Source organism: Apodemus sylvaticus, chromosome 9 (assembly GCF_947179515.1).
Source record: "Apodemus sylvaticus chromosome 9, mApoSyl1.1, whole genome shotgun sequence".
NCBI lineage: Eukaryota > Metazoa > Chordata > Mammalia > Rodentia > Muridae > Apodemus > Apodemus sylvaticus.
In genome coordinates this window covers 112,730,254-112,802,342 of record NC_067480.1, presented here as the reverse complement: position 1 = coordinate 112,802,342, position 72,089 = coordinate 112,730,254, and the positions used below count along the sequence as shown (strand labels likewise).

Below are 72,089 nucleotides of genomic sequence, written 5' to 3'. Positions count from 1 at the left end.
GAACATCTCCCCAGGTCGCAGCCTGTGGTACAGAGCACGTCTGCTCACCACGGTCCTCTGGTTCCACGAACCTGAGAGGGCAGCTGTCCACCGAAAACGTGCATCTCCTCAGATACAGAAAACAGAGCAGTACAGACACTCAGGACCCAGACACCATCTGGCACACACACATTCCAGAGGGGATCCCCTTTACCTCCGAGTTGGTTCTCGCGTGTAAAGGGAAATTGCACTTCCTGGCCGATGCACCAAAAAAATGTAAGACCCCCCCAAAACTGAGGGTGCCCCAGCACCCCATGCCCCAGAAGGCAACACCCAATTTACTCTCGAGAAATGGTTTCGATGCAATAGCATGAGGATTTCTTTATTCCAGAATTCTGCGTTCCACAGCCGTATACCACGCAGGGGTAGAGGACTGAGGACCCCGTGCAACTGAAGTCAGGGGTATTTAAAGGGGAAAAGTCACAAGAGAAGGGTTGGAGGACAAAATTCACAAGGCAAGGGGTGGAGGACAAAACATGCAGAATGGGGAAGTACAGAATGAGGAAGTAAGGAAGGTTAGAGATTATCTGGAGCAAACGTCCTTGGGGCATTGTATAGTTAAACATTGGAACTAGAACAGGGTGGGCTATCTTTCTCAAGCTGAAAATAGAAAAACAAGTTACTCTGTGCTGGGCTAGTTGTTTAAAGGTCTAAAAACATTGAGTTGGGGGGGGGGTCTCTCATGGCCAGATTAAAGGAGTGGGTTTTCCCACCTCAGAAGATCTGGATTAAAGGTGTGTCTTCCCACTTCAAGTGATTTAGAGAGGAAAAATTCCTCCCCGCTACTCCTGGCCACTTGTGTTTTAGTGAGTCCCAGATGCAGTCAAGTTGACAGCTTAGACTGGCCATGCCGAGAAGCACTTGTTAAACAGTCTAGGAAATGAAAACATAACACCTGGAGAACCATGGGACACAATGAAAGCAGAGGGGGTCTGCAGCTACCCATGTTTGTATTAAAATGTCAGAGAGACTTTAAATAACTTAACGATGTACATTAGTGCCTTGGAAAAACTGAAGGGAGCCGGACACTTTGAGAGAGCCACATCATGATATGGAAAGACTTGACGATCAGGGTGGAGATTAACAAAATGGAAATAAAACAGACAGAGAGCCATTAAAAGAGAGAATCTGGTTCTTTGAAGAGATTAAAGCAGTCACACCGCATCACCTGACCTCCTGCTCAGAGGCGCCTGTGGTGTACGAGTCTGTGATTCATTGAAGAAGGATACCCCAGACTCAAATAGGATGCTGACATATTAAAACAAAGGCAGTGTAATCCAGATGCCAAGAAAGACTTTGCTGGGGCACCTAGCACAAGAAGGGGTTACGATATTTTAGCTGAACTGGGCCACTGGTCACGTATGGTAGGAAAGGGAATAGGACACAGGTACACAGCACAGCACTGTGTGGGTCACAGTCCTCCAGCAGTCTCCCATTTGGGGAGCACACAGTTAAGAGGAAGAGACAATGTTTGGAGAGGAGTCTCACCAGGGTAAGAGGCCGAGGACACAAGAGGAAGAGAAGTCCGACGCCTTAAAGCCATACATACATAAAATGGAACTGAGAGTGCTGACTGACTCTGTGGTTGGCCATATTGATTGATGGCTTTGAAAAGTCTGTGGAAGGCATGGAAGCAGGGAAGGGGGAGGGGAGGGGAGGGGAGGGGAGGGGAGAGGAGAGGAGAGGAGAGGAGAGCTGGGCCTGGACTGAGATACTATGGAGAATGCACACCCGTTTGTTGGTGGAATATTTTTTTAAGAGTTTCTCTGAAATATGATAAGGCAACGGGAGTCACGTGACCCAGCAGACTATCGGCGTGTGCAAAGAACGGGACCGGGGACAGTTTTAGCAAAGATGAGGCTTTCCTTGGTTGTTTCTACCTGGGACTAAGGACTGAGGTGCCTATTTTACAGACCAAAGCAGAACTGACCTCCAGGTTCTCCCAGAATCCCTCAGTCCCTACCTGGCATACCCTGCCCCTAACCCTGAACGAACTTTCCAGCCCAGGCGCTGGGCAGCGAAGGAGAAATGACCTATCAGAGACCATAGTGAGACCAACAGATGCGACTGCATTTGTTAGCACACACAACAAGGGGCAGCCTCTCTCTTTGGGGAAATGGAGGGAAAGGGCCGGTTCTGTAAAGAGAAGAGCTATTTGGGGCCGTTTATGGAGGCTTGGTAATGAGGAGGTTGACGCTGTCTTGGGGCAAATGTGTGGGTCTGTGGTCCCTCTTTCCAGGAACTGTTTGCTTCAGGACAGATTATCTCTGGACACAGGCTGTTTCTGCAAATATTCCTTTCTGGGTTGAGCAAGGCAGAACAAGATCTACTGCAATCTCTTAGGAATCCTCTTTACTTTTTTTTTTTTTTTTTTTTTTAACAATGGAGGCACTCTGTCTATAGTAACAAGGAGGATGTCAGTCCAAAGTTGAAGGAGTCTGTAGGCAGAAGATTCTGAAGGATGTTGGTTTTTTGTTTGTTTGTTTTTTCGAGACAGGATTTCTCTGTGTAGCCCTGGCTGTCCTGGAACTCACTCTGGAGACCAGACTGGCTTCGAACTCAGAAATCCACCTGCCTCTGCCTCCCAAGTGCTGGGATTAAAGACGTGTACCACCACTGCCTGGCTAGGTTGTTGCTTTTGGAAGATTGTGGTTCTGGCTCTGATTGAGTAGCCTTTGAAAAAGGCCTCTCAGCGCTGAGCTTCCTACAAAGACTTGGCTGCTGAAGAGCTGAAAATATGGTTCTGACTTCAGTGTTCATTAACATAGCTTGCCTTGCCTTTGTTTGCTGGTAAGGGTTGGCAAAAGTGACTCCATTTTGATTCTAATTTCCCATTTCTTCTATATTGCAAATCCTGGCAAGTGATCCCGGATGTTCAGCAGCAGAGCTAACTGGCTGGAGCCTGAACGCCCCTGGATCTCCTTTCCGGACTCCAGAAGACAGTGTCAGGGCGAGCAGTGGGGTCCGGTGAGGACAGGACAGCACGCGCACCCGTGCACTTATTTGCTGCCGGAGGAGCCTTTGAAAAAAGCTCTCAGCTCTGAGCTTCCTGCAAAGAGGCTGCTGAAGAGCGGAAAATGGCAAATTCCTTTAGAAAAGACATTTGGCAATAAACTCACATCTGTTGCCCACTCACTGACAAAAATTTAGTGTGGGGACTTTACCCATGAACTTCAAGAGAAAGTCCCCAACGGGTCCTCAGCATTTAACAGTTAATGCATTATAAGTAAACGCCCTATTCCTGGTATCAAAACCAGGTTGTGTGGTCTTAGTGAAGAGTCAAGATAAAGAGCTCCAGAAAAGCCTAATTTTGCTGTGGAACTTGACCAATGCACTAGGACCTACAAATCACACAGAAATGTCAACCAATCAGGAATGGGCGAGGTTGTTTTTTTTTTCCACTCATTTACATATTTACAGCTAAAAGACCAATCAGGACTATCCTGGTGCTGCAGGCTCAGGTTACACTCAGGTGGGCGGGGTATGGGGTGTGTGGGAAGACAGGAGAGCTGGGCGCCTGGGACTGAGGTTTATATAAGCGGCCAGTATAGGCGTCAGGGTGAGAATGTTCCCTAGCAGCCAGCCTCTCCCTTTGGCCCTTGGCACTCCCTTTCTCTTCATAAGGAAGACTACCGTCTCTCATGGTTTGCAAATTATTTTCTTTCTTTTTTAAATAAGCTTCCACTTCGTTTGAATTCTGTTCTGGTGAATCTTGTTGACATACCCTAAGGATAAGTGGAAAATGCATCCATATGAATATGCTTGTGGCTCATTATTTACAGTATTATTTTTAAAAAAGCGCATGTGGCTAATGGTATGGAAACTAGTTAAGTAAATTATGGAACATATGCTGGATGGATAGAATATTATGAGGTCATTAAAATTATAATTATGAAGCTTATAGCACCACAGAAAGATGGTGATGACTATCAATGGAAGATCGGTTTTTAAGTTGTGTGCGCTCTGACGGCAGCTAGGAGAGCACCCTTTCCTGCTAGCATGCTGCAGGAGAAGCCCTAAGAATTACCAGCTGTTGGCGGGGGTTAAAACTAAGCTCATGGGCAATTTTGTTTTCTTTCTCCATTTCATAATCTTGTTTTGAATCCTAATGCTACAGTTCCGGGTCACCAAGAACAGAGTCTACTGCTACTCATTATCCTATCTGTGACATCACTCATTTTTCCTCCTCTCTACGCTGACAGTAAGGACTTCCTGTGGTGGAGTCACTACTAGAAACTCCTTACAGCCTAGGTCTCAGACTCATGATGTGAAGAGACATCATGATCAAGGCAACTCTTACAAAGGCAAATATTTAATCGGGGCAGGCTTAGAGTTTCTGAGGGTTTATCCTCGTGGCAGAAAGAATGGCAGTATGCAGGCTGACATGGTTCTGGAGGAGCTGAGAGTCCTACATCTTGATTTGAGAGCAGCCAGGAGAAGATTGCCTTCCACAGGCAGCCAGCAGTAGAGTCTGTCACACTGACCAGACTTGAGCATCTGTGAGAGACATCAAAGCTCTGCCTCCAGAGTGACGGACGCACTTCCTCCAATGAGGCCACACCTCCTAACTGTGCCACTTCCCACAGCCAGGCAGATTCAAACCACCACAACCTACATTCAGGTTCGAGCATTGCCAGGAATCGGTGCTTCCAGCAGATCCTGAGTATCTCAGGATCCTTCGTAGAGAAGCAACAGGCTAAAGTTAGTGCTTCTCAACCTTTAATGCAGTTCCTCTTGCTGTGGTGACCCCAACCATAAAATTTCGTTGCTACTTCATAGCTGTAATTTTGCTACTGTTATGAATTGTAATGTATATGTTTGATATGCAGGATATCTGATATGCAACCCCTGTGAAAGGGTCTTTTAACCCCCAAAAGGTTATAACTCACAGGTTGAGAACGTCTTCCCTGAATGGACCTGGAGGACATTAGAATAATCAAAGAGAGCCAGCATCAGAAAGACAAGCATTATTGTGCATTGTCCTCCTTCACGAGGACAAAGGAGAATGTTGACCTCCTGTCCCTGCCCTGGCTGTGCTCAGAGGCTGAAGGAGTAGGAGAAGGAGAGCTGGGGGTTGGCGGACGGACACTAAGTTAGTTAAATAGACTTAAGCCCTAGGACTCTTTAGTGCAACATGGTGACCACAGTTAAACAGTAATGAATTGTACATTTCAAAAGTACCTAGAAGAGTTTTGAAATTTCTCACCATGACAATCGTAGAAGTTTAAGAGTTAGAGGCAAAGAATTATTAGAAAAATAGAGAAGCAAAATATAAACCTGTTCATAGAAGGACAGAAGAGAGAGGAAAGGAGAGAGGAGAGGGGAAAGGAGGAAGGAATAAAGAAAAGTAGCCTCCACGGCAGCCTGCGGCCATGCCAGCCTGGGTAAATGAACGAAGAGGAGAGGGCAGAGCCGGCCACGGTGGTGCGCAGGCCTTTGGCCTCAGCACCTGGGAGACAGAGGTGGGCGGATCTCTGAGTGGGAGGCCAGCCTGGTCTACCGAGTGAGTTCTAAGACAGTTAAGACTACACAGAGAAACCCTGTTTTGAACCTCCACCACCCCAAAAAGAAAAAGGGAGGGAGGGACGGAAGGAGGGAGGGAGTTGCTTTTGTCACCCTTGGGATCTGCGTTGAGACTGAGCCATTGTCTGACGCCCAGGCCTTGTCTGACCACCACCCTCCCCTGCTCTGAAGGGGAGTCTAAGGCTCTCAGCATTTGCCTTCATCTAATTTGAATCAAATGACTTCTGTGATTCTTCTCCAGCCTGCTTTTTGGTACATTAGCATTCAGGGAGCCGACAAGTGCTTCAGATCATCTATCAAACACAGTTTGGAAATGATAGCTGATGTCCAGTGGTTGCCATTTAGTTCCGGGGCCTGCACCAGACTGAGCAGGAAGGAGTGGATACCAGACTTACTGGCAAGTGCGCCTCAGGAGGAGTGGCCCAGAAGTTTGGCTGCAGGTCTTTTCTAACCGCTTGTGCCTTTCATTAGGATTTAATGGTGAGACAATTACAGGTACAAATGTAAGCATAAAGGGATAGATGAGAACTTATGAGTATTTCTGAGGCGGGAGGCTTTGCAAAGATGATGCACATAGCTGATATTGTTAGGAGGCACGAAGTGCCCAGGAATCACTGCTTAAATATAGAAGGCTGAAATCCCATCCTCACGGCTACGGAATTCAGTTGGTTATTCTGTTGTACACTACTCCATCTTGTGGTTAAACAAGGGTACTAATTAGGATGCTACTATTTCTCACATATCAGAGCACAGCAGCATTTCCCCCATCTGTGAAGATACATTCTGAGACCCCCGTGCATACCTGAGCACGGATGGTGACAAACCACATATGCTTTTTACTAAAAAACCTCATTATATGATATAACAATTACAATATTCTGGAATTAAAGACCCATGAATGTTCTCTATGACTCTCTCTCTCTCTCTCTCTCTCTCTCCTCTCCCTCTCTCCATTCCTGCATGTTGACTATCTGGATTCCCAGCATCATCTCATCAGGCTACACAGAGAGGCATGAATTTTTAAATGTGTGAAATATTTACTTCTGGAATTTTCTACTTAGCATGTTTTAGACCACAGTTCCACTCAGATAATTGGCACAATGGATGTGGAATCTCAGGATGAGGGGAACTACCACATTCGAAAATGCTTAACAAATGATGTGACTCTTTAAAGAATTCAAACCAAGGGCTCAGTTAATACAGTGCTTGCCTGTCATGCACAGAGTCCTCGGTTCAACCCATAGCACTGCATAAAACCAGGAATGGTGGTGCACATCCATAATCTCAGAATGTAGGGTGGGGAAGCAGGAGGATCAGATATTCAAGGTCATTTAAGCCTAGACATTGAGTCCAAGGCCAGCCTAGGCTTTATGCGATCCTGTCACACACACACACACAAAATACATCTATCAATTCAAACTATATAAAAATTATGAACAAGATGCATAAACCTCCAAACACATAAGGGGAAAGAAAGCTTTTAAATAACTCATAATACCATAGTCTAGAGACACCTTCACATATGTATCTTATAAGTCAAATACAGCCACGTGTATTCTTTGTTAAATAAGAATTTATCTGAGAATGTAATTGTCTATTTTTAAGTATTTATTTTTACATGTACAAATGTTTGCCTGCTTGTATGTCTATGAATCAGGTGTGCACATTGCCTAAGGATACCAGAAGAGGCCACCAGATTCCCTAGAACTGGAGTTAGTAGTTTGTTAGTCTTTATGTGGATGCTTGGAATAGAACCCAGGTCTGGAAGGCCAGCCAGTGCTCTTAACTGCCAAGCCATTTCTCTACCACCCCCCCCCCCCTGCCTTTTTTGGCTTCAAATGAATCACTATCTCAACTCAATTCAAGGAGGAGAGCTGGTTAGAAGGATGAGCTAACCACTGGATATTTGCATGGTAATTAGGTTAAGTAGCCACTGGTTAGACAGGAACCTCTTGTTAAAGGGAGCGTGAGGAATTACCAATGGCGCCCAAATCCAAATTCATCGTTTTCATAGAAATTTTGCTGACAGGGTTTTTCTTTCATCTCCACCCACTGGTCTTGCATTGGTCATGTTTTTTTGTTGTTGTTGTTGTTTTTTGTTTTTGTTTTTTTTGTTTTTTGTTTTTTCAAGACAGGGTTTCTCTGTGTAGCCATGGCTGTCCTGGAACTCACTCTGTAGACCAGGCCGGCCTTGAACTCAGAAATCTGCCTGCCTCTGCCTCCCAAGTGCTAGGATTACAGGCGTGTGCCACCACTGTCCTTCAGTCCACATCTTTATTTGGTTGCCTGGGAATGGATTTGGTTGCAACTGCAACAGCTCAATCAAATGTCAGAGCCATTTAACCATGCAGTTCCTCCCCTGAGGATTGTTTTTATTTGTTCAGGACCAGTCGTTACTGTGCCTGGTGAGGTCTGGGGATCCCAAGCTGCTTCTCATGTCTCCTGAGTGTTGGGGCTACAGATGCTCACCACACTTGGCTCTCCTGAGAACACTCTGTTCATGAGAGCAGTGCTTTTCAGAGACTCGGGAGAAGGACCACATCTTTCCTTACAAAGACTCCAGATGATGCTGGTGACGATAACTAAGGGTTACCCTGAGATTCACTGACGGATAACTTCAATTAAAAAAAAAATACTGCTCTTTCTGATTGGCCTAGTTTTCTCCATTGTTATTTATTCTTTCAGGATTCCCTCTACTCAGAAACAGACTGTAATTCCACTGTGATCACAATACACATTTATGTTGTATAACACGTTGGTAGTTATTGCCAGTAACCTGGTGGTTACTGGCAGCCTCCATCAACTTACAGGGTGTGATAACAACCTTTAGATAAACCAAGAATCCCTTCCACTTGATTTTGAGATTGGCTTTCAAATCAATCCAATTTGTTTTGATCAATCAATTAAGCCAATCTGTCCCCTTCTCAGCCTCAGCTGTTAGAACTCTGGTCTAAGCCACCATCAGCCGTGACTTGGTATAAGTGACCTATTGTGTGAGCTCCCACACTCCTTTAGTCCCCCGTTCCCTAAAATAAGCAAGAGCAGGCGGATGTGTATTCTGGTCACACCAATGAGTCTCCTGTCACCATGGAATATCAGAGCTTTAAATTAATTCAGTAACTTGCTGAGCTGGTTGATGAATGAAGTACTCTTGTACTATCCTACCGTACTACAGGTCTGCAGGCTTGGTCTTCCTGGACTAAAATCAAGGTGTGGCCTTGAGTCAACCCAGGTAGCTGATTCCCCAGCCAGGGACTGTTGGGGAGGTAAAGTGGAATAGTCAACTCAATAAACATTCCCAGGGAGGTGAAACTCATTTTCTCCTTTGGGTGGTTTTGAAGGTGTTAGCCAGCACTGATAATATCTGTTCTGAAGTCTGTCCAGTGTCAATAGTGACAGGGTTTCACTAAGGTCTTCTGCATGGTCCTCAGAACCTGGAGGAGCAGGGACTGTGCCTCCACTTCTCAGCAGGGGAGGAGAGGCCCAGAAGGCACAAAGACTGGCTTCCTGAACGTGCATCCTGTGCCATGTATTTTGCCAGCCATTTCTGAACCTGTTTGCCACCAGCCTTGTGTGACAGGGGAGGCCATGTCCCTGTCATCTACCACAGGGTCGGCCCATTCCCTTTCCCCCTTACAGGCAAGGCCTCACAGCCAGGACTTAACTATCTTCTAATTGTTTTCTCTGGACTTGTGTTTTTCTAATTAGACTGCAAACTCTGGAGAAAGAAACTTGACTATTTTATAACCACCTTGATGCTGAAGCAAAGGTCAGGGGATGCGTATCAATGCAGAGAAGAAGCCACACAGGGCAAGTTAGGGGAACTGCTCACAGCTCAGCAATCTGAGGATGTGTGATCGGCAACAGGCCCTTCCACTAGCTGGCAGGCACTTCCCTCTGTGTACAGGGCAACAGGCCCTTCCACTAGCTGGCAGACACTTCTCTCTGTGTACAGGGCAACAGGGCCTTCACTAGCTGGCAGGCACGTCTGTCTGTGTACAGGGCAACATGGCCTTCACTAGCTGGCAGGCACATCTGTCTGTGTACAGGTTCTGGGACAGAATAAAGGGGAGTGGGAGTGGAGCCCTACCTACACCTTGGCTGGCTGGGCTTCTAGACAACACCTATAGCTCTCTCCTCATAGAAACTGTAGCAAATGTATAGGGCATAGGTGAGATCATAGGGCCAATGAAGAAGGTAGGCATGTTTGGGCTCAGCCCTATAGAGGGCTCTTAGAAAGGCAGGGCAGGGAGCGGCCAGGAGGTAAGACTGTAATCTGGCCAAGAACACTCCATAGCTGTGGCTTGCAGAGGGTTCAGATCATGCTGTATATGCTGGAAGTGATGAATTCTGTATTAGGATATTCCAGGTACATACAACCCTGGAGCAGTTCTTTTGTCTGTGCAACCTGGCACTTCTGGGAAGATGAAAGGCTGTATCCTGGGGACTGTACCTTCTGCTCCAGCACAAACTTAGCCAGGGTGACCATCTTTTCAACTTGAACCGAAGGGCAGATCATGAGGGGTGGGGAAGGGAGCAGGGGGGTGCGGGGCGGGGTGGGGGGCTGGCACTCTAGACTCACTCTTCCTCCCTCAGGAGCCTTTCCCAAGAAACACCCCTTCAGACAGTTCAAACAGGCCACCTATACCAGTCTTAAGCTTTTCTACTGTAGTTCAGGATGCGATGCAGAACCCAGCCCCCTGGACTTTAGCCACTGACCACCACCATGAAAAACAGGCATTGCTGCCACTCTCTTCACTCTAAACAAGATACTAGTGGAGAAAGTCACCTGAGCAACCTGCTCTCCCAGAGAGGCCAGCTCACTCCAGGAAGAACACTACCCAGGAGGGTAAGGCTAGCCACCACCCGGGAGAGTTCAGCTTTCATTTGTCTCACAGAGAAACTTCACACTGTGAGGCCTGCTCCCCTGGTGGTTTCAATCATTTGTAGGAAGGCAACCAAGAGGCAGGGAAAAGGGGGGGGGGGGAAAGGCAAAAAATCTGCAGTTTTCATTTAGGAATAGTGATTTAAGGGAACGTAGTGTTAAGACAGAGCCTCGCCTGAATAGCACACCGACCTTGCAGCCATCAAGAAGGGTAACAAAGGTCAGTACTTTTTCCAAGGGCTGCAGAGCCACTGGCAAGAACCATCAAGAGTAAGATCTCAGTCTCCAAGCCTCAAGACCGACTCCATCCCACCTGGCACGGGGCAGCTTGGTAACCTTGGTAACTAGTTCTTGTACTTTTTACTTCCCCCATTCTGGAGCCCCCTTCCCCTTCTCTTCACACTAAACACTAACAATGTGAACATTTTTAGGCAAGAACTGAAACCTAAGGCCCTGCTAGTGCATTAGTAGAACAGAGAGGCCAGAGTGTAACTTCTCCATTCTTGTCTTTCTGTTATTTAATTTTTGATAATCAGTTATGTCTTCACCACTAAAAGGCACAGGCTATGTAATTAACACAGAACATTCATTCTGCTACCAAACTGGGCATGAAAAACGTCAGGTTTTTCAAAGGAGGAATTTTAGGTACAAGTGGTCTAATTTGGAAATGGAAGATTGGGTTTCAGATTCATTTTCCTGAAGGTAGAGTTTTCAGCTGATACTGTTTTAACAAAGTAAGTGGCAATCTTTTTGTGTTTGTATTTTTTGTATTAACACTAATAATTAGCAATATTAATAAATATGTTAATCCTCGATTCTTTCTGTAAATATCAATATTTATGAAACAATGTAATAGTCTTTTAAAAAAATTTTTTTTATAAATAGCTGTATGTTCCTGATCAAGAGCTATCTAATATGGCTCTGATAGCTTGCAAGCTAAGCAGCTTTTTGTCTGTGGGGTTTCTTAGGCCAGGACTAGCCCACTCACGTCAACAGGTACGCACACCTGATCTACAACATCCAACTGCCCGTCATTTACATCCAGTAATCCAAAATACATCATTTTGTCTCCAGGAGTCAAGTAACTTGATGCTGAAAGGACCAATGTATTAACTGACACCATTTATCTTCAAGAGAGCCGTCAGCTTGCTCCCTTCTTCATTTCTCTTCCAAACTCTCACCAGACAACCGTAGACTTCTACATAATTGAGATGTTAGAAACTTCACACCAGCATTTACAGACAATTCTGGGGCCAAGGGTTTCAGACATTGCTACTGAATCCTAGACATAATTAGTTACATGCTTTCTGTCCTGTTCATTAGGTTAGGGGTCAGCCAGCTCTGGAGCCGGGATGCTGGTTTCAGCTTGGCTTGGGCACTAGCTGCATGGCTTAGGGGAGCTTACTTTGCTGAGTGATGCTTCTCAGTGTCTGCCTAACAGACTATTGTGGATGCGTAGGCGGAAGGAGACATTACAGGAAGAGGGACTCTTGGGGCAGCATCTGCCAGTGTTTTCTGGGCTTTGTGCCTCTCTGTGGCTCTGCTCCCTCTCTTGGGCTTTACATTTGGAGAGCTTTTTGGGGCTCCCACTGTACTTCCAGGTCAACTTTCAAATGCCCTCAGTGGGACAGCCTCCCTAGTCCTCAGCAGCAAGTGCCCAGGCTCCTGCTTCTAAACGTGGGCCACGAGTTTTAGGTGCTGTACACAGAGGCACGCAAACCCAAGCTGACCTTCACAGGTCCCCGGCATTTTACGTCCGTTCTCCAGCTCTTTTCACAGTTCCATCCGGTGGACAGCCTGGCTTTATGTTTAAGATCGGCACTGGTTCCTACAGTGGTTTTCCCACGTCTGCCCATGTGAGCTGGGAAACATGCCTTCCTCTCCATCTCACCTTCTGTACTCGGGCATCCACCGTCCTCCTGCAAGTGGCTCCTCAGCTTTCTGAAGATTATTATTATTTTTTTAAATTTTTGTTTCCTCCAAGGCTCTGAGGTCCAAAACTGCTGCTTAGGAAGGTAAGAGTTAATAAGGCTCGGATGCTTTTATTACTCTATGGTGACCCTACTTCCTATCTTTAAGAGGACCCTGGGTTAGAACCGTGTTTGAAACCTCCCTTCTGCTCAGGTCTCGGTGAGGCTCTCGGGGGTGTGGTCAACTCTCCATGCCAGGTTGGCCCATCCAGACTGGCTTCAGCTCTTCCCAGTCAGTTTTCACAAGTAGTTCTTCTCTGGACAAAAAAGCCCAGGCTAAGAGGGCTGCCGTGCAAATGCCCTTCCTCCATGGAGTCAGAGATGGAGTGGGCCCAGGCCAGGCGCACAGACCCTGTGATATCGTCCAGGTAGAGTGGTTGGACAGGACCCGTCTCAGAGGTTTGCTTCTTGCACCCATTTCTCGCTCTCCCTCCCTCTCCCATTCTCTCTGCTGCTGCCCCCACATGTCCTTCCTGCCTGAGTTTACTCCTCCCTTGGCTTTATCATTACATCACTTTTGGTTTCCACAACAGTATCGCCTCCTTGGCATGAAAGGGACTGAGGTAAGGATCAGATGAGGAACACTCCAGTCAGCACTGTGCCACCCCAAGCATGCCAGATAAGGAGAGGGCCCAGGCAGTGCTCACAAGTGCTGGCAGAGCCAACGCTTGCTCTAGCTACAGATCTACACTGCAGAGGAATGGTGTTGACCCTCCCATCACACTGAGCATGGCCAAAGCCAGACACCATTTCATTTTGAAGGTCTGTTATACAGCAAGAATCTCAGAAAGCTCACTGACTGTAACTTCACCACCGGATGCACTGGGCACTGGCACACAAGGGTTTCTAGTCTTGCTTTAGGTGCAGTGATATTTCACTCTGAAGGATTTGGTGAGTACAAAATACCTCAAAACTCACCTGGGATTTCACAAAGTAAATTTACCAAGAAATCACACTCTCTCTAGTAAGGAAGATTGAGAATTACGCTCTCACTTCTGAGGGGGTCTTTTTCCCTAACTAAAGCAGTTGTGCTGTAATAAAGAAATTTGAGCCATAAGGAATGAATGAAATTATGCCATTTGTGGGAAAATAAACAGAACTGGACATACTTTCACATTAAGTGAAATAAGCCGATTCAGAAAAACAAATATCACATTTTTGTTTGTTTGTTTATATGTGGATCTAGATTTAAAAAAAATAAGAGACTTAAAACTAAATGCAGGAGAGGGGAGAGGTATGTAACGTGTCAGCTGAATATAAAGTGCTAGATGTGCACATTTGAGAATGCTGTACTGAAACATATTTATAAACAGAAATATAGATAAACAACTGAATCATTTAATTTGAGGTTTTCTTCCACAAACTGCTTTTCTTCCCCCCTCAAAGACCCAATGCAAAGTTGAAAGAAGATAAAAATGTTAAATTTCTTCATTTAAGTCAGGCAGCCAGGAACCCCAGAGCAAACTTAACCGTCAGCTGTGCAAACGTCTCTGTGACGGGTCCTGTCCAACCACTCTACCTGGACGATCCCGCAGGGTCTGTGTACCAGGCCTGGGTCCACCCCATCTGTGACTACCCTGGAGGAAGGGCATTTGCACAGCAGCCCTCTTCGCCCGGGCACTTTTACCCAGAGGCACCCTGTTGTCATTTCTTTGACCCAAGTCCTTTCCCAAGCACCTCCAGTGAAGCTCCCCCAGGAAGCAGCTCTCTGATACCTGATCCTAGGCTCTCCACCGTGCTGGCTGGAAATGGGTTCCAAAGTAGACCAGTATAGATATTAGTATGTGGTATTGCTTGTTTCATTGCTATGGTGAAATACTGAGGTGAAAAGCACTCACAGGAGAAAGGATTATTTTGGGTTGGGATTTGAGGATACAGGGCATTGTGGCAGAGGAGGGTACTGAAACCAGGAAGTAGACTGGTGAGAGCTTTGTCTCCTATGTGATTTTAAGTTTCATTAAGTTGACACAAGGTAAGTATAAATATGTAAACGTAACCTTTATTCTGAAAGTAACTATCATCTCCAAGGCTTACTGCCTCAGTTAACCTAGGCCCAGTCCTGGAAGCTTCTAGCCTCCGCACAGTCTTATCTAGGCCTAGAATGTTTCCAGCCTCTGAGCCTTGCTGTTGAATAAGCTCATCCCTTTCTTGTTCTTACTGATCTCTGGACGGCAGGTTAACTCAGCTGTTCTGGCTCAAACTCCTCTCCACACTGACTGATTCAGTCTGGCTTCTCTCTCAGCCTCTTGACTGAATTAGTGTGCTTGGCCTCAAGCTAACTCAAGCAGTCTGTTCTAATCTTCTTAACCTCATTCTCTGGCCCCTGCTGTCTCTCCCTGTGCCTAGGTTGTTCTCTCCAACCTGTCTCTGTAAAACTCTCCTGGTAGAACGAGCTCCCCTTCCGCTCTTCTCGTGAACGTTGGGTATATCCTATTCTGTGGACTCTCTCTCTCCTGATTCGCCACTTTGTCTCAATTCAGTATCACTTTCAAAAATGACTGCTTACTTCTCCAAAATAGCTTTATCTTCACTGTTGGGGATTAAAGGTATATACTGAGGGTGTGTCTATATTCCAGCCAGAGGGCTTAAAGGTATGTGCTAAGGGTTATTTCTATATCTATATATGTAAATTCAGACTTTAAAAAAATATCCTGTCCATCTGATTTGGATGAACCTTGAGGACATTATAAGTTTAACAAGAAGACACAGAAAGATGCTGCACACAATTTTACTTAGATATGGAGTCTATTAAAGTTGAACTGTGAGAAACAGTACAGTAGTAGTTACTGCATTTGGGGGTTGGTGTGGTTGGACAAATCAGAAGACCCTGGTCAAGGGGAAGACGCCTCAGCAGCACAGGAAGAGTGAGTCTACAGAGCTATGCACAGAGTCTGCTTCTCATTCCACCATCCAACTGGGCGTGGTGGCGTACGCCTGAAATCCCAGCACTCTGGGACGCAGAGGCAGGTGGATTTCTGAGTTTGAGGCCAGCCTGGTCTACAGAGTGAGCTCCAGGACAGCCAGGGCTACACAGAGAAACCCTGTCTCGGGGGTGGGGTGGGGGTGGGATGGGATGGGGAACCAAAAAGGAGGGAATCATCTGAGATGATGTGTGTGTTATTTCTCTTGATTGCATTAAACTTTTCATTGTGTACACCAAAATACTCTATTGTAAGCCTTAAATTTATGATTAAAAATTTAAAAAGTGTAAGCTGCAAACTAATCCAAAACGGTCCCAGACTCCTCACCTCTTCTGTCCAGAAGCTGACAGCTGAAGTGGCCCTCACTGGCTGTGGCCCCCCAGCCCTCACTCCCCAGCCACCCAGTGCTGGAAGCTCAGAGCTCACCAGCTCTGCTGAGCGCCTGCTGTGCCCAAATCCTCCCAATCGTAGCTCTCAGTCCCAAGCACACTGTAAGAACTACTGTGTGGGATGACTGCCTAGCATCAGTGAGCCTCTGGTAGGCTGCTTTATCTTTCCAACATGAGCTCCACCCGCATAAGGAGGTAACTGTAACTTTCAAGTCCAATATGCAAAGATTTTCTAAGCTACACTGCTGTATTTTTTAAAAAGTTAAAAATAAGGAAGAAAAAACCAACATTCTTTTTATTATTTTCAATTGCAATCATAATAAAATAGTACTAAAACATAAATCACGCCATGCCTTAGACTGAGGCCGATGCGAAGAAGCCACCTCCCTGGGTCAGTGCATGTAGCTATGCCCGCCATGAGCCAGGCACAGACGAGGAGGGAAGTGTCAGCGCTTCTTCCAGGTGAACTTTCTCCGGGCGCCCTCCTGGCCTGGCTTCTTCCTCTCCCTGATCCGTGGATCCGGAGTGAGTAGTCCAGCTGCAGTGTAAACAGAGGAGTCCTTGTGAACTGTGAGGAGCGCGGGCTGCCGAGCAGATACCGAGCGAGCTGCCTGAGACAGACCCACAGCCACTGCTCTGAGGAAGCCCTAGAGGTAGCCTGTTCCGATGAGGTCACTGTCACTCCTCTGGGGTGCTCTATCAATTTCAGATACAACTGACAGCAACAATTTATGAGTCCTTTTTTCTGCACTCTAAGAGAATTAATTATGAGTCTGTCTTTGTTTCTTACTACTCTTCAACTTAGGATGAAGCCCTTCTTGTAAGGTCAGCCGTCATTCACCACGCTGAGATGTATTCTCCCTGTCTCTGAGGATGACCCTGCAGTTCTGACTCTCCTGAGCTTGTCTCCTCGGTGCTGGCAATACAGGGGTATCAGGGCTAAGTCACTGCCTGTGTGCGTCACACAGACACCTGCCAACAGCACAGCTGAAGGCTCAGACACAAACAGGGTTCGCTGGGCATATCTGAAGAAAAATATCTCACTAGAACTGTGAAAATGACAGTTTGGTGTTTTACTTAAGAAGTTAAGTAAGTTCAGAATTGTTCTTTGGATAGAAACTGTTCTAGAAGATAAAGTCATTTTTAGTTGGAAGCTTCAGCTTGTGTAATAACCATCAGGAGCAAAGAATGGATTGAGACAACTCCGGAGTTACTTTACTTTCAGTGCATGGTCCCATGGGAATCCCACTCACGATCACAGACACTAGGACATGCAAGTGCCATATAACGTACACAGACTATGTGTCTAGTTCTCCTTTGGTTGTTGAGGTCTCACTATGTAGCTCTGGCTGCCCTGGAACTATACATGTAGATCATACTGGCCTTGAACTCACAGAGACCCACCTGCTTCGGCCTCCCTAGTGCTGGGATTAATGGTATGCACTCCCGATCCTCGGCTTTTTTACTGTTGTAACGCTAGCAACCTTGTTATTGGCACAGGGCTTATGGTGCTATTTAGTAGGTATTCATGGAATAAAATAATTATTATTAATGGAATAGACGTATGTCCTTCGTCAAATCCAAAATCATATGCATACAGCTCCAAAGAGCACAACGGTTAAGTGAAATCTATCCAAACCCCCTTCCCTATCTACGTAATTTTCACAAGTTACTGAATTTGACGAAATGTCAAATTATTTGTAAGTGAGCAACATTCTAAGAGAATTAAAAGAAACATTAAGTAGCCTAAGCCACCGCTTCTATGACCCCAGTGGCTGCGTCACAGGCAGTCAGGAGACCACTTTACATGGGCTGAAGTGGGGGAACCTGGAAGCAGTAGGTGGCTTCCAAAGCCTGCTGTAGCTGCTGCACATACAAAGCTGTCTTCCAGTGGACGAAGCAATGACCACCTTCGGCTTGAATGGCTTCTACGTGTTTAAGTAATATTCAACAGAATACTCTTTACCCTGCCATGCTGAGCCTTCTTCATTCATTGCCCAGGAAACACGGTCAGGTTTGAAACGAAAAAGAAAACTAAATAAAATTGTAATATCACAACAACCACAAAAAAGAAAATCCCTAATATTGTTGGGAAACAGTATCATTAACTAAAAAATTATCACTGAGTCTTGTGATAAAGCAAAAGCATCCATTTGTTTCAAAAATAGTTGAGTTATATGCTGGGTCGGCTGCACAAAAGATTATGCCTTAAGGCCAAAATAATTCCTGCAGACTTTGGGCTGCGTATTTCAGCAGAGAAAAACATCAATGGTTGGGAGGGAGGATGGTTTCTTGTCCTAATCTTGGTTCACTTTGTAGAAATCTAGCCTGAAAATGACAGCTATGGTTCTGGAGAATGGAAGGAGCTAGAGGTTTCCTGAGACCCCCACGAGGAAGTTTTCTCACAGCAGTGTAAGGCAGCATCAACAAACAACAATGACCCCCACCCCAACACACACACCTACCTTGTCTCATCCACTCAACCTCTTCCTCAGTGACGAAGCTGCATAGAGCTTTGGCTATCGCCAAGCGCACGGCTCCGGCCTGCGCCGAGCTCCCTCCCCCGGACACTGTGCAGGTTACATCATGCTTTTCCAGCCGGTCCAGGAAGTGGAAAGGGAACATCAATTGTTCTCTAGGGCACATTACAACACATGGGTTAAGCCTCCTATGAAGATGTGACTTTGTGAGTAGTTACAAAAACCAAATGATGCCTGCCACAATTACACCAGTCACAGAAGCAGGGATCCTCCTGAGGTTTAGAATGCTTTGCTTATGTACAGTTCTAATATTTTTTTTTCTTTTAGTGGTGGTGGTAGTGGTGGTGGTGGTGGTGGTATGGGCAGAGTACATCAACTCTTATTGTTTACTGATAATCTCATGAGAACCTGGCAAGTTGTGAAAATCACCATGTAACGAGTCTTACAGTCAAGGAGCATCATTAACCCACTGAATCCAGCCTTTGAATTCAATGATCAGGTATAAATTAATAGGCCTTCTCAAGCAAAACTCAAATGCCATTTGGTTTTCCTAAATGAGGTGCATTCACTTCTGTAGAATGGACGATGTTCATCTGTGTAATGCTGTGTTTAAAGTTACTAAAACCACAGTGGACATAACTACCTTCCCTCTACCCAAGTCCTGTAGTTCTCTAAGATGTGTGCACAGTCAGGCCCTCAGGACCAGGGAGCGGCCACACACAGGCGGTCCTGAGCCGCTCCCCAGGGGAACCAGCACCTGCTTACTCCATTACATCAGTATGATGCTCACTGCCATCCCTAGAGGAGCTGGATTTTGTTATTTTGCCTTCATCTCTGCTGAGTCTTTAATTTATTTATTTGTTTACTCAAGGCCTTGTGGGTGCTGGGCAAACACTCTATCCCTGAGCTACAGTATCTCCTGAACTTTTACTTAGAGGAATCCATTTGTATTGCGTCATTTGCTTTGTCTGCCACTGCAGCTTCTAGACTCCCAAGGGAAGCTGATTTTACTGTTAGCTCCGAGCTGAATACAGCTGAGATTCAAATGCAACTTTTTACACCAAACAGGTAAGGAAATAACCCTGTGAGTGGACGCACAGAAACACGTCAGGGCCGCGGCTAGCGGCCAAGCGCTGGCCGATCCTACAGCAGACAGCCCACCCTGCTTTCTTTTGACAGAATACTTAAAGCAACCAGACAAAAGTAGCCATAGTATTGTAAGTAGTTGCCATGTTACAGAAACCAAGGAAACAGAGACTGACAACCAATGCTGATGCTGCAGGGCAGAGTGAAGTTGTCTGCACATGCACTGAGGAAGTCCCCGCATCACCTGACAGGAAGTGAGTTTGCAACAGAAGTGAAGCTACAAAAAGAGGCTTTTGGACAACCATTTGTTTGAGACCATCAACATTTATCTGTCTCAATTCTCAAGGTTTTAAGATTCCCAAATACATGCTTATATAATCAATCGCCAGATCCAAATTCAGAAAAACACGAACTGCAGAATAAAATTTCTGGAGCTACATTAGTCATGGAGGCAGAATGGTCAAGGTAAGACAGATGACAAAAGTCTGCAGAGCTGGAAGTTGGAAGGACACTGTGTGTAAAACAATCTACAAAGCTCACCCCAAGCTTTAACAACTGGACACAATGCCCTTCCACTGTTCTCAGTTGAATCCAGCAAACACTTCTAGGTTTATCAAAGGGAATCCTCCACAGGCAGCACCTCTTCTCTCAGCAGGGTCCATGAAATCCTTCACTACAGAAAATACACTGACTTTGTTTCGGTTGTACGAACTGGCATGCTTCAAAAATTTACAAATAAATGATTCCTCATTTATATGTTCTCTGAATGCTAGTCATGTGGTACCGAATACAGACAGTGATTTTTGTATAGCTGCTTCAAATGCACACATGTTCCTCCACTACGTGGTCAGCACATGTAAGCATCAATGAGTTCAGCTTTCCAGAAAGGTTAGCAACCTTTCTTGTGTCCCAAATTCCAGGCACACAGCAATCCATGTTTGTTGTAAATAAGAGCAAATAAAAACAACCGACGCTGGGGAGGCAGCACTGTAGCACCGCGCGATCAGCTTCCGTCTGTGTGAACAGCGGCCCTCACAGAGACAGCCCTGGGAAGCTCTGTGTCTGAAGTCACACAGCTCAGAAACAGGCCTGGGCTCTTGCTTCTGTCATCGCACAGTGACAGAGGTCTCGTCACTGCTGCCTCAGCATCACCAGCCCTGCTTCTCTGGAAGGAAAGGGCAGTTCATAGCTACAAGGGCACCCCTTAGTCCCTACGGCTGTTTTAAGTCAGCTAAGGGCCTGAGGTCCCTTCCCACTAAGAGCAGCAGCACTAGGCTTCCCAATCAGATGTTCCCTAATAGCAGGAAGCATCTTAGTTGGCACTGACATCTTTTCCACAAAGGGGCACAGATTATGTTGCTGGTTGAACTCAAACTAGAACTTTAAGCTGCCAGAGTCGAAGTACCTTCAATCACAGAGCTGGAGAGGTGAAGGCCGGTGGATCTCTGTGTCTCTGAGACTTGTCTGGGTCTCACAGCAAGTTCCAGGTCAGCCAGAGCTATGTAGGGAGACCCTGTCTCAAACTGGGGTGGTGGTAGGAGTTGGGGAGATGTAAGATTTAAGGTGTAGCCAGACTACGCTAAGGTTGAGACTTGTGTTTGAACACCAAGTGACAGATAGGACACCGTCCCTGCTATTTCTAGTGAAGTCTCTATGCTGTGGTGTGGCTTTTCCTAAGCTCCCTCCATCTATTCCAGTGCAGGTGACGGCTGAGCACATTTAATTTTTACTGAACAATATTAAGAGCAAATTCCTTCTTGACACAGGAACACACACAAGCACAAGGAATGCACTTCCCTGAGGTAGTTACTGTTGCTTCTTTACACAAGCAAGGGCAAAGAGGAGCCTCAGCCCCTGTGCCTTAACCACCACCACACACTCTGGAAAGAGGAGATAGACAGTCACGCAGCATCCGGTATGCAGAGCCAAGCGGTGGGACAGCTGCCGTCCACAGGAAGAGCTCAGCATGGCGGTTCACTCGGAGCCCCAAGGGAGGACAGGGAATGGACAGAAGATGTGGAATGCCCGACTGTGACAACACCCACCTCTTTAGGAATAATGTGCCCAGAACCAGGAATGGACCAAAACTTGTGTTTTGACTTTACATCCCACAGGTTTCTTTGCTTCCTCCATATATGTACAATTAATTCTCCCCAGCAGGAAGAAGGGGAAAGCGAAAAGGCAGGCATTTTCTAATGCTCACAATTAGGGAAAAGGAGCCTGAGCCACGGGGCTCTCCTCTCACCTCCCCTGCTTTGCCAGAGTTGGTTTCTGGGGTTGAGGCTTTCTGTGAACACCTGTCTTTTCATCACAAGGAGGGCATGTGTTTCCCTTCCATTCTGGCACTCTGCATTTCAAATGTGAGATACACCTCACAATACTCAAACTCTAGTAGGATCTGACACAATGAATCAATTAACAGGCTTTTAGGGAGGTTTTTCTATAAAACTGAAAAACTACCTAGAAAATTAGTAATAGTTGCTACCTAGCTAGTTTATTAGTGAGGAGAAATAAGTCTTTGGATCAAAGCTAGAAAACTGCGGGTCTTTTTAATTATGGTGATGAACTACAAGCATGCTTTCCCTAAAAGCGGGAATCAAAACCTTACCTGTCCTGTGTGATGGGAAAGTAGAGGAGATAATCAGCTCCGTTCACCTGGATCTTCCCGCTTCCGTGTGCATAAACCACCGCCCGTGCAGTGGCGCTCTTCCTCCGGCCTGCAAGGATGGAAAAGCCCGTCAGTGAACTCAGAACCCAGCTTCCCAGTCCCGGCTGCGTGAGCCTGCAAAGAGAAAACTACAGCTACTACAGTCAAGAGTTAAGGTGGCTCACACTACATCTGAGTGATAAAGTCAGCTGTGAGGGAATGATGCTCTGCAATTCCATTTCAGAAACACAAATGATTTCAGATTTGTTTCACAAGCCCAGTCATTCCCACTCATTTGTCTTGCTACAAAACCAGCAACCAACTCACAGTACTTTTCTTATACTTAATAAAAGTAAATCAAGACAAACGTCTAAAAGTATGTGAATTCTTGAATAAAATGCAATAGGAAGAAATGAAAGGAATCCTTGGGAAAGGTGGCACTCAAAGGTAACTTGTAAATACATTTAACAGGTCAATTTTCAAAAGAGAGGTCGTATCTAATGCCCTCACTCATAGTCCTGGAAAATTCAAGTTAAGGCCACAAGTTTTTATGTCACATGTTTACATCTGAAATGCAGTCACTGAGCACTGCAGTTTTGAGAACAATCTCTTATTGCTAATATGTTGTTGACTCTACCAGATGAAAAGGTGAAACACTTTAACAACTGCATGGCTGTGGACCCACACATTCTCTCACAACATTTTAAGTTCAATTGAAAAAACAAAAACAAAAACCTCCAATAGAGTCTTAAAATTAGAAAACCCAACTTTGCAACAGCAAAGCCAACGGAGCAAGCGCGTTCTGGAGAGCAAGCCTGGAGGGCAAGCGCGTTCTGGAGAGCAAGCGCGTTCTGGAGGGCAAGCGCGTTCTGGAGGGCAAGCGCGTTCTGGAGGGCAAGCGCGTTCTGGAGGGCAAGCACGTTCTGGAGAGCAAGCCTGGAGGGCAAGCGCGTTCTGGAGAGCAAGCGCGTTCTGGAGGGCAAGCGCGTTCTGGAGGGCAAGCGCGTTCTGGAGGGCAAGCGCGTTCTAGAGGGCAAGCGCGTTCTGGAGGGCAAGCGCGTTCTGGAGGGCAAGCGCGTTCTGGAGGGCAAGCGCGTTCTGGAGGGCAAGGGCGTTCTGGAGGGCAAGCGCCCAGGCACCATCCGTGCCTGCGTCCGACGGCAGACTGGCTCTCTCGGTGGAAAGCCATTACCTTCGCTGCTGCTGAAGGCCATGCCCTGCTTGTCGTACTGCACAGGTTCAATCAGTTGCTTTTTTGATTGAACAGTTACACTTCTGCGGAACCTCTGCACAAATTCCTCTTCAGCAGGACCGCATGGCAATGTCAGTAACTTTTCCAGCAGTCGGATGAATTGTACATACTGCAGACAATAGAATTCATTAGAAGAAGCAAGTGTAATTGCATTTGCTAAAGTTTTGCTATTTATATATACTTGATCTTTCCAAGGCTGCTTTTCTTGATGAATTCTGACAGGATGACACTTCTGCATCTTCATGCTGCTTTTAAAACAGCATGCAGATGCAGCACTTTCTCGTGGATCTTTAGTACTTAAGCTTTCCTCTCAAAAAACAAAAGGATTTATCATTCAAAAAAATCAATTTCTCTGCATTATGATTATGAAATTGATATTTAAATTTATTTTAAAAAATATTTAGATGATCTTCAAAAGTATAACTTCTAGTCTGTCAATAGAACTGCATCAAAAGGAACATTAGAAATAATTTCTAGTCAGTTATAAATAGCAGAAGAGTCTGATTTTGAGAAAATGTTCCCCTTAAGTTATATTTCATAATACATTTGGCAAATATATTTTTGGCTGTTCAAGCTGTGTTACTTTAATGTTTATGATTTCCTTTAAAACCGAACAATCAAGCTATTTAAAAATTCAAGAGATACTTGACTTAAAGGGCAACCTCTTGAAATAAATTATCCTTGCTACTCTGTGCATTTTTTTTAATAGTTCTTGAACATGTGATTAGAAAGTAAACAACTTGGTATTAACCCCTTAAAATTAGAAGCCAGAATAATCACTCTAGAGTGTTTGTGGAGAAGGAAACAACTATACTTAAGAGCCGTAGTTAATATGGATCGTGGAGCCCAGTTTTTGATGACTTATTTGTTCATTGCCAACCCTAAAAGTCATACCCAACTTTGTCACATTTGCCTTTCCATTGAAAAACCATTAATGATAATGTGAAATATCTGAGTCTCTCAACAGTCTAAACACTATTAAAACAACTGTTCAAATACGTCCATCTTCCTGGAAAACAAGAATAAAAGGGAAGGCACGCAGATTCTAAGTCAGGGCGGAGAACCTGCACATCAGTGGCTACACTGCTCGCCCATTTCCTCTTTCTCCCAGAGACTCTCACCTTTCCTTCTCTGACCCTTTAAAAAGACGTCAACCAGTCTCTGAGTAGGATATGGCTGTGGTCATGAACTAGCCTATGGTTTAGGAAGCCACTCTGAAAATATAGAGGATCATTACCTATGCTGTGTTATCTTTCCAGTTCAACTGCAGCACAGCAGGCCCCATCAGTTAAGATCCTAGCAATCACTTCCAGATCTGCCACCAACCAAACTCCTGACACCTTATCTAAGCAAACTGCGACTTTCCCAAGCCACCAACGTCTCCAGCATTAAATGAGAACAAGCAATGGACACAACGTAAAACCTGATGGTGTCAAGGGACTAGGTACTGTACTGTAGCTATTCCCACAGCAGGATCTAAGAATGCAAACACATCCAGTGTCTTTGGATGGCGCAGAGCTCTATCAGGACACTCAGCACAGTAAGCACAACCAAGACCTACGCTGGGGCCATCAGCTTTACAGGGCAGGGATTCACCTTGGATCCCTGGACAGCTCTCCAAGGGTTCTAGGTGAGGTCTGAGGTGAGGTTTAGGAAAATGCAGCTCAGAGCCATTGTTCTTACTGTCTGAAACACAGGATGTTCAGGCCCCAAGACACAAACCACCGCCCTCACAGAACTGCAAGTGAATGAGGTAAGCCAGGAAGTCAAGGACTGCATGAAGGTAACAGTGCACTAAATCCTTTTCTACTTGATGGCTCCTTGCATTCATCATTAGTTTACAATTAACTACTGGCCTTACTGAAAAGAACAAAAGACAACTTCTGCTTTACTCCCTAAAACAACTGGCAGAAGACACGAGGGCACTTAGAAAAGGAGAAGGAGGATCCGGAGACTAGATGTGTCACTTCTCTGACTGCAGAAATCAATAAGGACTGTGTTAGAACAAGGGTAAGTGTCTGGGGAACACCTGGCTCTGAGGAGCATCACTATTAGGATCTTAATACAGCAATTGTCTGCATTCTCATGACACAGGTCCCCTTAAATTAAAAAGATTAATTACTCACATCTTGATCTGACAGTTTTTCCACTAACATTTCTTCTAGTTCCTCCTTAATCAGCCATCTGCTGCCAATCAGGTCTCTGTTAAAATATCACATATATTTTTAATTAAGCATGCAATTAGAGTTATATCACAAAAGATCCTACATACAGTAGCAGTTCATGATGTGGAGTCAAATTTTCATGCTAGTCAGGCGTACTCCTACATATTCCATTTTGGAGATACACTCCATTCTTTCAGTCTACCTGAGAAAAGACACTCTGAGTAAACATTTTGCTTTAAGCGTTAAAATGTGCTATTATGAAACTTCAGTTAAAAGCTACCAAATTCTCTAAAGCTTAAAAGTGTGCCTATGCAATTTACGCAGAAGGCATACAGAAGACAGCATTTTCTTATCAACTGGCTGAGGTAGTAATAAAGTCCCAATTAAAAAAAAAAAACAAAATCATAGCCACAGTCACAAGCTGGACAAATCAACTAAGGTGTCTTCTATATAAGAACAAATATAAATATATGAGTAGGTCTCTCATAAGCTGGATCAATATAGAAAACACTTGAGTGCATCATAATCCAAAAGAATGATTAAATACCACTTAATCCATAAATTTGGAATGAAGTAACATAAAAATAAGTTCAGTATGTTTTCTCTTAAGTAAAAATCATCTATTTAGAAACTTAACTTTAGTGACTAGTGCTGAAATACTGTGCAAACTTTAGGTCTCGTGCTAGTAATGGAAGACAAGAACTAACCTGGACTCAGTGTTTTCTGAAGGTGGACCTCTGTGCTTTTCTAGCTGGATGACCTTTCCATACATGTCCTAAGGGAAACAAAATACACAGCTAAAGTGAGAGACCTGGAACAGTGTTCCTGATAATATAGTTTATCATTTTTCCCAAGCACCCTTATTCTAGGGCTTCCTCCTCAACCTAGCGTCCAAGTAAACAGTTCTCATCTGAACCAAGGGGCAGTAATTTCAATGAAAATTTGTAACATTTAACTGACTTAAAAATGTCTCTAACAACAACAACAACAACATTTCACACACCCCCAAGTATGGTTAAAACAACAAAACCCCTGAAAAATATGTCTTTTCCTTACAGTTTCATAAATAGAATACACATTTTTGTTTTATAAAAATCCTAATTTATAGAACAATACACCTTTTACACTTAGAGCCAGTGAACTTATGGCATCGATAGCTCAGTGACTACCTAACACTTAATCTTAGAATCTAAGACTTTTAGACTCTTTGATTGTGGTTAGGATGCTTCTGTCTGGTGTGTGTAGTGCTGGGGACTAAACTTGGATCTTATAATGCTTCTCAATAGGCAAACTCTTGCTCGTCTGTACCACGTGGACAGACAGCATGTCGCAGTACACATGATGCTGCCTGAGCTGGTGCCCCAGGAAAAGCATGTGTCACCGAGCCCTGGCACTTGAGGCTGCAGTGTCCAGAGACATGGCTTCACATGCAGGCAGAGATACGTCAGGTATGCGAGCACTAGCATGCTCAGAACACACCTTCTTCTCTTTGAAAGGGTTTAATTTTCTAGAGTAACCAAAGCCAACTACTGAAACACTAGAGCTTCCTCATAGATGAGTTTCCAGTTCAGGCTGTTAAATCAACCATTTTCCAATGTCTTTCAAGCAGTTTTCACTTAAAATGTTTTCCTAATTTCTACTTATTATTGTGTAAGCACGTGTACGGTGTGTGTGGGTGCATGTGTGGAGGCCAGGGGATGCCTCTGCAGAGCCAGCTCTCCCTTTCTCCTTCCACCTGGGTTCCAGGAGTGAACTCCGCATGTAGCCATCACTTCCAGACACCTTAGCCGCACAAGCTGCAGTTGAAGTCTCTCTTTTTCTATGAATTTCTTTCATTACACCGTTTCCTTCTGGTGTTGTTCATATCATAATCACTCACGCCTGACTTAAGTAAAGAGATGTTAACAGGAGCCCGGCGGAGTGTCCATTAGATGTAAGCACAGTGAGCTGCACTTACGGACGCCCACTGTCTGAGGCGCAGCAGCTCACTGCTTCTGGGTTTCTCCCTGACCTATCTACCAGCTGCAAACCCTCTTCAGTAAGGGAATGCACACGAAGACCTTAGCGCAGTGCCTGCCAGTCAGGTTAGTAAACACACCATGCTGGTGTTCACGTCTATGCACCCTCTCTGTTAGTGTAAGAAACCACTCTCAGGAGTCTGCCTTGTAGTTCAGCTAAAAACATCAGTTCTCTGGGAAGTAAATGCTATAGCTTCAATTCCCAGAAGAGATATGTTCCGATTTGCATAGAAAAATTGTTGAGGGCATAAAATATGCCAGGAACTGTCAACATCATAGATTATCACTGGTAGCTTTTGGTATATTATTACATTTCCACTTGATTTTTTAGGGACACTAGAGAATTAGAATGACCCCACCTACTCTAAGCTTATATACTGTACTTAATAGTGTAATTTCAACTATGACAGGAATAACCCAGATGTGAAATGCTGAATCATTAATCACAGCTATGATTAATATTTCATAAAATCAAAGCAAGCCTATCCACCCCTTGTGCCATCAGATTTCCATAATGTATGAGTCAAATTTAGAAGGTGCCTTAATTTGAAAATACCAGATGCTCAGGTTGAAAAAGAAATTCTTAAACTAACAGTCCTTCCCAGAGACTGAGCAGTATGAATCTCAGTATCCTTCACAATTTGTTTGGATTATACTAATCATGTGGAAATTCCAATTTTAGGACGAGTAAACAAATAACAGTGCATTGGAGGACAGCACAGGCGAAGCCAACCGCACTTGGTATACCAGTCATTAATAGTGATCCCCAGTTTAGACACCTCAATCATTTACAATATGCAATCTGTTAACGAATCACAGAGAATCAACCTGGTACGTAATAACCACCCCAAGAGCTTTGACCACTCGTGTAAACAAAACCATAGAAATAAGCACCAATGTAGCGGGGCAGTGGTGGCACACACCTTTAATCCCAGCACTTGGGAGGCAGAGGCAGGCGGATTTCTGAATTCGAGGCCAGCCTGGTCTACAGAGTGAGTTCCAGGACAGCCAGCGCCACACAGAGAAACCCTGTCTCAAAAAAACCAAACCAAAACAAACAAAAAAACCCAAACAAACAGCACCACTGTAATTCAGAAAGGTTTTGATATACTGCAGGTTGCAAGTGAAATGCTTCTATTACCGACCCCTGCCACCCTTCTGTGAATGATCTACCTATCAGAAAGTCCATTCAACAAAAAAATGGCAAGAGTCTTTGCTACTGGTCATATGAACCACTCTGGGATAGCAGCAAGGACATCAGAGTGCTTAGGACACACATCCCATAGATTTTTATATCTTGAATTAAAGTCATATATTATAAATATGTGTACAAAAGTAATCTCATTGAATTAACAGAGATAGCAAGTTAAATCCTATTTTTGAAGCATTACTTTCCTAACCATACACTTTGAGTATATAAGTTATTATATAATAGTAATTATTCATATATGAAGAAAATGAAGATACCTCTAGACCGCTAAATTAATGACTGAATTAATTCCTGCTGCCAAGAAGTTTTAAGTAGGCATATATATATATATATATATATATATATATATATGGGTGTGTGTGCACATTTTAATTTTTATTTATCTTTATTTCATGTGCATTTGGTATTTTGCCTGTGCTTATGTCTGTATGAAAGTGCTAGGTGTCCTAGAACTGGAACTATGATCAGTTGTGATCTACAATGTGGCTGGTGGAAACATCCCAGGTCTTCTGGAAGAGCAGCCAGTACCCAACTACTGAGCCATCTCTCCAGCCCAGTACAGGGACAGCTTTTAAGAAAAACAATTACCCAGTAACAATTATTTTAATTCCATTTTTAAAGACAGCAGCATTACATTCAAGAGGTTTATATATTTACGAGATTACAAGGGACATTTAGAAATATTTAAGCCAAGTGTAAATGGCATGACACTGTATCCCAGGTCCCTGGCTTGCACTCTAGAGTGGCCTAATAAGGCAGCCCACTCCAGAGGGGCTGTTGTCCTTAGGCAGAAGAACTGGGGTTAAATTGTCAGAAAAAAACTTGCAGAAGCTCTGAAATGCCTGTGGCTTCTTTTACAAGGCAAATGATCATCATTATGTATGTAAAAGTTCACATTGTCTGTCCCAGCATGGGTTTCATGGGACATATCAAGTGTTCTAGGGACTGTAGGCCACACCTCTTAAGAAATAATGTGTAAGCTACAGGTCCTTTACTCACACCCTCCCCCAAGTGACACTCTACATATGTGGTCCTTGGTAGAGATCCCAGGGTACAACATGCAGCACTTCCAAACGGGACTCACCAAGTTTCAATCCCCTTTCTTGAAGAGCTTTTCAGGTAAAGTACACTCCACCTACATCTTGGTACTTAAGTTAGACAAAGGGGTCCCCACGTCAGAGTCAGACAACCACCTCCAGAGTGAGTTGTAAAAGGCCTGTTACAGTCTGGATACTGCCTAAAGGCGTGGTCTCCAGGGTGGGGCTATTGGGAGGAGACACCTACAGGAAGCTAGGGCCCATAAAACACTCTCTGGTCATTCTCCAGTGACTGAAAGCAACCATGGCCCCTGCTCTCCTTTTCCACTTCTCTCCTGCAAGATGAACAGCCTTTTTTGGCACATGCCCAAATAATAGCAGCTAACTTACCATTGACTGAAACTCCCAAACTGTGCCAAAGAAACATCTTGCTATCATGGGTAATTTTTTTAATAGCATACATTAAGAAAAAAAAAAGCAACAAACACAATTTTCAACTCACTTCTAGTAAGTGAATTCCATGAATAGAGTCAAGCACATCTTCCGCCTGGGCAGCCTCCTGCTGCTCTGGGGAAGCAGGGCTAAAGTCAGAGGTAACAGCCTTTACTCCTGACCCAGCCCTCTGACCATCTCACTGAATCATATACAAAGGTTGCTCTAGACCAGCCACTGCTTGAATATCTGCTCTATAGCAGTTTCCCGTCACAGTGCTAGGGATGGAGTGCAGAGCCTCATCTGTCAGAGCCACACCTATTTTGTTTTTCAAACACATATCTAACACCCTTAGAATCCTTCTCTGTCCTTTGTTCAGCATGTTCAGCATATTTCCTTTCTTCTGTTCTTGAACCTAAGCTGCAGCTTCTCGTGCCTGAGAAGTGTGCAAGTCTTGCTGCTTAAATGGCTCCTGAGGGAATATAACCATAAAGTTTCAATAAAGAAGGCAGGTCAGGCAGAGCCAACGATGTCAGGCACCTTTTCCCTTTCTGCTCTTCAGTGCTATTCTGCAAAACCCAGGAATCTCTTGTTTCTAGAAACCACTTTTAATTGTTTAAGGAGCTGTGTCAAGATTGTTTTACAGCTCTTCATTATATGTGTTTTTGCTGATTTTCCCAGGATCCTGAAGACACAGGAGTCACTGTGTATACAGTAACACTGGGGGTGCTACAGGCCTGCAAAGGAGCCCTCAGCATGTGATGTGGAGCAGGAGCACCCCAGACCCAAGGCTCCTTTACTTCACTCTTGCCCAGCATACCTCATTTTCTCAGAGGAACAAATATGCTACATGTTTTTTCTCATTGTCATTTTTCCTCACAAATCTCATTAGGTCCCCAAAATTGATGAGCCAGGTGTACATGAACTGGAAACAGTATTTACTAAAGCATTATATACTTTTATTTGAGATAGCGTCTTGCTAACTCTCTCTGCTGGCCTGGAATTCACTGTGTAGACCAGGCTGGCCTTACACTTGCAGCCATCCTCTCGCACCTGCCCTGCAATTGCTGAGCGAGCATTCACCGGCCATGCCCAGCTATATGTTGTTTTTTCCTTTTATTTTTTAAAGGCAGGGTCTTTTCATCCAGTCCTGGCTAATCGAGAACTCACTCAGTAGACCAGGATGGCTTCAACCTCAAAGATCCATGTGGCTCTGCCTTCCAAGGGCTGGGATTAATGGCGTGCTGACATCACCACGCCTAGCTTACATGCTCTCTTAACTGTAGCGTGCACCAGAGCTCCCTTAGACTAGCTGCAGTAAGGCACACACACTCACTATGCAAACAGCCACCTACACGAGAAAGACTCAGTGCGACTGTGAACAATAAGAAAGGTTAATAGAGCTCAGAAAGGTCTCCTCACACAGTCGCTCACAGGCTTGAGATCAGTTCCCTTGTCAGAAAGCCTAGCCAGGGACTACCCTGCCTCACACAATTACAGCTGATCGGACCTGGGAAAGGCGGTTTGGCTCAGTCTTTCCCCTGTCAGCCTGTGAGAAAATTGTATCTGCAAAAGCAAATGTCAGCCGCAAAGCTTCCATCCTCAGGCTTTTTACAGCAGGTGGGAAGGCACCTACCTCTCTGCAGGACCTCAGGAGGAGGGCCTGCAAGCTGGTCTGTTTCTGCTGGACTTTAAGTGCAGTGCTCAGTTCAGCAGGAAAGTGCTGCTGCAGGCTGAGCAGTGAACACTTAGTGGATTTCCAAGTCCGAGCACCTCAGAAGCCAGTGATGTGTGTGCTCTATGAGATGATACGGGTGTGAATGCAGCTCTAATTAATGGCATTTGCCATAAGTGAGGCTGATGTGACTGGCAAACAGAGTTTCCTGAGTTAACGAAATTTAAAAACCCAAAGAACTCTCCTATGTGCAACAAAACTCAGCCCAACCCAGGGGAAGAGCATTTATTAGTCAAATATAATTTGACATTTCAGTCAGAGTATGGTAAAATTCTATCCCATCAGTTTCTGGAGCAATACCTTTTAAAGCACACAAGCAAACTAAAAATAAAGCCAGGCCTCTTACACAATGTGTAATTTCTTCATTATGATGGAATGCAACAAAAGATCTTGCCCTTGGGTTGCTCCATTTCAGCCAAAACAAATGCAAATGGCTTGTCAGATGACAGCTGTTTGATAAGGCTCCTCGGTAAGACCTGCACGCTTTACTTTTTTCCGTGAAACTTGGGATGAAGGCAGAAGGCAGGAAGAGAATTAATGTAGCATACAGTCTAAAGGCAATGCTACAACCGTGATTAAGTAGAAAAGTTAAAAGGCACAGATTTTCCACAGCTTCGCTGCGTGCAACCCATCCGTGTAACAAGTTGACAGGCCTAGCGCGTCCGCTCCATCATCCCCTCCGACAGCTAAAGCGCGGCGCTGCACCCCTTTTCAGGGGAAATTTGCGTCTGCACCATGAAGCGTTGTACATTATTTCTTAGCACTGCAGGGGGCTCAAGTCCATATGGAACCTTCACAAATATTACCACAGATCAAACCAGCGGCGTTTGGAGGCAGATTTGACATACCTATTTAAATGAGCAGCAGGGGTCCTCGGGCAGCCGCAGGCTGTGCGCGGGAGGCTCCGTGGAAGGGGAGCACAGCCCCATTACTCAGCAAAGACACACTCAACATTTGTCATTCATTTCATTTCTGCCAGGGCACGAAGCTCATTTGCCCAAGGTCAACAAAAAGCGAAAAGAAGGTTTTCTTTTTTCCTAAGAAATAAATGTACCTGACAAGTGGGGACTTTGTCCGTTGGGTTTGTGAAGCACAAATAAACAGCAGATAGGGCTAAAGGCAGAGGAGTGAGTGCAGAGGCCCCAGCCTCTGACTGTGGATGGGGGAAGCCCCCAACAAGGCTCTATAGCTGTAAAAGGCACAGTATGGATGAAACAGAACTTGACACCACGTTCTAAAATTATAATGTGTTCTGTCTTTAAAAAAGGGATACTGGCATCCAACTTTTTTTTGCTAATAATGCTTTTGGGGACCACCCACAAATTCCCATACAATCAAACAGCTCTCCCTAAAGGCAACAAAACAAAAATTCCCAAGAATACTGACAAACCAAAGCACAGTAGGACCTCACTGCTAGGCCTGTTGCGACCTGGATTCCCTCTCACACACCGCACTGGCCAAGGAATGGTCCAAACTGTAATATGAGTAGCAGAAGCAAAGCAGAAGTGGCTGTCTGGATGCAGACGTCAGACTCCACAGTGCTGACAAAACACTGGTCCCCTTGCCTAGCCAAGACCTGAACCTGAGAGCCGGGGCACCTATGGAGAAACACTGATGCAGTGGCAGAGAGGCAGCGCAGGAGGTTCTCATCAGAAACCTCAACAAGTCCTCTGCCCACTGAGACAGTTCTGACACTGAGGGAAGTCTGCAGAATAGTTGTACAGCTTATAGATAAATATACTTACGTGCATTAATGAGTAGTACGATTGTTTGCCAGTATAGAAGAGAAAATGAAATGGACGGCCATCTTCTCCCCACTGGATTGCTAATGAAAATAAAAACAAAAACATGTACTGAGATAAACCAAACTTGATGTATGGGATACATCTGTGATTCAGAATAGCAGACCAAAGGCCTTTATTTGTTTTTAAATAGCAAACATTTTTTTTCTGTTGAGATACTTGTATATGCAGGGCTTTTTTCTTCTCTAAAGATAATTATTATTGGACTGTTAATACACTTAAAATGGAAAAACAACACTGAATGAACGTCAAAAATGTTTAAACTGAAATGATTAGCCATGTTGCTAGAAGCCAATTTGTTACGGGGTTTAAACACTGTTCAGGGCATTTCCACAAGCTCCGTGGTGTCCTCTGCATTACCCAGTGCTTGGACCCACACTATGCAAGGGATTCTCATTGTACTGTTCAAGTCCATCAGAAAGTAACCAAAACCAACAAGGCCGGACAAGCATCCTGGTTATGCTAAGACCACTGTTAAGTTTGGGCAGAACCTTGAATCACAGCTATGTGTGCATTTGTGCTCACAAATCTAGACGTCATAAACTCTATGTACACACATACATTCTTGCTAAACATACAGGATTAACTGAACCTACAGTATCATAGAGTTTGAGATGCACTATTGTTACTTTGATAGACTGCAAAGTTTACCATATCAGAGCATGAATCAGAACTTTTTCAGGTGCATTCTGTTCTTAAAGCTGCTAACATGTGAAAAGCTTCAAAGTCGTACCGTCTGAGTAAGCTGCAGTGCGTGGGCTGCTGTCTAGTTACTTGTCTCTCTGTGCAGCACTCACCAGAGATCGCTGCTCCGTCAGTTCTAGCCAGCCACCCTCACTATTCCTTACAAAACCCCTCACTGCTTCTTAACACCTTCTAACTTTAGTATGATTTTCCCCAAACCCAAGCCCTAAACATGGGTTGTAATTAGTAATTTTAAAGACAGAGCCAGATCCACTGGGACAGGCAATTCAAAAACTAGTCTAGACAACAGCCAGAGTGTAGCTGGGCTACAGTGACATTGTTTATCTAAGCATGCGGAATGCCTTGACTCACTCTCCAACACAGGGAGGGAAAAGGTTAAGGAGAAATTTTGGGCTATTATCCTTCCTTCCTTCCTTCCTTCCTTCCTTCCTTCCTTCCTTCCTTCCTTCCTTCCTTCCTTCCTTCCTTCCTTCCTTCCTTCCCTCCTTCCTTCCCTCCTTCCTTCCTTCCTTCCTTCCTTCCTTCCTTCCTTCCTTCCTCCCTCCCTCCCTCCCTCCTTCTCCTCCTCTTCTTTGATAGCCAGGTGTTCACTTAAAAATTGTAGCGTAATTTTCCATGTAAATCTTGTCCATGTTCCTGTAGTTCTCTGCAGAGTTAGTCTGCTGTTGATACACACCCCCCCCACACACACACACACATAGTTCCCTGTCATAGATTTCATAACAGGTAAGTTAAATTACACAAGTAACTGCTACTCTAATAGAAGTAAGGATTCCTTGGCCAGAGGCAAGATGAAAGAAAGTTAACACTTGTAAACTCTGTGCATTCATGTAACTGGACAACATTTGCCTAGTTATTTGTTGCTGTAGTTTGTATTTGATTTACAAAAACTGATACACAACTATTTATTTGTGGGAGGGGCACAATGCTGTGTGAACCCATTCTCTGATACACCCACGTGGGTCTTGATTGAGCTCAGGGATCAGGCTTGGTGGCCAGTGTCTTCACCTGCTGAGGCGTCCTGTTGCCTCTCCTCATTTTGGTTTTAAGCAGTCTAGTTGGGCAGTGAGGCTCGCTGCTCACCAAGTAATGACGCTGGCCTCGGCCTTGCCACCCTCCTGCATGCCTAGTCCGTCAGTCGGCCTGCTTTTTTTGTAAACAAACATGGCATTCTATTGTATTTATACTACACAGTAACATTTTTAGTTGCTTTTCCAGACTAATGAGTTAGCACAATACTTTTACTACCTGTACCATGGTATGATTCTAAGATTTTATTCAGGAACTTATGGTAAATATTTAAATTGTTTCTAATAATTGTTTCATAATGCTTATACTTCCTAATCCCTGGACTGAAAAAAAAAGATTCCCATGTTACTGCTCTTGTAGGGCACCTCTTCTGACCTTAGGTATTTTAAAGTGCTTACTGGATACTTTTATTGTTCTCATGGACAAGCTGCAGGCTACTCTACTTATTTTTCCACTGAGTTTGTTTTTTTTGGGGGGGGGGTAGGGGCTAATATACAAGAATAATTTATTTAGAGACCAAGCCCATATCATAGTTCATGCATATTTTCTGGTGTCTTCTTGCCAAAGAAAGTTTTAACCTTGAGAATAATTTATGGTTTTGTGTTTTCTGATTTTCTGTCATTTTGGTAGCTGGAACAAGAGAGCTGGCTCACTGGTTAAGGGCGTTTGCTGCTCTTACAGAGGACGTTGGTCCCCAGCACTCACATGACAGTCTTCATAGTCTGTAATGCTTAGTTCCAAAAGGTCTAATGCCCTTTTCTGGCCTCCATAGGCACTGCATGAATGTGGTAAGGGGAACACAAGCACATCCATACTCAAAATAAAACATTACTAGCTGTATTATCCATCTACTGTTGTAGACAGGGGATTTTCTTTGATTTCTTTTTTCTTTTCTTTTTAAAGGGAGGCTCGAGGTTGCCTCCTTTTAGAGCCTCAGCTTACCTCAAACTCCTGGCAATCCCCTTGTCTCTACCTTCTGAGTTTTGGGATTACAGAGGTGAATCTCCATATTTGATTCCAGAACCTGACACATAATGTTGTTAATGTCTTAATCCAAATTTCATCATCTGAATACATCTGTGTCAATATTCTTTAACATGGTTAAAACTCACAAATTTCCCCATGTGCACACACACACACACACACACACACACACAAATAAACATGTATTAACACAGGTGGACTTAGTATTTTTAAGATGGTTTGTATGCACTCAAAGAGAAAGACAGCAATTCGTGGGCTATCAGTGAGACTAGTATCATATCCAATCCACAGGTTTTGGCTATTCTGATGTCACTGGGCAGCAAGATCCTCACATAATTTCCACGTTTTATATTCCACCCTGTAATTTTAATGCTTTGACTTGAGACACCCAAACATCTTCCCAGTAATGCTCTAGTACAGTTTTTATTTACATTTTATCAGTTCCTTCGAGCAGGCAACTGTGATCTATGACCAGAAGCGAACTTTTCCGTACCCCGGTTGCTTGCTGAGCAGTGCTGAGGCCTGGGCAGGGCTGTGCACATGCTCAGTCTGCTCTATCACTCATGTGCATCCACAGCTTTGTCTCCTGTGGCCTTGACTTGGCCATATGATCCTGTGTGCCTTTAATTTCCTTAGTTGTCTGGTTTTGACCTACTCTCTTGATATAGTTTTTCTCTTGATTCTCTTGATATAGTTCTGGGGATGGAACTCCATGCATGCTAGGCAAGCACTCTACAACTGAGCTGCATAAACATCCAATCCGGCATGGTTCTTATAAGATTATAATGGTCAGGGTTCCAAATAACTGCCAATAATGCTATTTCTGAATGCAATGGATTTAATGACACATCTAAGGATTTGATGCTTCTCTTTTTTTTATGAAAAGTCCTCCTCAAACAAGGATTCTTTACGTTTCTAGTTGAAACCCTTTTACCAAAAAAGGCTCTATTTTGTTCATTGTTTTCTCTATGTATATGTTTTTCTCCTTAAATAAAAACACTTATATTAATACTTATATAATAAGTATTATATAACTCCTTGAATAAAAACACTTATATTAATGTGAGTAATGTTAAACCACACTTAAAATTCTGAGAAAAATGTTATATTCCCTGGTAATTTCTTAAAATGTTCTACTTATGCAGTCAGGAGGCAGAGGCAAGTGAATCTCTTTGAATTTGTCCCGTCTTCATAGCAAGTTTCAGGAATATAAAGAATATACAGTGAGGCCCTGTCCCCCGGGGTAGGGCTGGAGGAAGAAAGCTTCATTTCTTAGGTAAGTCATGTCCAAATCTAGTCATTATGTGGTTTTGCAAGTGAACTAGAAGCCTTTTTTGTTTGTTTGTTTGTTTATGTTTTGTTTTTGGTCTACAACAATATATACAATAACATGTTTTCTGCTACTTCAAGGCACAATAGGAATCACTAACTGGCCCACTGCTGGGACTGTAATTTTTCAGTAAACCTGATAACTTGTGGCCTGACTGGTTTTTAGTTTACCCAGAATCTGTCTGAGAATGTGGGTCACACATTTGTACCATGAATCATCACTGCTTGAGCCAAACTGCATGCCTAGCCACTTCCTGTCAGGGCATCCTTGGAAATTAAAAATGGGGAAAGTAATACTTTGTGCCTTAAAAAACTGTTAGAAAGTTTTAAGATAAAACATGAAGCACTTAGAACTATGACTGGCCTACTCTAAAGTTCAATAAATGCTACCATTATTACTTGGAAGAGTTTTCTAATTAGCATGAAGTTACTGTTTTCTATTCAGACAATAACAACAGATAGCGTATGTCTTTGGAGCAGTAAGTGAATACTGGCATTTAAAAGTGTTAATACTGGACCACAGTCAGCTTCGTGGAGAAGCCTGTGCCTGTGCCTGGCATATAGGAGACCCAAGGTTTAATTCACAAAGCAGGACTAACAAACATAAGCCAGTATTTGTAAGGTTATTCTCGACTGACCTCACTGGTGGTCTCAAAGGTGATTCAGTGTTACTCTTTCACATTTGCCATTATGCTCAGCAGGTTAATTTTTCTTTTACTTTGTCTTTCTCAATTACTAACAACATATTTTGTATCTGCATGATGTAATGACCATATTCTACAAGACTTGATGGAAACTGTCAAATAGTTACAAATAGTCGGTAATTTCAATTTTAATTCTTTAATACAACAGTGACACAGTTATATTGATTTTACATCAGAAAATTTAACTGATAACTTCTACTCTTGGGCCTTTGTTGTTTTTTTCTCTCAATGTTTGACTTCACCATACATAACTATATTACTATTTGGTAATCATCTGCATAGAAAACATATTCTTTGGGTTTGTGTCTACAACTACAAAACCATGACACATTTTATTAGTGCCTTAGTTAACAGCACTGCTTTTTAATCTGTCAGTGCTAAGTACTGGGTGCAGAAAGGCTCAAGGTCATCAAATCCACTTACCGGAAAACAGGCTGTCTAACATCAGTGCTCCTTCTTGGTTCTGTCATCAACCTGCCATGTATCTTTATTTTCCCCCAATATTTTTACCACTTTACAGGACATGTGTTTTATGTTAACTCAACCTAGAAGCTGCCATCTTTCAGTAAACTAAATGGTAGTATAGTACAAGTGCCATAATCTATGCCAATTTAAAGTTTATTCTTACTTTTCTAAACACCTATAAACTGATTTATCCTATAAAAAGTAAAATAAGATTGAGAACAGAAAGCTGAACTTCTGCTATTTCTAAAGGAGCATTGTTAAATACACTTAGCTGCAATGTCAGATAGCTCTAGCAATATTGGCGTATTTTCAAAATCATACATGGGCATTTTGCAGCAACAGCCTGAAGCTTTGGTGTCATATTCTATCTGTTAGTAATAATTAGCACATAATATTGAGAAAGTGGTATGCTTTGAAGGACTCAAGAAGCCTCAGAAGGCAAAAGAGACACAAGTCTCTCTTCTCTCTTCTCTCTCTCTCTCTCTCTCTCTCTCTCTCTCTCTCTCTCTCTCACACACACACACACACACACACACACATGAGAACTAAGAGATAGAGAGGAACAGGTGAGAAGTCTGAGGAGCTGAAGCACATAGAAGCCATTGAGAAAGAGAAGAGTAAAATAAATCCCTGCTGTTCCAGTATTTATCAGAAGAGCTACTAGGTACAAGTTGCTCTGCCTCATCCGGGTGATCAGACTATTGATGACACTGTATCCTCAAACTTCAAATAAATGTTTCCCAAAATGAATGAAACAAATGTCATGGATGTTATAATCAATTATATCTAAGAGTTGATAAAGACAGGACACATTTAGAAAGAGATTTAAGATACTTATAACAAATATAAAATAAGAGCTACTTCAAAGAGTGAAGAGAGTCTGTCTGAGATGGCTCAAAGGGTAAAGCACATGCCATCAAGTCTACTGACCTGCGTTTGAGCCCTGGGACCCACATGGTACAAGCAGAGAAACAATTACTCCAAGTTGTCTTCTGATTCCCATGTGTATGTGGCTACATGCTTATGTACATACATGCCTGTTCAGAAACACATGAGTGTGCCTGCACGCACACACACACATACACACACACACTCACATGCTGAAAGGCACTTTAAGAGTGAAATAAGCACTAGGACAGAAAGAACAAGGCTGAGGAGGAGTGTGGCCTGTGGCATAAGCCTGTGACCACACCTACACAAGAGGCTAAGGTAAAAAGATAGAAGAACAAAAGCGATTAACACTCCATATTTAGTAAAATTACGTCTCTAAAAAAGGAAAACAGAAAGACTTCACATAAACAAGAGCTGCATGAGTCACTCACAAACCTACACCCCAAGTTCCTCCTCATAGATGCCTAGTGGAATGCAAGTAATTAGTGTGACATCAGCACAGCTACAAACTTTAACCTGTCTAAGTTTCATATCCTACACAGAATCTGCAAACTTACCTCTTTGCTTTGGAAAAATCTGTTCAGGATGCTGTAAGATAAATATAAAGTGTTACTAGGCAGCCTCTATAAGACATAAAGGATATTCTTAAACAAGTAGTCAGGATTACCTTCATCATTGGCCTGGCTCGCTTCTCAAACAAACCACTTGGAAAAAGGTAAGCAATAGCTCTCTGAAAACATATACAAAGCTTAATTAACAACTGATATAAAAACACATTCCATTTATAACCAAGTTATAGAATGCTTACTGTATACCAGACACTGAACTAGTTTCATACGTATTATGTCAGTTCAAATGGCAAAGCACGATTACTACACATTGCAAAAAATAAAACAAATGAAGTAATTATTCACCTGGCTATTGACGACTTTCTAGTGTCAACACTGAAGGTGTCACTCTCACAATGTGATACCACAGAAGTCTACCCTTGCAGATAAAGACTAGAAGTGTTCCTGCATAGCCCTGTGCGCTGTGCCCACGGGTTGTCATTCCAACCCCAGCACACGGCAGCAAGCAGGCTTTTGTCTCATTCACTGTGACATACTGGAGACAAACAGTTTAAAGAACAGATTTATTTTGGCTCATCATTTCAGTAAGGTGTGTCAGTTCTGAGCAAATGCAGAATATTGTGTTGAGAAAGTAAGACAGAGACTTTTACCTCATGGTGGCCAGGAAGCAGAGAGAAACACCTAAGGGATGTGGACGCCCGACAAGACCTACTTCTAGCAGGCAGGCCCTAGCCGCTGAGTCCTGCCATCTCCTAAAGAGCACCCAGCTGGGACAGAGCTCTCAACACACAGATCTGGGGGAGAGTTCTCGGTTAGACCAGAGTGTCCACATGGCTCCCTTGATATTTTATCTTCATCCTGAGGACTGAATGTGGGCCCTCATACACACTGAACACACACTCTACACTGACTGACTCTGTCCCTGGTGAGTTTTTAAACTACACTTTTCAAACAAGTCCTCCTGTGCATTTCTCACGAGGAATGTGGCTGACCGTGCTTAGCCGATGTCACAGCAGGCACTCTCTCCCCTCACAAAGATAAAACTAGCAATGGCAGAAGGCATGTAACTGTTGAGGCCCACCTCCAGTGACATACTTCCTTCAACAAGGCCAGACTTAAGCCTTCCAAACAGTGCCACCAAGTATTCAAGTATGAGGAACACTATCAGGAACATTTCATTCAAACCATCACAACTCCAGATTACTCGGTAGGAACCAAGGGGAAAGGGGGCTTCCCCAGAAGTTCCAGTGGAGCTACTCTGAAGGCAAAGAGCAGTCCCATCATGCACAGCTGGAACAACTATGTGCTTCCCAGGGAGACGCTGGGAAGTTCCTCTAGACATCCTAACCTTGAGCACGAGGAAGAACAGAGCGTAACAGCCAAGCAGGTGTTAGAATCTAAACACCTCGGCAACGAGGGGCAATCTGGAAATTCTAAATATAGACCATTACATAAATGCCATTATAGAATTGTAATATTAGAAGTGACAATGGAAGGGTGTATACCGGATTTTCAATAGGTCAGTCAACATTATTTTACACAGAGGCAAAGGAAATGTGGAAAACACTGTCAGATTTATCCATGTGAAGAGCACACGGATAAATGAACATTTATTTATTTACTTATTTATTTATTCAATAAACATTTAAACTTCATGGAAATTTGAAACATTTCCAAGTTAAAAGGTAGGAAACATGCCAAAAACTATTAAAATAATACAGATTTCCCCACAGCCAACTTGCTGTCTGAAGACGACTAGCCTAGAGCATCTGCAAGGCCCTGTCCTCACATCCACAGAGCAACGCTGAGGTTGTCGGCACTGTGGCAGGGCTAGGTTAGAAGTGCACAGGCACACAAGATTAAGTACGCCTGTCAGCTCCCAAGCCATTCACCCTCCAATAGCAGCAGGCTAGCACGGGCATCACTTTCAAGCACGAAACTGACTGAATCACGTGATCACTGAATAATCCTAAAGGGAGATGCAAACATAAGAATTTCACCGCACTTTATATTTCTCAAGCGTGGTAAGCAGTGGAAAATCATGAGAAGGTTAATTGGTAGAGGGTGGTTAAAAAAGAAAAAGAAACCCACTGCAAGGACCTCGAGGAGAAGAGAAAACCTTTTCAAACATAAAAACAAGTGAACAAAGACCCTGACTGAGAATTGTGAAATCCAAGTGAGGGGCAGAGCTAACTTAAAGAGAGAAATCCAGTGTTAGCATCTAGATGAAAGATTAAAAGTGGGCAATGGATAAAGATGGAATGAGGAAGAATTAGTAAATAAAATAATCCAGTTGTTCAAGTAAGAAAACATCCCCAGCAGTGAAGACAGGCTCTCGGCATGCTGCCTGCATCTGTTTAGTATGCACAGGACAGTGCAGTCGTGACCTAACCTATTACTTCCATCCGGCTCCTATGGGCATTCTATGCAGATTTTCCCCCCACAAATTCTGAGCAAACAAAGGACCCAGTGGCTTTACTGAACACAATTTTTTTTTTTCTGTTGCTTTCTGTATTCGCGTTACAACCAGTTAGTACTCAGTTGTTACAATGTAGGTGAATGCACTTTTAAATAAACAATAAATAAAAAAGAACAAGCTTTTACTTCAGTGTTGTGTAGAACAGCCTACAGTGTGTTTTGGGTACCCTAGGCACTACAGAGGGAAACCGTGACTTGCATTACACTGCAGAGAAAAGGAGCAGTGAAGGAGACAGGATGGAGACAGGAGAGCACAGAGCCCGTGTGCTTCAGACACCACCACTCCAGGAATCTGATTGTTGGTAGTGACATTAAATAAAATAGTTTTAAAAAGGCAGGGCTAAAAGGTTGGGAGCCAACCACCAGACTGAACTCAGGGAACCTTGCGGGGGTGTGGGGGTGGGGGGTAATGGCAGGACTGGAGGAACAGAGGGGGATTATAACCCCATTAAAAGAACAACATAGGCTGGCTGACTATCCTGTTCTCCCAGAGTCTAGACCACCAACCAAGGAATGTACCTAGAGGGATTCATGGCTCCAGATACATATGTAGCAGAGGATGGCCTTGCCAACAGCAACAGGAGGGGGCGGTCCTGGGGAGGTTGGATGCCCCACAGCAGGGGGATGCTGGAGCAGTGGGGTGGGAGAGTGTGGGTGGGTGGGGGTGTGCTCTCATATAGGCAAAGGGGAGGGAGGCAGATGTGGGATGTGGGGTTAGTGGAGGGGTAACTGGGAAGTGGGATATCACTTGAGATGTAAATAAATGAAATGACTAATAGAAAAAGAATAAGTCATATATTTATTAACTCTATTGAACAGATGAATCTTCAGTTAATTAACAAATACACAGTCCAAAAATTCCTTGAGACTGAAATCTGTGATTTAATTCTGGAATAGCCTCTCAGATCGCAAATTTATTTCTTCACTGGCTTTTAAGGACACAGCTATTTAGCAGCAAGATTAACAAGAAAATTCCCCCCCCCCCAAAAAAAATTCAACTATTTACCTTGGTAAGTCTTATTTAACAAATATTTTCCCTAACCTGAGTGTATACACTTGCCACTTATGAAATATAAGGAAGATATGGCCTCCGACTTCATTCTGTCAGGAGGCAGAGGAGTGTACAGTGTCGACTCAGGAGCTGATATCATAGGAACATCAGCTCGCTGCTGCAGCGGCACCGCCTACCTGGCCTTCCTACCACTCAGCTCCTTCTTTCTAACAGGGCCTGTGCTCACTGTCTGCCACACTACAGTTCCACTTCCCACTTCACGTGCACGTGGCTCCAGTTACCTTTCCCCCTCCTATCGGGTGGAACGCTCTGCATACTCCTCCATGCTCTACCATTTGGGTCACAGAAGTTCGCTCTTCTCACCTTCTCACTGTCAGCATCGTCCACATGACTACCACAAAGGCTCCTTCACATTCCAAATAGCTGTCCTGTTTGTGAGCAGACTAAGGAGAATAAACCATCTCAATTAGACTGTGCAAATCATGGTGGTATCTAGACCAATACGTATTTCTCAATTCCCAAACTCAATCCTGTCCTGAGGTATTCCATCTACTTCCTGATTTCTGTCCTGACTCACTATTCAACCCTGCAACTGATTCAGCACCCCAAACCAACACAATTTAGAGAAGGTTATTTGGTGTGTAGTTTCAGAGGCAGGGAGGTGTGACTGTGAGTGGTAGGTGTGGTGGCCAGGCTGGAGGCTGACAATGTACACCTTCAATCTGAGATATAAACTTTAAAGTCTTCCTCTAGCAGCCATACCTCCCAAAATCCCAAAATTTCACAATTTTCTTTCTAAGAAATCTATACTGAAGATTATGTAAACTTACAAACAGCTAGCCTTTTAGATGGGGCCACATGTACCCACCACTAGGGAGTTATTTCAAATAAACTATTGCAAAGAAGAAATAACAAATACAGTTGCAGAGAGAAAGATGTTATCAAATAAGATTATGTTCCTCCAAAACATCTACCCTGCCATAACCAAGATGTAAGCTGTCAATGTTATGACAGGTGATGTCTGCTCAGCCAGAAGCCCACACAAGGGACAGGCGAGGGAGGGAGGAGGCCCTGAGCCGCCTGCTCACTTCCTCTCTGCTTGACTCCCAGTGCTGTGGACTTAGCAGGCATGACAGTCTACTCTGCCATGCAGCCCTCAAGGATCTGACAAATTATGATTTAGTCTAATTGGACCAAGTTAACCACAACTGAAGTAACCAAAATTTTGTAATTCTCTTCCTAAGCAATCTACACTGAACATAGCTACACTGAACAGTTACTTAAACTAGGAAATAATAAATCTTCCACAAAAAAGAAACTGGGGGCCAGGCTGTGGTGGCACACGCCTTTAATACCAGCACTTGTGAGGCAGAGGCAGGCAGATTTCTGAGTTCAAGGCCAGCCTGGTCTACAGAGTGAGTTCCAGGACAGCCAGGACTATATAGAGAAACCCTGTCTCAAAAAACCAAAATCTCGGGGTGTCAGCTGGAACTGTGCAAGTAGCTTCAAATGCCCGTTTCTATCTGTCTTAGCAAGTGTGTTTTAAGAGACTGTTTCTCTGTAAGAACCAGACTCTCTCAATGGCCCACATCACATATTCAACCACCTCCAATACATATGCACATACACCTGAAACAATTCAAAATTTCTATCCTAGCCCATTATTAAGGCAGTTAATTTTAAACTCATCCAAAGAAAATGTTGACTGGAGGAAAAGAAAACAAAAGGGATTTTCTTGTGGGTTCTGATTTAATAGTTTTTATAAATTAGTGTCACATGTTAAGAAATTGTTACACATAAAGTTTGGATTCAATTACTGGCTATCCTCCTCTTCCCAACACACACACACATACACACACACACACAAAGGTCGGGGGAGAGAACACACATTCAGTTTAAGTACACAAAGACCCTTAAATATTACTGTAGTGTACAAACACTAAGTATGATGTGGATGCCTAATCCAATCCCAAACAAATGGGATGACCAAAGAGACAAAGAATGTAAACTGTGAAAATCTACGTCATATGACAAAGTTAGCATCATTAGCAAATATCTCTTTTTTAAATAAGTAATTTCTGTTTTAACCATAATATCGGCAACTCAACAGTTTCCTACAATGAAGGCACTGTATCTGACTGTGTTCTTAGGCTTCAAGTGTGTAAATGAACTGTAGGCTCAGCCCAGAAGCACTGGGTCAGGAATGCAATCTCTATTAATTAGGTATCCCAGCTGGGCAGTGGGTTTGCAGCTGTTAACTTGATCAATGACTTACCTAAATGTCATCTCTACTGATTCGCTTATAAATTACCAGCAAGTGAGACTAATGTACAGGTGCTAATTTATTTAAACTGTTCTCCACAGTTCTACATAGCTTTATAAACTGCATCTGGCACCTAATGTTAGCTGTCAGTTGTACTTAGACATGCCTGTCCTAACGACTCTGTTCATTAGAAGTGAGCACAAATTATGAAATATTGTGAAAAATGATACATCAAATGGAATGGGCACAGCAAATCAATTAGAGAAACTTCATACAGCACATTCATACTAAGGAGAATAAAACATTCTGGCTTAGAATGAGGTCTATAATACCAATTAAAAAGTAATTGGTAGACTTCAGCAGTATTATACATCAGTTTGCTGGCTTTCTTCCTGAAATTCTACAGTAATGTAGAACTTAACTTCTAATTCCCAAATAAAGGCATTAGTAAATACGAGCACACATCTATACTCACCATAGTTAATATTAAGCCAATGTTTCCAACCTAAAATTTACCACCACCATGTGCTTAGTCAAAAGGAAAATCTAGTATGAGGGCATGACTGTAGTACAATCGTTTTCTGATGCAGATGAAAGATTAAGAGGCTCACTAACACCTTGCAGACTAGCAGGTCGGTAGTCAGTGTTGCTCATGCCTGCTCTAGCTGGGCAGTGTGCCCCAGCACCCCACAGTCTTGGAGCACACCATTCACCAGCCCATCTCTGCCCTCAGCTTGGGAAGGAAACTGCACATGCACTGTCAAATGTCCCACACCCATGTGTGTTAGTTCCTTACAGCTTTCACAGTCCACAGAGACACCTCTTCTCTAACTCCATCCCACTATATAAATCCAGTAAATTACTGTTCTGACGGATAACTTTACACACTCATTGACATATAGCAGTAGCCTGTGGTCTACATAGTGAGTTCTAGAACAGCCATGGCAGCAACACACATACCACCGACTGTTTCCAATGTTTGACCTTCTCCTGCGCCAGCTTCTGAGTGTTCTCAGCGGCCCAGGCCAGTTCAGTGGGTGAGAGCCAAAGCTTCTTATGCTCCTTTTTAATATAACTCTTAAAGTTAGTGGCAAAAATTAAATTATTATATTGAAAGTAAGGTAAGGGAAAATCTCTGCCTGTCAATTATTAATTTCATTTTAATTTGCTATTGTACTAAGATGATGGCTGAGAGATGGCTCAGTACTTAAGAGCGCAGAATGCGCTCTCAGAGGGCCCTCATTTGTTTCCCAGCACACACATGGTAGCTCACAACCTTCTGTAACTCCAATTACAAAGGGATCTAACATCTCATTTAGCCTTCACAGGCACTGCATGCACAGATATACATGCAGGCAAATCATTCATACACATAAAATAAAAATAAGTAAACCTCAAAAAAATTAAAAATACATTTCCCACATAAATGTAATACAAATATTAAGAACAATTATTGCAAAGTTTTTAATTGTAGTTGTTTGAGACAGGCTCTGCTGTAGCTTAGGAACTCCCAACCCCTCTCCCAGATCCTGGGATTGCAGGTTTATACTAGCATAGCTAGATATAGCAAGTAATTACTAAGAAATTCCAAACATATACTACTGTAGTCTTAAAAATAACACGTCTTCCAAGTGATATAATTCTAAAGTTAATTCAAATGGTGTCAAGAACTGTTTTTATTTTTAAAAAGTATTCATCGGTTTTCTTTTTATTTTTGCTACATTTAGTACGTTTTAAAATACCTTATAAGAAACAATAGTAATATTAGCTGAATATAATTTTCACACATTAGTTATATATGTAACATTCAGTGAAGCTAGATTTCTACTCAATCTTGATTCTGTAAGGTAATGTTGTAAAGTAGAAACCAATTGTCTCTGATGTAATTCACATTCCTAACAAATTCAGTTATGCCAGAAACTAAGCCAGAGGTGGATACACAGACAAAGGCAGGAAAAGGGCAAAGCCTGGCCATTGACAACGGACAAACATGCACTACCAGCCAGGAGTCAGCAGCCAGAGTGGAAAGGGAAATCCTGAGGCAAACACTAAACTCATCCAGCTCTATGAGATGAGACCACAATTGTTCAGAAGCTGCTGACCCCAAACACTGATCTTGAAACCTGCGCAAAGCACAGCCTTCAGATAAGGCTCACTACTGAGGACACTGCAGGGCTGTCGGTGAAGATTATATGTGACAACAGATCAAGCTCCTTGACAGCATCTCACACACAGGTTTTTGATATGTGGTAGTTCTTTCCCTTAACTGGAAAACTCATTTTTGTGAAATATTAAACTCTTGATCATAGTAAAAAATAATAAATAAAATAAATAAAATAAAATTTAAAAAGGGAAAATTTACAGTAATTCCTTTTAATTAATATGTTAGAAATAAACACATATTAGAGAAAAGCATTATGATGTCTAAATGCATAACGGCAAGTGTAATAGCTGCTTAAAATTCTTTTTCTGATAAATTGTTTTTGTCTTTGGAAATACCTAAGTAGCTTTCCGTGAGAAATTTGCTAAATACAGCTCATCACCTATACTGTCTCCCTTTCAGTGTGTGTGTGTGTGTGTGTGTGTGTGTGTATGTATGCATGTATATACATAAACACACATGTATCTATACCCAAGGCTCCTATAAAATATGAGGAAACAGAAACCATTCTGGCTGTCACTGTCAGTGTCTGCTTTTACATCTCCTTCTAAAAGGCCAAAGAGAATCCACTAAATTAACAAAAGGCCAAGAGTTAATTGCAATAAAATGTGAGACTCAGTGAAGCTGATCAATCACATGCAGCACAGTCTAGCACTGCAGAATTATGTCAGTGGTATCAAGGAAATTGCACTCACTACCATATGGGTTTCTGGGTATGGATCTAGGTAAGCCACACCATCCTACAGGAGACCAGGAGATCAATCAATGGCATATCACTGTATTCAACAGTATCTCAAGTGGTTCTGCCTAATGCACACTTGAGGAAGGCATAGTGTGACAAAGTAACCGAGGCATATGTAATGGTTCTAGCTGCAGTAGAAGGTATTTGTTACTACATATGGATGAGAACAGTAACACTGTATCATGCTCTAGCTGCAGTAAATGCTATTTGTCACTATAATACTGATGAGAACAGTAACACTGTATCATGCTCATGCTCCTTATACTCTGATGAGAAAATCAATGTGACCAGACACTGCAAGGAACATTCTCAGCCTTGGAACTTTAGCTTACCGTACTGCTTCAGCTCTAACAAGTTTATCACAAATATGAACCAATATAAAACATCAATATTCTGCATACTGTGCATCTATATTCCTCAGAGAAATCCAACTTCATTTTAAAAGTTTATTTTTAAAGCAATAGGATATTTTTTATGTTAACTCATGATTTGCTTAATTGGCTAAAGCTGTTATTAAAACAACAGACTAAATGGTCTTCATATGTGTATCTGTCATTGACACCTCAACAAAAACATTTTATGATACTATATTCCATAAAAAATTGTTTTAGGTTTTAAATTTATTTGCGTAATACATGACATGTTTGGGGGTCCCACTACTTCAGCACTGGCAAAGTAATAAGGCAAATCAATTTCTTTTTTTTTTAAGTTACATTTCCCTTTATTGTTTCTCTGTGGTTCTCTGTACTTGTCCAAAACAATTTCTTCCATATTCTTCTTGCTCAACAACATCACCAACATATAATAAAGCCTTCTTAGTAGACCATAGAAACAAAATAGCTATCTACAGAGCATAAGGCTATAAGGCTTGGGATATGTTGTTACAGCAGCCCATATGCACTGAAGTGAATATGATTCAACCCTAAATGTGCTTTAAGTGTGGGAGGCTGTGGAACTTTGCTGAGCCTGCAGCTCCATATCTCTGACTGCACACTTAAAGAGTTGGTCAGGAATCTGAGGACTGTTTAGATGCACATACACTTTTTTTTTTTATTTCATTCGATATATTTTTTATTTACATTTCAAATGATTTCCCCTTTTCTGGTCCCCCACTCCCCGAAAGTCACATATGCCCCCTTCCCTCCCCCTATTCTCCCACCCACCCCTTCCCACTTTCTTGTTCTGGTTTTGCCTTATACTGCTACACTGAGTCTTTCCAGAACCAGGGGCCACTCCTCCGTTCTTCCTGTACCTCATTTGATGTGTGGATTATGTTTTGGGTATTCCAGTTTTCCAGGCTAATATCCACTTATTAGTGAGTGCATACCATGATTGATCTTTTGAGACTGGGTAACCTCACTTAGTATGATGTTCTCCAGCTCCATCCATTTGTCTAAGAATTTCATGAATTCATTGTTTCTAATGGCTGAATAGTACTCCATTGTGTATATATACCACATTTTTTTGCATCTATTCTTCTGTTGAGGGATACCTGGGTTCTTTCTAGCTTCTGGCTATTATAAATAGAGCTGCTATGAACATAGTGGAGTACATATCCTTATTACCTGCTGGGGAATACTCTGGGTATATGCCCAGGAGTGGTATAGCAGGATCCTACAGAAGTGCCCAGTTTTCTGAGGAACCGCCAGACTGATTTCCAGAGTGGCTGTACCAATTTGCAACCCCACCAGCAGTGAAGGAGTGGAAAATCCACAACAAAATGCTCACAAACCAAATACATAAATACATAAAATTACACAAACTGATGGACTGGAATTATCTCAGGAATGCAGATGTTATTTTAATATCTGAATATTAATTAGCATGATATACTAGGTGGATTAATAGAATAAAAGACAACATATGGTCACAGAAAAAGTGTTAAGCAATAGTCATCATGTTGACAACAAAAGGTTCAACAAGCTGGGTATGTAAAGTAACTTGCCGAAAACCAGAACAGAGAAGTGGGAAGGGGTGGGTGGGAGAACAGGGGGAGGGAAGGGGGCTTATGGGACTTTCAGGGAGTGGGGGGGCCAGAAACGGGGAAATCATTTGAAATGTAAATAAAAAATATATCGAATAAAAAATGTAAATGACGAATATATTCAATAAAAATAAATGTAAAAAAATCCAGTCCAACCCCCAAAACAAACAAACAAAAAACAACAACAACAAAAAACAAAAACAAAAACAAAAGTAACTTGCTGAATGTGACAGAGCAGCCAAAAATGCTTGGGGCTAGCGTCCTACATAGCTGTAAACCATGAACACTTTCTTCTAAACTCCAGTGCAAGATGGAAGTGTCTACCTTCACATTCTGTTCCACCGGAAAAAAGTAGACAAGAAAAAGAAATTAAAAGGCATTCAGATGGAAAACAAATATAGCTTTATGTATTTCCAAAGTGAAACAACAGAAATCCTAGAAAAACTGAACATTTAGTAAATCACCTCAAGCAACACTGCAAATTTCAGGTAAACTTCCAAAACAACTCCTCCACTGCTGGTGGGGTTGCAAATTGGTACAGCCACTCTGGAAATCAGTCTGGCGGTTCCTCCGAAAACTGGGCACCTCACTTCCAGAAGATCCTGCTATACCACTCCTGGGCATATACCCAGAGGATTCCCCACCATGTAATAAGGATACATGCTCTACTATGTTCATAGCAGCCCTATTTATAATTGCCAGATGCTGGAAAGAACCCAGGTATCCCTCAACAGAAGAGTGGATGCAAAAAATGTGGTATATATACACAATGGAGTACTATTCAGCCATTAGAAACAATGAATTCATGAAATTCTTAGGCAAATGGATGGAGCTAGAGAATATCATACTAAGTGAGGTAACCCAGACTCAAAAGGTGAATCATGGTATGCACTCACTAATAAGTGGATATTAACCTAGAAAACTGGAATGCCCAAAACATAATCCACACATCAAATGAGGTACAAGAAGAAAGGAGGAGTGGCCCCTGGTTCTGGAAAGACTCAGTGAAACAGTATTCGGCAAAACCAGAACGGGGAAGTGGGAAGGGGTGGGAGGGAGGACGGGAAGAGAAGGGGGCTTACAGGACTATCGGGGAGTGGGGGGGCTAGAAAAGGGGAAATCATTTGAAATGTAAATAAATTATATCGAATAAAAAAAAAGAAAAAAAACAAAAAAACAAATCAATTTTACATACTTGGAGAATATAGAAAGTAAGAAAATAATTCTACTTAGGGAATTTAATTTTTTTTTTAAAGAAATGAAGGCAAAGGAATAAGATTAACAAGCACCAAACTTAGACTACAGAAACTACAAAATGCTACTAAGAGATACTAAAAATTTAAACTAGCCTGACCTATTATTCTCATAGATCAAAATTTAAACTTTAGGTGGCAACAGTTCCAAAACTGGTATAGCCATTCAGCAAAGTTCCAAACAACAACTCTAGGTGGCTTTTTGCAGGAAGCAACAAATGACTCCTAAATTGTCAAAGATTCAAGAGGCAGACAATAACTAGAATTATCTTTCAAGAAAGGGAGTCAAGAACATCTATATTTTCCAATATAAAATGCACTACAAAGCTACAAAACTACCAAAACAGACTTACACTAGCAATAGAATAAAAATATAGATAATGAGCTGGGCAGTGGTGGTGAACACCTCTAATCCCATAGAGAGGCAGGCTCTCTATGAGTTCAAGGCCAGCCTGGTAGAGCTACACAGAGAAACACTGTTCTTGAAAACCAAACCAAAACAACAGAGAGGTAGGTAGGTAGGTAGGTAGGTAAATGGATGGATGGATGGGCAGGCAGAAAGAAAGGAAGAAAGGAAGAAAGGAAGAAAGGAAGAAAGAAAGAAAGAAAGAGAAAGAAAGAAAGGAAGGAAGGAAGGAAGGAAGGAAGGAAGGAAGGAAGGAAGGAGGAAAGGAAGGAAGGAAGGAGGTGGATAGATGGATAGATAGATAGATAGACAGACAGACAGACAGACAGATAGACAGATTAAACAGATGGTTCAGAAAGAAAACCTTCACATGTTTATATAGTTGATATTTGGTAAAAATGACAAAAGAATTCAATGGATGAAAATAATTTCTTGTAACAAATGATGATGTAATAACTAAGTATACACATGTAAAAAAATGCTGGACCTCTTCAACAAGTTAAATGTAAGAGGTAAAAATCATAAAACCTCAAAATCAAAAGAGAAAGGCAAATCTTCATGACTTTAGCATAGCAACCATAGAAGTAAATATACAAAAGAAGTAAAAAGAATGTTGACACAACAGTGTGCACTCACAGCATACATGCTCACAGTATTCTCAGGAGACAAACAGTTCAAACACCCATCAACTGATGGGTAAGTTTCCCATCCCAACAGAGGAAAATCAGTAACACAGAGGAATGGAAATACTGCTACAAACTGAGCAAATCTTGCAACCACTGTACTGAGTCACAAAAGACTGAATGTTGTATGGTTCTATTTATACAACAGTTCCCAAACAAGCAAAGTAGACGCCTAAGGGTAGGTGATATGGCTCAGTGGGTAAGAGTACTTACTGCTCTTACAGAGGACCTGGGTTCAGTTGGGATCTAATGTCATCTTCTGGTACACACACACACACAGACATACTCACACACACACACACACACACACACACAGGCACACGCACACACACACCAATTTTACATGAGATCTTGGTATCAGTGGAGATTTAGAATCAATCCTCCATGATAAATGTACTCAGTCACATATTGAATGTTTCAGTCAATGGCAGAGACCATGTGTGAAGGTGGTCCTATAAATTATATTGGCTAATAATACCATAACCTTTTTAGTTTGTGCGAAAGCACTCATTGCAAAATGACAAAATTATCTAATGATACATTTCTCAGAGTATATTCACATCACTCAGAAAGTTAATACAAAAAATAAAGTAAAAATGTTATTCTTCCCTGCCCCTAGAAATGTTGTAGGTGTAGCTGCTGTGTCACATGTGCACCAGTAGGTGGCAGAGAGGAGAGCGGCTATGTCTATACTGACTCTTCTGACCCGTGAACATCTGAATGTCTAGAAGCCTAACATTCCCTGAAACAAGCGAATGTGAGACAACCACCAGGCCAGTACTGTGCTGCACAGGCCTCCTGGACAGGAGCAAGTGGGACACTAAAAGAACCTTGCCTGGGACTGAGGGCCCTCAGGCAGGGGTGAACCCTAAGCAGATGGACAACTTCTGCATGGAGACCTTCGAGTGGAGCTACCCAGGCAGGCCAGGCGAGGAGCAAACCCACGATGACCATGAAGTCTGGGCAGGAAGCTAGCATGAGACAACCACCAGTCAGGCACCAGACGGGTAGGGGGTTGTATGGGGGGACGGACATGATAACAACACACAGACCATGCCAGAAATGACCCCTGACCAGCTCCAAAATGCAGGAGCAGGAAATAGCACTCCTGAAACCACTCCTGAGAAGACCCCAGACAGTCAGAGACCCTGGGCACCTCTAAGAAGAACAAGGAAGTGGCGGAGACAGAGAAGAGACAGAGAAGCAGAAGGAAGTAGGTACAGTGACGGCAGAACTGAAGAGTCAAGGGTAGTGAGGGACAGCCTGACATGAGTAGCCAGTGATGCCCTGGACCAACCATGGCTGGGTCCTGTCCTGTGCTGCCATCAGGGTCCTGTCTGGGCCTGTGTCCCTGAAGCAGCATGTATGCATGTATGAAATGGCCATGGTATACACCATTCCAAACGATATCATTATAATACAACCCCTACACTTACGCTGCTCAGGGACTATTTTGAGAGAGTAAAAAGACTATAGGACTGGGGTGCCTAATGTGTAGTATCTACACAGGACAGGGAAGTTGCACCCATGAAATTTCAACAATATCATAAGCAGATGGACAACTTCCGCATAGAGACCTTCGAATGGAGCTACTCAGGCAGGCCAGGTGAGGAGCGAACCCGAGATGACCACTAGACCAGCGCCATGGGATCTGGACGGGAAACACCCATGAAATTTCAACAATATCATTGCTAAGAAGATTGGCTAACAATACCAGTCAACATGCAACATTAAACCAACTCATAGGGCGTGTGTGTGGGCACGTGCGTGTGTGCATGCGAGTGTGTGTGTGTGTGTGTAACAATAAAGAAGTTGTGAATTTGAAAGGGAAAGGGGACATTCAGGAGATGGAGGGGAAGAGGGAAGGGTAGAAATGATTTTAATAATAGTACTCATAAAAAAAAAAAAACCTTTGCAAAAAAAAAAATCAGGGGCTAGAGAAATGGCTCAGCGGTTAAAAGCACCTGTTGCTCTTGCAGAGGCTCTAAATTCAATTCCTAGAACCCACCTGGTGGCTCACAACCACATGCAACTCCAGTTCTAAGGATCTGATGCCCTTATCTAACTTCTATGGGCATCAATTGTGCATTGGTAAACATACATACACACAGGCAAAATGCTCAGACATAGATCCTCATTTTGAAAATTCAAATATATATTTAATAAACACATTGCCAAAGACTTACTTATGGGATTTTCCTTGTCTCTACTTTTATTACAACACATATAATCATTTAAACTACACAACAAAGTAACATTCCCAAATACTGTACAAGTACTTAAAGAGGCTTCTATGCCTTGAATCAAAACTCAAGAAAACCACTCATTTCTGGATATAAAATATAACCTAGTTGGTGATGATTCAAATAGAGCGGCATATCTCTTTGAAATTATGATTCTGAGTATTAATTTTTTTCTCTAGTCAAGGGGGCGAGCACGGCGAAGACAGAAAATAAAAACAAACAGGAAATAAGCCAAAGTAAATTTATCAAAGCAGAATTCATTTTGAAAATTACTCAAACAATGTGAAGTCTCAGAAAGGAAGAAAAAAAGAAAAAGATATGTTTCCAACTTGTCACAATAGAGGCGTCTTCCCTTATTCTGATAACCTGATGTAAACTTTGCAGAGCCAAGGGCTTTATGCTCTAACAGCAGTGCTGTGCAGAACCACAGCCCTGCAGAATCACTTTCCTACTAGAGTTAACTGTACTCACATCAATATCCTCTTCAGTGAAAGTCTCCGGGTCTTCTCCCATCATGTTGGCTAAGTGCCTCTTCCCTATGTTGAATTCTTCGATCTGCTTTTTAATAAAGTCCTCTGTATATGAGTCCTGTCTTGAAGCTTGGACATTTTTCTTTGTTGTTACAACTGTGGTATGTATTAGCTTTAACAGCTAAGGGACATAAATGAAAAGAAAAGAAGGCATTTGAAATTAAACAGTGAATTAACAGGCAACTGTCTCTAAATAAAACAAAGTATAATCTGTCATCCTTAATTAATAGGCATTCTGAAACAAAGAAAAGAGGTCTAGCACCCAACCAAAGTGCTAGAACTAACCTCTGTTCAGAACCTTACAAGTATATTAATTCAGGAGCATCTCAACAAGTCTAAGTCAAAAGACCTGCAATACACTGTGCCTCTTGACTATAAGCACCACATCTGGTCCTGTCTGGTTGGTGACAGCGAGCTGTCATACTGCATACATAAGGAATAGAGAAAATCACCACTTAAAGTAAACAAGCTTACAAACCCAGCACACCTTTACCCAGCCCTCAGAAGGCAGAGGTGCTTGTGGGATGCGGGGTATCTATAAGTCTGACAGCAACCTGGTCTACCAAACAAGCTTTCCAGACTTGATATATAAACAGATATATATACCAGGGATATATAAACAGACCTCTCAAAATGCAAACAAACCGGCAAAGGCATGAATCAAGCAGACTAGAGGGTTGAGGATGGTACTGTGGCCTTGTGGGCACTCCCTTGTTTGAAGGAGAAACACTAAAGTGTAGCTTAGGACTTTCTCTCTCTCTCTCTCTCTCTCTCTCTCTCTCTCTCTCTCTCTCTCTCTCTCTCTCTCTCTCTCTCATCATACACATATAAAAACAAATATAATGAAGAAAATGACCCTATAATGACTCAATGTTAAGATTTCTGGTAAGCCTGGCTCAACATGCTCTCTGTGCAAATGAAGGCTTCTTTCTGCCTTATTTTCCCTGTCTCTTTTGAGGCAACAGTAATTGCACATTTGCTATTGTTGGTCCTCCTATGCGACAACGCAAGGAAATTCCTTCCAAGGCAGTAGCACTTTACTTTCAATGAACAGCGTCAAATATTAAAATAAGACATACCTTTCTAGTCTTCTCATAAAATCTGAACTGCAGTTGTCTCTGCCCCAGCAACTTTAAACACTGCTAATAATACTCAGATTTCAGAGTCACAATCTTAGTAATACTCTTACTTCCTGTCTCATACACATTAAAAATCTCCTTCACACATGGCTCATCCTTCCTACATGTTTCTCCTTCCTTTCTGAGAATCCTAAATTCAGAACATTCTACAGTAATTTGCTACTACAGTTGCAACAAAATATGAAAGAAAAAAGAAAATATTACAATACCCAATTAACAGTAAAACTTACAATCTGAATAGCCTCTGAATTAATTGAGTGAAAACTATTTTAACCCACTCTTTAATGGGCAAGAAACAGCAATTTAAAATTCCATAAAACCTTAGTTTATTTTTGCCTAGGAAAGCAGAGCTTCACCTTTGAAAAATATAATTACTCAACAATTATATTCCCATACAATGCTTTGCACGGTGTTACTATTAATGAATGAAAACAAGAGCCCAGGAGCTCAGATCCCAGCACCCTCTCTCTCCTGTCTGGCTTTGTCTGTCCTGGTTTTAGTTAGCTGAGATGACACAATGAGTGTGATACACTTGCTCTCCGATGAGAGAGACATACCCACATGTACTGCTATCTCGAACTGCTGTATGTTGTTATTAGTTATGCTTTAAACACTGCTATTAATAGTGTTTAAAGGTATTATTGTGTAGCTCTTATTGTGTCTAATTCATAGGATAAACCTGATTGTAGGTATGTAATAGGGAAAGCACAGCATATATAGAGCTGGGTGGGCACTGGCTGTGGTTTTGAGTTCGAAGTGAGCTCAGCGCATCCCCTATGGGAAGGGAGGCTGACAGAGCCAACCTGTTTTAGAGACAGAGCCTACTTTAATTCCCTTGCTCACAATCTCCTGCACCCATTTCTCCAATCTAGGAATTTTATCATATTAAGATGTTTAATATTTTACATATTCTTTTAGTTGGTTGTTTTTATGATTTTAGGTCTAATTTCGGCAATGAAGAATCTTACTATGTAAGCAATAAAAAAATGCTTTTCTGCTTCAAAAATCCAGGCAAAAGCATGGGTTTAGGGGGAAAATCAATACAATAGATTATAATTTCAACTGTCTCAATACCAGGAAGATCCTCACACAGTACAAACAGACATTCTGGCCATGATGAGGAAAGTGCACTCAAATGCAGTTGATTGAACCCGAGGTTTAAAGCAACCCAGAAGACAGTCTCTCAGGTTACCACCATTACACTTTCCAGCAGCCATTCACAGGCACCAGATCTGGGTCTCAGGTGAACTGGAATCCATGCTCTGCAGTAAGGGAATCTAAAGGAGAGGCACAATCAAGGTGTGAAGTTATAGTCCAACTGCAGAAGAGCTGAGGTTGAGATGTCTGATGAACATCCCAGAAAGTAGATGGTTCTGTGGATGTGCACAGGAGAGATCTGTGATAGAGGTATGTGTCTGTTAAAATCTACTTGAAGTTGGACATGACAACACACAACTTTGATTCCTATATGCTAAGTCAGAGGTAAGCCTGGGCCTGTCTCAAGCAAACAAACAAACAAACAAACAAACAAACACACAAACAAACAAACAACTTGGGTTGGAGAGATGATTCAATGGTTAAGAGAGCTTGCTGCTCTCTTCCCAACTGTTGAGGGCTAAGCAGATCCTATGCTTTCCCTGAGGCTCTGATGTATGGGGACGCAGCTCCTTCAGTAAAACCAGGGATATACTCTGCAGTGTCAGTAACAGCCTAGGGTCAGGGCATTAGGGAAGTTGAGATCCTGAAATCTCAACTCTTCCTACCCTAAGGGGCTCCTGGCTATCAGTCTGAGGTCTTTGTCGCTCAAGTACAACACTCTTCAATTAGCACCCAATGACTTTTGACCCACTGTCAGCTTTTTGCCGACTGTCCTTTTTTCTTCCCTGCAAAATTAGTAAGAAGCTGTTCTTTTTAATAAGCTTGCTGGGCATAAGACATAGCTTATGCTAGACCTCCTGATCCCTAACTTTTCTATCCCCCTTATCTTTTGATCTCCTGGTTCTCTCTCAGGACCCTATAACTGAAAAACAACCTGCTGGCCCTAACACCCACATCAAGCAGCACACAACCACCTATAACTCTGACACCCTCTCTAGCCTCCTCAGGCACCCACATACATGGCATATACTCACAGTGTCACATAAAAATATATCTATTTTTTTAAAAAAGGTCAAAACTGCTTGACAAATGATGCTCTCAACTTGGGAGTATGGGAAATGGCAGACATGAATTAAAGGTACAATAATATAACTTTACCATGTAAAACAACAGCTTATAGCCAAGGGATCATAGGCACTGGGGTAAACTTATGTCTTATGACTACTGTTTTCTGACCTGGGTGAGACAGTCTACAATTAAGAGGGGAGGTGTAGTGCACTACACACTTCACATTCAGAAGCCAGCACTACAGCTTAAAGTGCAAATGGAGAAACAACCAAAGAACATCTCATGACGTTGTGAACTAGAGGTCCGCTCGTACCGTGTCTGTAATAACTTCTTTGTCAGATTTCCTTCCCCATCAACTTACATGCGGCAGTGGGATACTCAGTGCTGAAGAGCGCTGCATGCTGGAGCACACAGTGCCTTCAGCACTGAAACCTTTCCACCTTATGAAGCACTTTACCGTGAATTTAACAGTAGGCTCTAATGCGACCCTGTCAGCCTCCTACTTATGCTTCCCTGGAATATTAATGTCTGTGCTGTTCATTTAAATTCTAGCCACTACAAAGTGTGTGTGTGTGTGTGTGTGTGTGTGTGTGTACATGTGTATAACCAGAGCTTTTAATACATAAAAATATCCTGTTTACATTGGTTTTAATAGCTGCTATCTTACCTCATGTTTACATTTTTTAAGTTTTCTATCAACTTTGGAACTTAAATAATACCCAGTCTACTTTCCCAATATTCTGCATTTCAGTCATGGCAATGATCTTTTCCACATATATAAATTTTCCTGCTCTATTTCTGACCCCTTGGTTTTTGCCTTCTATATAGCTCTTAAAACTTCATTTCTGCAGTCCTTGCCACTTCCTGTAGCCACTCTTGAATTTTAGCTTTGTTGCTGGTCTATCTTCAACTTCCAGGCCTTGCTAGCTTCCCTTAGGCATAGCCTGTCATGCCCCAACTCAAAGAGCCCTTCCTCACCCAAACTTAGTAGGAATGCCCTGGATAATGTAAAATAGTTGTGGTAAAAATAAGAGGGATTCTTTAGCTGCATGGGTTTTTTGTTTGTTTGCTTGTTTGTTTGTTTGTTTTGAGACAGCATTTCTCTGTGTAGCCCTGGCTGTCCTGGAACTCACTCTGGAGACCAGGCTGTCCTCAACTCGGTAATCCACCTGCCTCTGCCTACCAAGGGCTGGGGTTAAAGGCATGGGACACCACTGTCTGGCTAGTGGTTGTGTTTTTGAGGAGGGTTGTTTTGTTTTGTTTTTGTTACCTCTTTTGTAGAAAGGAACATTCCAAGCCCCCAGGGGTAAATGAAACCCCAGACAGCTCAAAATCCTATCTACTATTTCTATCTATGCTTAGATTCTAAATAGACACAGTAGATTACCAACAGTAATTCATGATTATATGGACAAGTCTAACTATATACTGTGACAGAAAAAATTCTATAACGTGGCCTTGCTCTTGAGAGTCAAGACCAATACGTTGGGAGCACAGAGTAGAAAGTACAAAAGAGAAGGCCTGCTGCACGTGCTCCCGAGCTGCCCATGAGCGTCTATCTGCAGGCTCAGGGTCTGTCTGGGCCGCTGTGCCTTTTCTTCTTTGGATCTGACATTTTAGCATCTTCTGAAGTGAAAGAGCTGATTGTTCACTTGAAGGCTTGTTGCTTCACTTGACTTGTTTCTTCGCTTGTCAATCATACTCTCTGCAGTCTGTGACATGAGATGACAGTTTCCTAATTTTAACATAAGTGATGCCTAAATATATTTACAAACAGTAAAGTTTTTACTGTTTACTTAAATAGACTTTTGAAGATGGAATTTGGAACATTTTTTTCATAAAAGCTCTTTAGGATCTTTCCTTAAACACATAAAAATACAACATCCTGAAATTCACAATACTTGTTATACCATAAGAAATAGCCCAATGAATACATTTTTTCTTAAGGATCTGAATTATTCCAGCAATGAATTCACATAAAATACATATATATACCAGACTCCACTACTCTTTGGCACAGTCCATTAAGGTGAGGTTGAATGAAAAACAAAGAAGAAAAGTAGCTCTTTGGCCAAACACTTATTTCCAGAAGAGAATTTCTTTGCCCCTATGAAACAGTCCTGACAGGATCAGCTATAGGTTCCATCCCTAAATGCAGTGATAATGCCAGAATTTTCATCAGATTTTTGTTCGAGGAATAGTATAGACACAGTGTGACAAATTTGTTTCTTTTTAAAGAAAATCAGTAGGTTAGACAACTATAATTTCAATCAAGCTGGCTGCCAAAGAGACAGACATACCCTGACAGCTATGATGTCCCAAATTTGACCAAATGCCGGTGTCAACATTACTTTAATGGTATTATAGTGCTATTGGGTGGTGCTAATCTAAATAGGAAAGGTAGAAAAATACTAGGAGGAATTTTTGAAAAGTTAAAGACTGAATTCACATTAGGAAAAAAAAGGTGAATGGAAAGAAACTGTATAAGGGCTCTGATAGAGGAATTATAGTAACCTTTATTGAATATCTGTAAGTTGTATCAATTAGAAGCTTCTGAATATAGGCAAAAGAAAGGTGTCTGATTTAACTAGGTAAAAAGTACCCATGTTCCTGTAAACAATCCTAATGAAACTCCCTAGTTCATAAAATCAGAGAAAAATCAAAAGACAACAAAGTATAAAAGTAAAAAAGTATAAAAGGACTGCTAGATGAGAAGAGGAAGAGACAGTGGAGGTGGACAAGGAAAGGAGAGCAGAGAGGATGGATGTTCAATATTCACTAGGAATATGTATGAAGATGTGATAATGAGACCTAGCTTGCATAATTAATATATACTAATGAGCATTTAATTTTTGTGATTTTTAATAGTGTTTTAAACTGTGTCTGTGTGTCCCAGCTTGCCTGTGTCTGTGCGTCCTGGCTTGCCTGTGTATACATCACATGCATGAAGGTGTCCATGACCAGCAGAGGGCACTGGATCTCCTGAAGTTATAGGCAGTTGTGCTCATTTGGCATGTGTGCTGGGAGCTAAATCCAGTTCCTCTGCAAAAGCAGTTCATACTCTTAATCCCGGAGCCATCTCCCCTGCCCCATTAGAAAAAAAAGTTAAAAAAAAAAAAGAGAGAGAGAGACCATACAACTACATGTAAAAGCAAGTAGGGGCTGAGGAATTCTCTGGGAAGGAAAAACACAAAATCCAAAGATCCACAGCAGGCGCAATATAATTAGAATGCAGTCATTAAGATTAAATGAGACAGGGCTGGAGAGATGCTCAGTGGTTAAGAACACTGACTGCTCTTCCACAGGTCCTGAGATCAATTCCCAGCAACTATATGGTGGCTCATGACCATCTATAATGGGATCTGATGCCCTCTTCTGGTGTGTCTGAAGACAATGACAGTGTACTCATATAAATTAAAAACAACAACAACAACAAAACTCAAAAAAAAGATTAAATGAGATACCAACTATCTTGTGTCTTATATTCAAGATCTCAAGTGAGGTATTACCTAGGAGTGCTAAGCAGGGTAGGTCACAGTTCTTCTGAAACATATTCAAAAACAAACAAACAAACAACCCCAGTGTTTACTGAATTCCTCTAGAGGTACTCCCATGAAGGGGAAATGGCTGCTGCTAGCATTTTGATACACTGTCAATAAAAAATTCACCACTCATTTTCATTCCACAATCACCTATATTAAGACATTCAGCATATTTATCAACCAAATAAAACATAGAGACCATATCTGAATGATGATTAAAACAATCCAATAACAATCAGAAGTTATGAGTGCCACTGTTGGGGACATGTGACTGTGGCAAGCACAAGCAATGCTGTGAGAAGATCATTATTTACTTTAGCTACAATGGTTGTATGGGAATGATGCTTAAAGGAGAAAAATCCTGATTCTGTTAGAGAAGGACTATACAAAGATGTGTGGATACACTCTAAGCACCATGGGGAGGGAGACGGTGGGTGGAAGGTAGGAAAAGAGAAAGACAAGATAGGAAGATGCAGATGATGGTGGCATCTGTTACCAAACTTTCTTAAAATAAAGTTATAAATCGCTACATAAGGAAAACATCGGTTTTAGTGAACAGGTACTTTTATAAATAAGGCAATAAGAGATGCACTAAAGTTTATCTAGGACAGGATAACATCTTAAAGTGAACAAACACCTTGCAAAAGAGACTAATTTTCCCCACTACCAAAAAACTAGAGTTAAAAATATACACTCAAGGACTGGGGCAGAATATCTGATTAGCATGAACAAGGCCCAGAGTTTGACCTGTGTACTTTTGATATGTATTTGTGTGTGTGTGTGTATGTATATATACACACACATAACACATGTGTGTCTATAATATTGACAGTCAAAAATTATCTAAGAAAAATAAATAACTTACAAAACTGAATACATGTCTGTTAAGATTCAAGTCAACTTTAGAATACATCATTCAAAGTACCTTGGCCATGAATTAAAATGTAACTTTTTTCATAAAGCTCCTGCTGTAGACTAACATGGAAATATGCCAAATATAAGATGTTACAATTGTTGGGAGTTCATGAAGAATTAAATGAACAGGTATCTTACATAGACACAAGAGCAAATTTATTATGAAACCATAACACAGGTTATGCCAGTGATGCTCCTTCTCTGGAGACCATCCAAGTCAGCGAGGGCATCCTGTTGGGATGGTGAAAATTAAGGATCTAGGTACAAAATAAAATGCTTACTAGAAAACAAAAAGTAAAAGGGTATCTATCTCATCAAAATTTTGCAGCAATATTTTTCAAAGTAGCACTGGGTTTACCAGTTTTATTTAAAAAGCTATAAATATATAAAAAGCTAAAATAGCATACCCACTCTATTAGAGAGGTTTTTAAACTCATGTAATTTTTTTCCAGAGCACCATGAAAGGGGAACTATCAACTGTTTGCAATAATGCCAACACTGTTTTGTTTACTTGTGACAACTTTAAAATAAAAAAAAAAAAAAATTAAACCAAACTCCTCCACTACCTGGAAGAGCAGAATCCTTAACAAAATGTCCGGCTCCTGCGCCACTGAGACTGAAGCAGGACTAAGCCCTCAGGCCATTTGTTTTAGCTACTGGCCTTTACCACCAACTGTAGAGACTAGTTAAGCAGCGGACTTTCTCTAGCTTGTACATTACACCACTAACTACACACCACAAGATTAAGGCTGCTTTTCAAGAACTCAAAACTCTGTAAATGGCAGCTCTTTCTTCGTCCAATAACAAGTGACCTTTGGACTTCATGCTAATATGGCCAATGTGCTGGCTAGTTTTTGTCAAATTGTCATAGGCTACAGTCATCTGGAAAAAGAGATCCTCAAATGAGAGACAGCCTCCACCAGATTGGCTTGGGACATTTTCTTGATTTATGACTGATGCAGTAAGTCTCCTGGCCTTGCTCTCCTTGATGAAGGACTGTAACTTCTAATCGCAACAGACCCTTTCCTACCCCAATTTGCTTTTGGTCATGGCTTTTTAATAACAGCAATACAAAGAAAATACAGCTACTTTGTGTGAAGATCTAGGAAACTGATGATATATGACAGACCACCACCATCAAGGCACTCTTACCCACCTCCGATTACCTTTCCTACACCCCAGACAACTGTGCTCTTTATCTCATAAAGACTATAAACCCCGGCCACAGAGAGGCAGGGTTGAAACTTGCTCTCCTCTGTCCACTGGTCTGAAAGGTGAACAAATCTTTTCCTCAAAATGCATTGTTTCAGGGATCAGCATACTGAGTATGGTAACTCCAATCTCTGACTCAGTCCCTAATCTCTAACCAATTATCTGTTGTTGCTGGAGCCTACTCTTGATTGTAATGTACCCTTTTATACTGTTGTATGCCACACCAACTCCAGTGGAGTCTGTGTGACATGGCGAAAGTCGGGCTTTCAGACCTAAGGTGTGTGTTCCTTGGAACTTAGCCTCCCGGAGGTCCCTGGCATCCTGCTTCTTCGAGCTGTTCCAGCGCATTGATCATATTCTGTGGATTTGGGTTCTGTGCCTTGTCTTTCTTGATTTTTATGATAATAGTTAATATAATGCAACGTGGCCAGATCTTGATAGATTAAGGGCCCAAGGGATGTTCCAGGAAACATTCCTAATAGCGTGATCACTCCAGGGCCTACAAAGACTGATGCCAATGAACCTGATGACCAGCACCAGGTAATACCAGACTTGGGTCAAAGAAGATTCATGAACTATTCAATACAAGATCCCCCATTTTTCCAAGCCTTACCCAGAGTTAAGAGGAAGGAGAATGAGATATTTGGAGATGTAAGGAATCAGTTACAGCAGGAAGAGTTGTTGGTAAGAAATCTAGACATAGTGGATAGTGAAATGATCAAAGTTCAACAGCTGACAGGGAAAGACCAGGAAGGTGTGTCAGAAGTTAAGGAGAATAGTCTGGGAATTCCAACAACTATAATATATGGTAGGAAGCATTATTATTATTGGTGGGATCCTCCAGTAAATAGGGAAACTCCATAAAGACTCAGGTCAACAGCCCTGGCCATAAAATATTATTAAAATTTACTAGCTACAGCAAATTTGCTCCAGGACCCTGCTTCTCCCACGGGAGGAGACCCGATTGGGTCTCTCCATGGCAGTTGTACAACTATATCTTTCTAGAGCATAATAACTATATAATCTTTATAGATAATACATAAGCAGCTCATACAAGTACATTCACATATATGAAATGACCAATTGTTGCTGAAGCTTCCACTTTACTGTCACATTCCTGGGGTGGGGGTGGGGGGCTGCCTGTGATCACCTCTGCAAGTCTCCACTGATTCCAGACGGAATCAGGGGAATACATTCCTGTGGTTCTTCTGTATGACTTCTGTAACTCTCTCACAGCACGTGAGATTTCTAACACGTGCAGGTGCACTCTATGAAAAGTGTGGTCACTCACATATATGACTGCTATCTATAACCATATTTGGGATGTTCAGAGTTAGTAGTTGTGTTGAGGCAGAATATGAAATGGGTAAGAACAATAAATACTATATGAACAGCAGAGGAGGAAGCCAGTCAGCAAGGGTCCCAACTGAGAACCAGGAGTCACACCTAAGTAACGCTTGCTTCCTTTTGATAGTGGCATTAGTGTTTCTTAAAACTTTACTATCACCCAGTTTCTGTTGATATCAGTACCTAGTATACACTTGCCAGTGTAAACAAAACACAAAAACACTTTATAAAATGCATTTTATTATTCTCTCTATTATTTATTACCTCTACTCCTTTCAAGCCATTTACGACCTTTGAAGAGATTCCATAATTAATGGTACATGACCCAAATATGAAATGGGGAGGGGAATTAGTTGGATAGTGTTTTATTTGCTCATAAAGTCATTAATTTTTTTGTTGTTTTATAAACCATGGGCCCCATGAGAAATACAGCTATTAATGTCTGCAGAAGTAGATAAGTGATTTTTAATATGAACATTAAGAAACATTAACATTTCAGACAAGCACTGTACAAAAAAAAGCTTTCCAAATGTCTTTGTGTGCATATACATACGTGTGTGTGTGTGTGTGTGTGTGTGTGTGTGTGTGTGTGTGAGAGAGAGAGGGGGGGGGCAGGCTTGTCGGAAGAGATATGCCACTGAGGGCTGGGCTTTAAGATTTTAAAAATCTGTGCCAACCCATTTCTCCCTCCCCCAGGTCCTCCTCCTCCCTCCTCTTCCTCCTCGCCATCTCTCTCTGCTGCCGCTGCTTGTGGATTAGGGTGTCAGCTCTTAGCTACTACCCCACTGGCTGGCTCCATGGTCCCCATCATAATGATCATGATTAACTCTCTGAAACTGTAAGGAAGCTCCCAGTTAAATGTTTACTTTTATAAACTGCTTTGTTCGGGTGTCTTTTCAAAGCAACAGAAAAGCAGCTAGGACAATGTGTATGCATACAATGATTAAGGATCTAAAGCCATTTAACTTTTTCAGTTATTATTTAAGGTGGACTTCATGTGGCAAAACTTTATGCTGTAGTGGTATTCAGGAATTTGGAGGACCAACCCCAGGAGAGCCATTCCTTGATAATGCTATGGATGAATTAACATAGGTATCTATCTAACAGAGCATCTGGCTCAACAGAAGTACTCAGCAAACATCTGGCTTACTGGGTAGAGGAGTCATTTCAAAAGTGGACAAGGAAATAAACATTAGCAAAAACCAGTGTTTAGCCATCTTACAACATAAATAAGCAAATCCTGATGAAGGTAGAAAAAGGAACACTATCTTTTTGTTTGTTTGTTTTGTTTTGTTTTGTTTGTTTGTTTTTTTCGAGACAGGATTTCTCTGTGTAGCTCTGGCTGTCCTGGAACTCACTCTGTAGACCAAGCTGGCCTCGAACTCAGAAATCCACCTGCCTCTGCCTCCCAAGTGCTGGGATTACAGGCGTGCACCACCACCGCCACCACCACCACCACCACCACCACCACCACCACCACCACCACCACCACCACTTGGCAGGAACACTCTATCTTAATGATGAAATGAGAATTGTACAGTTTGGGGGGGGGGCAGTGATATGAAATAGTGAATTTAGAATGCATACATCATTTGCTGCAATAACCTTACTTACAGAACGTCTTCCCTACAGAAATGAAGTACAGAACCAGAGCAAGATGTTTACTTGGGGCATTAGTGGGAAGAAAGCAGTGCGCAGTTGGAACGTGCTTTAGGTACAATAAAGGACACATGTGTTTCCCCTGTAAGTTAAAAAAGTTAACAGGGATGTGACCCAGCGAGGGTCATTTTTTAAAATGTGCTTGTTTACACATAATTATAAGAATAAAGAGAAAGAAGGGTACACTAGGTTCCGAATATAGGAGTGGGAGAGCCACCTGCTCTCTATATACATTACCAATAAAAATATTTTGTATGCTACAGTTCCTCTCATGCAATTATGTGTATCAAAGAGATGTATAGAAAAAGTAAAAACTTCCAGCACATTTTCCAATTTTCAAAACCAAGAAACCCAGATGTTTACCAGATCAATGGCCAGATTGGTTTTATGTTACAAGATTAAATAACAGAAAAAGATGGCCAGTCATTTTGCAAAAACAGATCTAAGAGCTGTATCTCCTCGGCAATATCTGGTGCTAGTATTGCTTTACCAACATTTGGTACTCTTTCAACTCAAACTGTTCTGTTTTCCAAGCCCCACTTGTCTGACTGCCTTTCGGCCAGTTCCTCTGCCCACTCATGAGCTACACCATCTCTGCGCTATTCTCTGGGTTTCTGTTAGAACCTGCAAGGTAACGGGACTTCAAAGTTAGGTCTCCTCCTGTGTCACTGACACACCCATCTAAAGGACTACTGGAAATCTCCGGTGGAATATGCCACGAACACCTTAAATGCAATCACAACCAAAACTAAACTCTTCTCCCTCTTTTAACGAGCCAAATGAAGCAAGCGGGCGACAAGCAAAGACTCACGCTAGACATCTAGCTTCACACTGCCCCCAGAACTGAGTGAAGCAGTCAAAGTCTGCCCTCCTAAAGTCACAAAAAAGTTTCAGGAAAATCACAAAAACTGCAATTCCACAAACGCGGGACACTTGTAAAAAGTCTCTGTTCACTCCACAGACTGATTCTCCTGCCCATGACATCTTCCGGGTCGCTGCTGAGCTTGGCTCCCTTTGTCCCCGGGACGGATCACAACACTCAGGCAGCCACCCAGTTCCATCTGCGGAACCCTTTGCTCCTCAAGGTCCAGGGAGAGGCTGCAGAGGATCCGTCTGCGGCCGACCTCCGCCCCGACCCCCACGCGTGACCTCCGACCTCTACCTGAGGGCACTGGCAGCGCAGGAAAGTGCGTCGGCTTCACGTCACCCTACCACACGGACCGCCATCTCCAGATCCCAGGACCTTACCTGGAACCTGGGCCCCGTCTGCCAGCCAACCGCCGAGGCTGTCCAGTACCCGGGCCTCTGGTAGAGGCTTGCCCTAACAGCGTGAGCGAGACGAAAGGAAAGCACTCGGCCGCAGAACACACAGGGGGCGGCCATGTTGGCCATAAGAAGGAGCCTGGTGGAGGTGAAGGGGGCGGGGCCTAGAGACTGCGCAGGCGCAGACCTCCCAGGCGGAAGCGCTTCCCTAGTGATTGCAACTAGGGGCGGTGTCCTGTTGTACGGCCCCTCGCCGCTGATTGGGTGCACGGCAGCAAGGTTGACTTGCACATGGCTTTTAGCTTACTACTAGCGTTAGCTTAGCTGAGTTCCTGGTACCCAAAGCCTACAGTCCTGTTCTCTCTCCACTAATTCCAAACTGGCCTTCTTGCCCGCTTGCCTTCCCCGAAGGGCCTTCTGCTCCCCTTGAACTTGCCCGTTTTAAAGATCTATGTCCAGACCTTCTTCCTCCAGCACCAACTGACCACTCTGCCTTCCGACTCACTCTTGTGTTGATTCTCAGCTGTGTGATCCATAGGTTGAAGACAAGCACCTCTCTGCTCAGCTTCAAGACTCTCCCTATGAGCCTTAAAACCATTAAGAGTGGCTGCAGAAACATGAATTGTCTTTGCCTTCTGAAATCTGTACCTCCTAACAGGAAGTCTAGGGTTATCTCTACCAGATACAAGTTAAATGGTTGAATAAACCACTCTTAAAGGTTTTTCCAAGCATGTTGAAATTATCAATAGAAGTTTAAAGCATGCACAGAAAACGAGATCAAAGTGGCCAAGGAAGAGGCTGAGAAATTAAAAGCACTCAATGTTCTTTCAGAGGACCTGGGTTTGGTCCCCAGAACTCAGGTGACAAATCACATCTATCTATAATTACAGCTCTAGACGATCTGACACCTCTGTATTTCAAGGGGATCAGCCATGTTTGTGGTGTACAGACACATATACATACATGCAAGCAAAACATTTATACATATAAAGTAGAAATCTGTTAAGTTATGAAGTGCAGGCACCGTACAGTTGTCACCTAACAAAACAGCTCTAGGGAAATAGAAATCGCCTAGTTTCAGAAAAAAATGAAACTGAAAAACTCCAAATGGAATGCTTGTAGTAAAGGTGGAAAATCATTATTTTACCCTTTGTTTGTTTCACATTCGTGAAAATCTCTTCAGTCAGTGGCCGATGTCCAACACTAGCATTTGGAAAACAAGAATAAGCTAGACATGAGGCAGTGCTGGCCAGGAAAGCAGGTAGGTTAGCTCCAGATCCTTACCTCTCCCTCTTCCTCCAAATCCAATCCTCTAGTCGTATCTCCAGTTCTGTATCAGACTTGCTGTGGCCTCTTCTCACTCTCTGACCACATTCCCAGGGGACGAAACAAACCCTGGTTGAACACCCTGCTTCCCTCCCTCTGCAGACATTCATCACCTCCGCCTCCCCGCCCATCTTTATAACTAAATGTCAGCTCTCAATAACAAGAAACGCTTTGTACCTGTAACCCCCAGTAGCCACAGCTGGCTGGATCTCAGAAGCATTCCTACCAGGCAACACACAGCCACCACAGGCTCCTAAGAACCAGAGAAAACAACAAAAACCAAGGAAGAGAACACCCACCCAACAAAGGCAAGACCAGATGTCAGCACCTAGAATTACAGACGTCCCCAAACCCAGATGCCTACATGCCATCATACAAACACAGTAAGAGCCAGCCAGGACACGAGTCTCCACTAGAGTCCAGCAATAGGCCACGAGAACTGAGACATAATTGAAGACAAAGACTTTACAATAACCTTCATTAATATGATAAAGGTCCTTAAAGAGGAAATTAATAAATTCCTTAAAGAAAGCTGGAAATACAAACAGTAGAAGGAAATCAATAAAACAGTCCAAGACCTGAAAGAGAAGATAGGATCAATAAAGAAAACCAAAACTGAGAGAAAATCTGGAAATAAAACATTTAGGAACTCAAATAGGATCCTCAAAGGCAAGCTTCACAAACAAAATATAAGTGGTGGAAGGAAGAATCTCAGGCATAAGTGTTTAAATATAAAAATATTTATGACAAAAATATTGTCATTCCATTCCATAAATATTTGCAATGGAATATTTTCAAAACAACAACAACAAAAAGAATCTCAAGCATTGAAGACACCATAAAGAAGCTGATACCTCAGTCAAAGAAAATGTTAAATCTAAAAAAAAAAAAAAAAAAAAAATTCCTGACACAAAACACCCAGGAAGCTGGGACACGATGAAAAGACTAAACCTAAGAATAATAAGAATGAAGGAAGGTGAAGAAACTCAGGTCAAAGGCACAGAAAATATTTGCAATGAAATTTTTCTAAGCTAAAGAAGGAGGTACCTATCAAGGAACAAGTCACCGAGTGAACCCCAAATAGATTGGGCCAGAAAAGAAATCCCTCTTGACACATAATAAGAAAAATATTAAATGTGCAGAACAAAGACAGTATTAAAAGCTATAAGTAACATATAAAGGCAAGCCAGTTAGAATGACAGCGGATTTCTCTGTGTATACGTTAACAGTCAAACAGGCTAGTTTCATGTTCTACCAACTCTAGAGATGCCATTCCAGACTAGTACACCCAGCAAAACGTCCAATCACAATATATGGAGAAAATAAGACATTCTGTGATTAAAAAGGAAAAATCTAGTCACTATCTACAAATCCAGCCCTAGAGAAAGTGCTAGATAAAAACTTCAAACAGAAGAGGTTAACCACACACAAGAAACAAGAAAACCAAGGAATAATAATCCTAGATCAGCAAATCTAAAGAAACACAGACATCCACACT

At 42.5% G+C, this 72,089-nt stretch overlaps 1 protein-coding gene and 1 non-coding gene across 2 annotated transcripts; one reads left to right on the top strand and one right to left on the bottom strand.

Annotated features, from left to right (window-relative positions):
• Positions 1-16,000: 16,000 nt before the first annotated feature.
• On the bottom strand, positions 16,001-69,422 carry Mrps9 (mitochondrial ribosomal protein S9). Its single transcript, XM_052193211.1, has 11 exons — positions 69,251-69,422; positions 55,964-56,143; positions 40,366-40,428; positions 40,256-40,286; positions 33,535-33,614; positions 26,065-26,132; positions 25,319-25,394; positions 23,133-23,301; positions 21,902-22,010; positions 18,193-18,362; positions 16,001-16,265 (listed from the first exon to the last, which is right to left on the bottom strand). Exons 1-11 carry the CDS (start codon positions 69,392-69,394, stop codon positions 16,174-16,176), a joined length of 1,182 nt encoding a protein of 393 aa, XP_052049171.1. The 5' UTR covers positions 69,395-69,422; the 3' UTR covers positions 16,001-16,173.
• Positions 53,858-53,989, top strand: LOC127693140 (small nucleolar RNA SNORA17). Its single transcript, XR_007979615.1, has one exon. It is a non-coding gene; the product is annotated as a small nucleolar RNA SNORA17 (small nucleolar RNA).
• Positions 69,423-72,089: the final 2,667 nt, after the last annotated feature.

Excerpts from the sequence above, each read along its gene's own strand:
- Mrps9 (XM_052193211.1), bottom strand. The coding sequence starts at position 69,394 with ATGGCCAACATGGCCGCCCCCTGTGTGTTCTGCGGCCGAGTGCTTTCC. Across the intron at positions 40,429-55,963 it reads TCACTGAAGAGGATATTGAT|AGAGCTATTGCTTACCTTTT; the intron begins GTGAGTACAGTT and ends ATATGTTTTCAG. Across the intron at positions 23,302-25,318 it reads AAAAACTGTCAGATCAAGAT|TATGTACAATTCATCCGACT; the intron begins GTGAGTAATTAA and ends TATTGTCTGCAG.